A 72,089-nucleotide genomic window follows, 5' to 3' on the forward strand; every position below is an offset into this window, starting at 1 on the left:
AAGCTGAATCACAGATGAAGTCCTACAATAAGGCCACAGAAACTTCCATAAAGGACCATGTCATAAAATAGAAAGTGATATTTGCCATAAAAGAGATACAAATTAAATGTGCTGGGAATTCAGAGAGAAATCACTTGCAACTAAAGGATCAGTGTGGTGGAGTTTCAAGCTGGGGGTTAAAGGATACTTACGCTTGGGTATGCAGAAAAGGACGGAGGATACTGTAGGCAGAGGAGCAATAGGAAGGAAGGCAAAGAAAGTACACACAGGCACAGAGAATGGAAGGAAGAAAGGACAAAGAGGAGTCAAGGAAGACAAGCTTGGAGTCAAATATTGGAGGGCCTTAAAAATCAGGCTAAAGAACTGGGGCTTTCCTTTATTGTTGAACAGTGAAGAACCACCGAAGGGTTTTAGGTTAGGGAAGTAAAATGACCAGAGCTCTTCCTTGAGGATGTTTTTCTAGCAGGCTGATGTAGACTGGATCGGTTACAAAGAGCCAGGTAGGGGCTGTTATAAAAGTTCAAGAAAGAGGGAACAGGAGCTTCAACTCAGAAAGTAAGTCATGGAAATAGAAGAAAGAGGATGGCTTGAAGAGAAGCTGTGGGAGGTAAAATCAGTGAGATTTGGAGACCGGTTTGTTTGAAGAGGAAGGAGGCGTTAACCCTTGTCAGTGTCAAAATATAAATTTCAAAGAATTAAAAAGATGACTCTCATACAAGTATATAGTAAGCATGCTTCAAAGATTTACTTTATTAGTAAAGTCATCAGGAGAAAGTAAAACTGGTTCAGAGGAGGATATGAGAGACCGTGGTATGTGTGTATATGCATATCTGTATATATATGGATGTATGTACAGTGTTTAAAAATATACAGTGAAAGGGAAAAAATGCTGGAATACGGTTACTAGGTTAGACTCAAAACTGACTAACCTTCTACAAGGCCAATAAAATTGTTGCCTTTGTGATGAACTCTAGCAGAGAGAAATCATTTTCATCTCTCTCAGCAAACATCATTTGTAGCTTATCAATCTTCTGTAATTAACACCTAACTTCACAGACTCTGGGTCCAACTCAATAATAAATAGTAAGTCACATAAAATTATCTTTTAACCAACAATGACCCGTAAGAGGGTTTGGTAGATGATGTGCTGCTGGTCCAGGGATTGGCAAACTTTTTCTATAAAGGGCCAGATAGTAAGTCTTTCGGATTATGAAGGACATATAAGTCTGTCACAACCACTCAACTCAATCCTGCTGTTATAAAGTGAAAGCAGCCATGAATGATACAGAACTAAATGCCATAATGCCGTCATGTTCCAGAAAACTTCATGAAAACAGGCATCGGGCTGGATTTGGCTCATAGTTCGCCAGCCGTGTTCCTGTTCAATATTTCTCGAACTTGAGTGATCATCATACTCACTGGAGGGCTTGTTAAACCACAGACTTCTGGGCCCCATCTCCACAGTTTTTTCCTTCGTAGATCTTGAGTAGAACCCAAGAATTTACATTTCTAACAAGTTCCCAGGTGATGCCTGATGCTGCTGGTCTAAGACCATACTTTGAGAACACTACTCTCGTATGACATGGAAAGGGCACTCAATAATCCGTTTGCCTTATTTCCAGGTTTTGGATCATTTGTCTTAACAAAAGGAAGATGAAGAACTCTGATTAGGACAGAGGTCTCAGTGCCAGAGGGCACCAAGTAGAGTTCCTGATAAATCGTTTTAAATATGGATCTAGAGCATTGGAAGAGATAAGGCATTTGGGGGATACACATAGAACTGACAGAACCATACAAATGTTAAGGGGAAGCTCCTATAGAAAGAAAAGGATTTAGGCTAGAACTTTGGAGGCAGTGGGAGAGAGAAGGTAAGGAGGAGGCAGAGAAATAAAGGGGTGTTTACAGACAGCAGGAGAACACAGGAAGTGGTGCTATGAAAGGCAAAGAAAAAGTCTTACGTTTTCCTTGCCAACATTTCCAGACACTGCAGAGTGGACAAGGATGCCAGATATGCAAAGAAAAGTTTGGATCAGAGATCTTCTTGGGATGATAGCTTATCAAGTTCCTCTCCCAACAAAACTAGATTAGAGAGGATAAGCGATCAACATGGTCAATCTCCACATTTCATTTATTACCAGCAGAGGGCTGCAAGGGCAAAGGAATGTTAATTACGCTCTTTGGTCTAGGGTTTCTGCCCTCCACAGGGAGTTAATTCCACAGTGGTATTTGGTCTGGGGGGTGAGACAGACACCATGGATCACTTAGCCTCTTTGCTCTCGTTATCAGTTGGGTATTTTTTTTTTTTTTAAAGATTTTATTTCTTTGAGAGAGAGAGATCATGAGCAGGGGGAAGGGGTAGAGGGAAAAGCAGGCTCCCCACTGAGCAGGGATCTCAATGTGGGACTCCATCCCAGTACCCTGGGATTATGACCTGAGCCAAAGGCAGACACTTACCCGACTGAGCCACCCACGTGCCCCATCAGTTGGGTATTTTAGTACAGGACAGTTTGATTAGTTGGGTGACAGATGTGATGAAGAAGTGTAGAAGATTTTGACTGGGGAAGAGAGAAGGTGGGATCCAGTTTGGGATTTGGATTACAGGGAGTCCCTGTCATCACAAGGCAACCCTTAACACAAGACTTTCCCTCATGGCCCATAGTGTCATTAAAGATAATAGAAAACCATCTTAGAGGGGTGCCTGGGTGGCTCAGTTGGTTGGGCGACTGCCTTCAGCTCGGGTCATGATCCTGGAGTCCCACGATCAAGTCCCTCATCGGGCTTCCTGCTCAGCAGGGAGTCTGCTTCTCCCTCTGACCCTCCCCCCTCTCATATGCTCGCTCTCTCTCTCTCAAATAAATAAATAAATCTTTAAAAAAAAAAAAAAGAAAACCATCTTAGAGGTTTTTTTGTTTTGTTTTGTTTCTTAAAGATTTATTTATTTTAGAGAGAGAGAGCATTCGAACAGGGGATGGGCAGAGGGAAAGGGACAAGCCGACTCTCGGATGAGCATGGAGCCCAATGTGGAGCTCAGTCCCAGGACCCTGAGATCACGATCTGAGCCAAAGTCAAGAGTCAGATGTTCAACGAACTGCACCACCCAGACGCCCCCGTCTTAGAGTTTTTCATTGTTGTTGATTAAATATGATTACTATTATTTTTTAAACAGAAAGCCAGACTTTTTTTTTTTTTTTAAGATTTTATTTATTTGACAGACAGACACAGCGAGAGAGGGAACACAAGCAGGGGGAGTGGGAGAGGGAGAAGCAGGCTTCCTGCCAAGCAGGGAGCCCAATGCGGGGCTTGATCCCAGGACCCTGGGATCATGACCTGAGCTGAAGGCAGACGCTTAACGACTGAGCCATCCAGGCGCCCCTAACTATTATTTTTTGAAAATGTGAAAAATTAACAAAGATCTCAAAGGAAAAACATACAAAAGGGTATATTTAGAGAAGTGCTGCTCAGCCTTTATATCTTCCATCTCATTCCACCCAACCACCCTCCGCAGGTAACAAATTGTGATTGTTTCTGGTGACCTTTCCTGTGTCTCTTCAGTGGAAAAAGACAGATACCATCCTGGAAGTATCATTTCATGGAAATCAGCCTTATTTTTTTTTTTTTTCTGAATAATCGCATAGTACACCATTGTGTGGCTGTCCTGCAGTTTATTCATCCAATTTCCCGTGTACAGGCATTTAGGTTGTTTCCAATACCTTGCAATTACAAATAATGCCACACTGAATAACTGTGTGAATACTATTTTTGTATTGTCAGTATGGAAGTTTAGGGTAAGTTCCATGATTGCTGAGTTTGTGTGTGTAGTTTCATTAAATACGGCAAATGTCCCTCACTAGAGGTTAAGCTGTTTTGCACTCCCAGGAGCAGTGAATGAATACATCTATTTTTTTTTTTTAAGATTTTATTTATTTATTTGACAGAGAGAGACACAGCAAGAGAGGGAACACAAGCAGGGGGAGTGGGAGAGGGAGAAGCAGGCTTCCCACTGAGCAGGGAGCCCGATGCGGGGCTCCATCCCAGGACCCTGGCATCAGGGCCGGAGCGGAAGGCAGACGCCCAGTGACTGAGCCACCCAAGCTCCCCAATACGTCTATTTCTGCATCACCTCTCCAACAAAGTGTTGTCAAGCTTTTGAATTTTTCTCATTCTAATAGGAAGAAATAATATTTCAGTGTAGTTTTGATTTGCATTTCTTCCTAGGGAAAGTTAAACATATTTATATATGTTCAAGGGCTATTCTCATATTATTTTTTACTTGTCTGTTCATGTCTTTTACCTATTTATTTATATTCTATAGGGATTTTGGTTCCCCACGCCTATTTTAAGAGTTCTTCGTGTATTAGGAGTATTAGCTCTTTATCTGTGATATATTACAAATATTCTCTCTACATTTTTATTTGCCTTTTGGCTTTGTTTATGGTGCTTTTTGTCATCGTGTATTCTTCAATCATTTTTATGTACTTTAATTTAAAATTTTTTTATTACATGTGGATTGAATTAAAGTTAGAAAGCCTTTTTCCACTCAGATGTAAAAGAATTTTCTATTTTCTTTTAGTACTTGTATGGTTTCATATTTTATATTTAGGTCTGATACATTTGGAGTTTATTCTTGTGACTGATGTCAGGTATGGATCTAATTTCATCTTTACAAATAGCTAGCAGTTGATCTAGTATTATTACATATACATATCTTTTTTTTTAGAAACAAGCACACAAGGCAGCAGGCTTTTCAGAAGTGGTCTAATTACACTGATACATTTAGGGTAATATCTAAAAATGCTCGCTTGAATCATTTATGCATGGGACTAGTATATATGAAGTTTATGCAAATTAAAACGCCTTCCTGGGGCGCCTGGGTGGCTCAGTCGTTAAGCGTCTGCCTTCGGCTCAGGTCATGATCCCAGGGTCCTGGGATCAAGCCCCGCATCGGGCTCCCTGCTCTGCGGGAAGCCTGCTTCTCCCTCTCCCACTCCCCCTGCTTGTGTTACTGCTCTCGCTGTGTCTCTCTCTGTCAGATAAATAAAATCTTTAAAAAAATAAAATAAAATAAAATAAAACGCCTTCCTCCGTGGTGATAAAAATTTAAATTTGTGTAACACGTCACAGTTTATATGGCACCTCTACACCCTCCATCTTGTTTATCCTCACTTGTAACTCTACACCTGAGCAGGTTGTCCTCGCCATCATCCAGATGATGAAGGTTTCAGGACAACAAACGCCTCTTCCACGGTCATGTGATTAGTGAATGGGGTAGCCCAGCTCTTCTGGCTCTTTCCACAGTGTCTCGGCACTGCAAGTCTTGTACATCAAGGTTGTCGTGGAGGTGGTGGCTAAGATGCTCAGACATCTTGTAGAGCAGGGCTGAAGTAAGTCTATACAATAAAACTTGAAGGTTAAATGTGCTCCAAATATCAAGCCGTGGTAGAGCAGCAAAAGATGTGGTCATCACCTACCATCTAAATAGTACTTTCTGTGTGAGCAAAACTTGGAGAGGGCAGAGTGCATGCACTCAAAACACAGACCAATACAAGACTAACTCAGCTAACTATGGCAAAGTTGTAGCGTTACAGACAGAAAACATTTCAATAGAAAATGCCTGGAAGAGTCACATTCTACAGTATATCAACCACAACTTCTGAATCAAAGCCTTGTTTTAAATTCTAAGCCAACATGGGGCAAAATCAAAGGAGTAATTTGACTTTGGATTATAACAGCAGTTCTCAGGGTGATCAGAGGACCCCTAGAGGTCTTGAGACCTTTGCCAGGGTTCTGTGAGGTCAAAACTATTCTCATAAGACTACCAAGAGGTCATTTGCCTTTTTCATTGTGTGGACAGCTGTTTGCACTGCTGGTGGAATAAAACTACTGGCATTCCAGCCCAAAGCAAGGCAGTAGCGGCAAACTGAATTTGTAGTCATTGTACTCTTCACCACTACATGTGAAAAAAACAAACAAACCCAATTTCACTTGAGAATTCCCTTGATAAGTGAAAATTATTGGTTTTATTAAGTTGTAACCATTTGGTACCAGTCTTATTTCAAATTCTGTATAAGGAAATGGGAGGTGTACATACATTACTTCTGCTCTGTACTGAAGTGAATGATGTTTCAAGGAAAAGCATTTGTGCTATTGAATAGTTATAAGCTAAACTAGCCACTTTATTTCACCATATTTACTTGAAAGAACGACTTATAGGCCAACTGGTTTTTCAGACTTCAGTATTTGGCAGGCATTTTCTCAAATATGAATGAAGTGAGCCTGTCAGTACAAGGAATACAACTGATGGTATTCACTCATTGATAAAATTTGAACTTTCCAGAGAAAATGAGAATTTTGGAAAACTTGTATCTGTCACTGAGCCTGATAGTTTCATTTAAACTTTTCTTTTTTTAAAAAAAATATTTTATTTATTTGAGGGGAGAGAGAGACAGAGCACAAGCATGAGCGGGGGGAGAGGCAGAGGGAAAAGCAGACTCCCCACTGAGCAGGAAGCCCAACATGGGGCTTGATCTCAGGACCCTAAGGTCATGATCTGAGCCGAAAGCAGACACTTAACTGATTGAGCCACTCAGGCGCCCCATGTCTTAAACTTTTCTAAAGAGATCAGTAATAATACTAAACATGTGATTTGTTTGTTATTTTATAAGACATGTCGATACTTGGAAGAACTCTAACTCAGTGAACTGGTATTTTCTAAAGATCAATGAATAATGTTATAAAATCACATGGGGAAAAATCCATTCAAAGTGCAAGACAGATCGACGCATTCCACACTGCAACTGACCTTTATAAAACAACTTGTTGAGTTTTAGAAACAAAAAGAAAATCTACAATTATCTGGAAGAGCTATTAAAATACCCCCATCTTTTCCACCTATATATTTGTGAGGCTGCATTTTCTTCATAGAATTCAACCAAACAACATATGACATCAGATGTAATACAGCAGATTAGAATCCAGCTGTCTTCTATTAAGCTAGACATTAAAAAAATTTATAAAAACATAAAACAATGACACTCTTCTCAATACATTTGTTTTGTAAAAGTTATTTTCTGTAAAAAATGTTATTTAATATGTAATAGACTTACCATTGTTATTTATAAATATTTTTAAAATTTCAGCTTTTATTTATCATATGGCAAATATAGATAAATATGACCCATATTACTATTATTTTTTAAATATGACCCACGTAATTAATTCTTTGGAGTTTCCTTATTAAGCGCAAGTATAAAGGAGTCCCATGACAAAAAATTGGAGAATCGTGGTATTTGAATTTTAGAAAAAATCTTAACCCAAGAGAAGACAGTCAAGAATTGTCATCAGCTAATTCTAAGATTTTGGTGATACAATGGGTTCAAGGTACTACTCTGCCCCCAATGTGTGTGTGAGCGTGTACATATGTGTGCGTATATGCCTCTATGCCTCCATACTTCTAGAAAATGGATAATAACAGGGCGCCTGGGTGGCTCAGTTGGTTGAGCAACTGCCTTCAGCTCAGGTCATGATCCTGGAGTCCCGGGATCGAGTCCTGCATCAGGCTCCCTGCTCAGCAGGGAGTCTGCTTCTCCCTCTGACCCTCCCCCCTCTCATGTGCTCTCTCTCTCTCCTCTCATCCTCTCTCTCAAATAAATAAAATCTTTAAAAAAAATGGATAGTAACAACTATTATTTCTCTAAGTATGATCATATCCATCTATTCTCTAGTTACAGGATTGAGCTGTATATTTAAAAATATTCTTGAATCCATGTACTTCTTCACATTACTTTGTATTTTTTATTGTATGTATGGATTATAATTTTTCCCAAAATTCCCTAAAATAACTATGATCATATGAGAAGACTTACACATTCAGCAAGAATTCCCTGATGTCGACTGTCATCCTATTTCAGCAGAGGGAACAACTGTTTGGTACAGACATTAATGAGGTGCTACATGAAGGAGGAATTCCCATATTCTGGCATTTTGCAAACTGAAAAAGTAATTTCTCTGAAAAGTGAAGCCCAAATAAGAAAACTGTAATGGATATTACCATTTGGGTTGTTAATTTCCACAAAGGGCCTTATAAATTGATGTTGGATAGTTTTAAAGAAACAAATTGACAAGATTTACACCAATCTTTCACAAACTCTTCACAAAGAACACAAAAAGAGAATACTTCCCAACTTGATTTATGAGGTCAACATAATCTTGATATCAAACACTGACAAAAACATGATGAGAAATAAAAATTACAGGCCAATCTTTCTCGGGTGCATAATGCAAAATACTAACAAAATGTTAGCAAACCAAATCCAGCAATATAATAAAACTAATACATCAAGAACAAGTTAGATTTATTTCAGGAATACAAAGTTCGCTTAATATTCTTAAAAGGTAATGTAAATGATACCATTAACAGAAAAAAAAATGATTATCTCAACAAAGAAAAAACAGTTTATAAAAGTCAACACTCATTCATGATAAAACTCATGATATGAAGTAACTAGGAAAGAAGAGAACTTTCTTTCTTTGATAGAGTATCTACAAAAAAACATGCAGCAAATACACTTAATAGTGGAATATTAAAAGCTTTCACTCTGAGATGGGGAACAAGATAAAGATGCTTCCTCTCATCGGTTCTATAGTATTCTATATTGGTGTACAAGTGTCATAAACCAAGACAACATTAAAAAGGAGGAAATAAAACGAATTATTTGCAGATGACATAATTTTATGTAGAAAAATCCATAATAAATTATACATGAAATATTACATTAATAAAGGGATTTGAATAAGGTTTCTGGATAATATGAAAAAGATGTGTTTCTATACACCAGCAACAAATAAAATGAAATTTTAAAAGGATGTCATTTATGATAGCATCAAAAAATTCACTGGAAAAAATAATCTACCAACAGGAGGTGCAAGATGATACGTTGAAAAATATAAATATTGCCAGGAGAAACTAAAGAAAATCTATGTAAGTGGACGGATATTCCTGTGCATAGTTTGGAAGATGTTTTAAAGATGACAAATGAACCCCAAATTGATATATAAATTCAATGCAATCTCAATCAAAATGCAGGGTGTGTGTGTGTGTGTGTCAATGGACCAGTTAATTCTCAAGTTTATATGGAAATGCAAAGAGTCAAGAATAGCAAAAACAATCTTAAGGAAAAACAACACTGGAGGACTTGATTACCAGATAAAGGACAGAAATTGAGACTGTAGTATTGGTACATTATAGGCAAACTGGCAAATGGAAGCAAATAGAAAGTCCAGAAACAGAAGTACACATAAATGGACAAATTATGACCAAAGCGGCACTGCAGTGAGGTGAAAAAGGATGATTTTCCCAACAATGCTACTGAACTAATTGAATACCCATGGTAAAGGAAAAAAAAAAAAGAATCTTGTTCCCTACTTCACACCATGCATAGAAATCAATCCCAGGATTGTAGAAACGTAAAACAATAAATCTTTTAGAAAAAAAAAGTCATAGAATATCATCACCTTGAAGGCAAAGATTTCTTTAAAATAGGTCATAAAAGCAAAAACCATAAAGAAAAGCTGACAGGTGGAACATTAAAATCAATAACTCCTATTCATCAAAAGATACCAATAAGAGGGTGAAAAGGCAAACCACAAAATGAGAGATGATATTTACAATACATACTGACAAGGACTAGCATCATGAATATGTAAAGAGTAAGTCAGTAAGAAAAAGTCAGATAGTTTCCCCCTCACCTTCCTCCCACCACTCTCCTCCCCCCAAAAAGAAAAAGAAAATAAAAGGGACAAGACTCCTAAGACTCCTGAACAGGTACTCTACAAAAGAGGGGATCTATATGGCCAATAAACATGAAACATGCTTAATTTTATTAGTTATCAAGGAAATACAATTAAAACCACTAGAAAATCCTACTGTATACCTGCCAGCATGTCTAAAATGAAAGACAGACTACTAATCTACTTTGTCTCAATGCATTTGCCCATTCTGGAAATTTTGCATAAATGGAATCCTGTATCGTGACTTTATTGACTAGCTTCTTTCACTTAACATGTTTTCAAGGTTTATCCATGTTGTAACATGTATCAATACCTCATTCCTTTTTATAGCTGAAAAATATTCCATTGTAGGATATGCCACATTTTGTTTATCCATTTGTCTGTTGGTAGATGTTTGGGTTCTTTGCATCTTGTCGCTATTATGAATAATGCTGCTTATAACCATTTGTATACGAGTTTCTGTGAGGACATATGTCCTCATTCTGTGGGGTATTTATCTAGGAGTGGCATTGCTGGGTCATATGGTAACTATGTGTATACCCTTATGAGGAACCACCACATTGTTCCCCAAAGTGGTTGCCATTTTACATTTTATATTCCCACCAGCAATGTATGGGGTTCTAATTTCTCCACATCTTTGCCAACACTCATTTTTAATTTTGGTTGTGAAGTGGTATTTCATTGTGGTTTGGTTTGCATTCCCCCAACTACAAATGAGAATAAGCATCTTTCCTTGCACTTGTCATTTGTGTTTTGGTTTTTTTTTTGAGAAATGTCTGTTCAAATCCTTTGGCCATTTTAACTTTAGGTTACTTGTCTTGAGTTGTAATAATTCCTTATATAAGCTGGATACTAGACTTATTAGATATATCATTTGCAAATATCTTCTCCCAGGAATGGAAATTCTTACAGCCTTTTTGGAAAAACCATTTGGCATCTACTAAAGCTGAATATACACTTAGCCTATGGACCCAGCAATCCACATCTACATATATACTCAATAGAAATTAGAATGTACTTCCCACCAGACACATTTGAGAGTGTTCGTAACAGCACAATTCATAATAGCAATTGAAAAGCTTAAAGTTGCTAACATCTTGTAGGGAGGCTTAATGATGATCCTAATAAAGTGTCCATATCCTAATCCCTGAGGACCTGGGAAGGTTACCTTGTTTGGCAAAGGGACTTTGTAGATGTGCTTAGATTTTGAGAGGGAGAAATGAGACTTCCAGTTTCCAAGCCATCAAGTAAGGAGTTTGGAAGTCATCTCTCTACCCCAACAAGTAAAAGGCTGAACTGAAAAATCAACTCCATTTGTCAGAGAAGTGAGGTCCCAGGACCAACTCCTGTTCCCAGAATTGGAGACTGGCAAGTGGACACAGAATAACAACTTGCTTAACTAGAAACTCCCAAGCAGAAACCTCTGAGGGAGACAGTTCTGGGGTAAGAAAGTCTGAACTGTAATTGACAAGTTGCTGGAGACTCAGAGTAGGCAAGTCTGTGAGTTAAAAACCCCTAGTCTCAGGCGATTCCCCCACACTTTTGTGAGTTTTACCTCCAGAAGCTCTACCAGGATCTCAAAGGGAAAAAATCAGAGAAAAATCCCCTGGTGTTCCCCATCTAGCCATCCTGTCCCACCTAAGGTGTAAGGGCTTGGGGGTGGAGATGGCATCTGGGAAAGACTTGTGAAGTTCACAGCCCACGGGTGCAGGCTCACTGAGACCTAATTACAGTACTAGGGAATGCTTTCCCTCCCTGCAACACCTTACCACTTTACTAACGGTCTATTCACTGGAGTTCTTTATACCCAGTGCATCATGTCCAGCTATCAACAGAAAATTACAAAGCACAGTAAAAGGCAAAAAGCATTTTGAAGAGAGAGACGAAGCATCAGAATCAGATTCAGATATGGCAAAGATGATGAATTATCAGGCCATGAATTTAAAACATCTATGATTAATATGCTAAGGGCTCTAACAGAAAAAGTAGGCAACACGCAAGAACAGATGGGCAATAATAAGCAGAGAGATGGAAATTCTAAGAATAAAAAAGAAATGCTAGAGTTAAAAAAAAAAAACTGTAACAGAAATGAACAGTGCTTTCCATGGGCTAGTTGACAGGATATGGCTGTGTCAAGAATCTCTGGGTGACAATATGTGTGACAATAGAAACTTCCAGAACTAAAAAGCAAAGAGAAAAAGACCGCAGGGGGAGGGGGCAAGGAACAGAATATCCTAAAACTGTAGGGCTACAAAGATGTAACATATATATAATGGAAATATCAGAAGAAAGGAACAGAAGAAGTATTTGAAGCAATAATGACTAAGAATTTCCCCCAAATTAATGTCAAGACACTAAACCACAGATCCAGAAAGTTCACAGAACACGAAGGATAAATTCCAAAAAACTACACCTAGGCATAACATATCAAACTGCATAAAATCAAAGATAAAAAACCTTGAAAGAAGCCAAAGCGGGGGGAACCTACGGAGGAGCGAAGAATGATGCCCAATTTCTCCAGAAACCATGCTAGCAAGGAGAGTGAGGTGTTGAGGGAGCTTACATTGGATTGCTCAGGTGGGTCCAAGTTAATCACATGGATGCTGACACGAGGGAGGCAGCTGGTTCAGAGTGAGAAGCCATGTGATGAAAGCACCCAGCTGAAGATGCTGTACGGTTGACCTCAAAGATGGAGAAGGGGCCAGGAACCCAAGGAATGCAAGCAGCCTCTAGAAGCTGGAAAGGAAGGAAACAGATGCTCCCTGGAGCCTCCAAAAGAAATTAGCACTGCTGACACCTTAATTTCAGCCCAGGAAGACTGATTTTGGAATTCTGACCCCCAGAATGGTAAGATCATAAATTTGTATTGTTTTAAGCCACTAAATTGTGGTAACTTGTTACAGCAGCAATACGAAACTAATATACATCCATCAATAGCATAATGGATAAATTACAGCATATTTGCAAGGTGGTATATTATGGTGCAATGAAAAGATATAATTATTGCTACATGGATTTGTTGATGTGTTACAGAACGAATATTGAAAAGAAGCCTTGCACAAAAAGAATATAAACTCTCAGATCCCATTTATATAAAACTTAAAAATAAATAAAACTTATATATGGCTGTGGAAGTTGGGACAGTGGTCACTTGGTGGGTAGGAGTGCTGATGAGTGGGGCACATAGGAAGCATATGGGATGCCAGTAATGTCTTTCTTGACCTTGGTGGTGATTAGTGGTCTTTCAAACATTATAACCCGTAATTTGTATACTTTTCTTTAATGTATACTTGAATAAAAAGTGCTTAAAAACAAAAAGTTTTAGGTAGTTTTAAAAACAAATTTCCTTACAAAAAATAGGGACAAAAATTGGTTTAAGGTTTAAACATTGTAAACACAAGGTTTTAGATTAGTTAAAACTGAATACCCTATAAAGTGAACAATTACAGTTATTTCCGCTAATGACTCAATTAATTTCAAGGATTTTCTAGTACGTCTCCAATGTCACACAGAAAAGAACGAGTTGGCCTAGACATGCAAACACAGCAGACATATCAAAGTATACCATGATGCCCAGTCAGTGATTTTCTTTCATAAGTCTCCCTTATTTCATCAGGTACTACTTTAGAAAAACTGGTCTTTACAACACCATGACTGCAGAACCCATTCCAGACTAAAGATTCTACCAGTGGCATTTTTCATCTCGTATTTCCTCAAGCAAAATGTTTTTACAAATTCATTTTTCTGTTCCCATGAACAACCTGTTTTTCCCACCTTGAAACTAATTATTACCCTCTCATGTATTTTTAGCATTTATATTCAACTATTAGGAGACAAATACTGTTTAAAAGTAAAGATTTTAAAGTTTTAATGAAAGGATTATGTTAGATAGTAGAAGTACTGTCCTCAAACATTTTGCTGAAGAAAAAAACTCTTTGGAATATATATTTTAAAGTAATAACAAAGGCCAACGTAAAGGGCAGTAGCCATTTTTTCCCCAGTTATCTGTAATGATTCAATAAGTTAAATGTGCATGTGTTCTCTAGTTGAACTTCAGCAAGAAGTCAAATTGTTCTTATGAAGGTTCTAAAACAAGCATTTAAAAACAGTACTGAAAATTCAGGTGGAACTACTAACAGGTGTTCTCACCTGTAAGAGAGGACCTGTGTCAGTGCATTTGCCAAGCTTTTAAAATAGCTTCTGCCCGATAAATAATGGTAAAAGGCTACATTTTATCTACTAGAAATGCTGACATAAGATTCTGTAGTTCAAGACATGCTTGTGGGGAAGTTGTGTTGATCAAGGTAAACTCCCAACTTAAGGAAACTTACAGGTTAGTGAATCTCATGTATTCACTTGTCTCTTACAAAGAAGATCAGAATGCTTAATAATCCTATTAAGTCAAACACCTCAAAATACTAATGAATCATTCATTGTCCAATAAATACAAATTATGTATAAGAGAATGCAACTATTTGAACCTGAATGCAGAGAATAAATACTTTATTAACTGATTACAGTTGAAAGTCACAAACAAAAAAGGGGTATATTAAGGCAGAGCCATATCTATATCTGTATCTATATATTGATACAGATATAGATAGACAAATCCAAAGACTGTTACCTCTTTACGTTTTAATAACCTCTGCATTTTTCTTTTATGCATCTAGGCAGTGTGCTTTTTTCTTCTCAGTTAAAGAAATGAATCTTGGCCAATATTTCGAAATCATATTTTGATGAGAGCTTACAGGATCGTGGGTTGAGACAATGACTAGTGTATAAAATGCTATCTGATAGTTTTCTCAGTATATTCCATGTGTGGTGTTATATTTACGTTGGTGTGGAAAATCTGACAATTGACCATTTTCTCTTTTCCAGCAAAACTAACACATAATTTTTCAAATGATTTTAATAGTCTTAACTAAAATAAGCTTGGACTTCCAAGTCAGTCAAATGCCCAAAGCATATTATTTTCTGCCCTTTCCTAAACCCTCTTATGTTTTAAAGAGCCTTTAGAGTATGATCACATGGCTGTATTTCAGATCTATAAATTTTGAGTTTTTCAAAATCCAAAATTATTTCCTTATGCAAAGTGGCAATGCAAACAGCAATCCTACATAGTGTAGAATAATTTTTCTTCTGTATAGCTTCCTTTTATAAAAATGGGCAACCACAAAAAAAAAAAAGAAAGAAATTTAGTCCATCTGAAAAAGCACTCCAGTTCCCTAATTCCACTTTTCAAGGAGAAGGCAGAGACCAGTTTACATTATCCCAAAAAACTGAATAAATGGCTTTATTTGGTATCTTCAAGAAGCTTCTCCTTCCGTAGGAGATGTAGGTGTTGTAGGAGAAACCGTAACTGGTTTGCGTGCAATTCTGTCTAGTTCTGCGTGAACATCTGATAGGACAGGCTTCTGGCCTACATTGAAGGAAAAGAAACAAGATTTAGATAGAAGTCAAAGTATCTTTTACACCAATGTCTCTTCATTTAAAAGCTGCCAACAGTTTCATTAACTTTATCTAGCATACTAAGTTATATAAACATCCTTAATTTAAAAATAAATCCCCTAAAAAAAAAATAAATCCCCTCATTTTACATTATGGGGTCTGTTACCAAATGGAAGTAAAACTAGCACCTATCACTTAATCTCATAAAGATATTTTTTAAAAAGGCGTAGGACAGTAAGAACAGTAAAACAAAACAGCAACAAAATTTTGGAATGTAGAAAGAATATGAATTAGTAGTAACTATATTAGCAGTCTCGGGAAAGCTTAATCTACACTGGCAGTGGGAAAAGCCAAGAAGTAATTCAGTTTATACCCAGAAACCTGTAAAAGGTTACAAAAATGGTAGCTGCACAATGATTTTTGTGAAAAGGGTGGCAAAAAGATGGGATTAAAAAGGAAAATGGGTTAAAAAGTCTGTTTAAAGGGCAGTTACAACACAAGCAACAAAAGAAAAATAGACTGGACTTCATAAAAATTAAACACTTTTGTGCTTCAGAGGACACCATCAAGAAGTGAAAGGACAGGGCGCCTGGGTGGCTCAGTTGGTTAAGCGACTGCCTTCGGCTCAGGTCATGATCCTGGAGTCCCGGGATCGAGTCCCGCATCGGGCTCCCTGCTCGGCAGGGAGTCTGCTTCTCCCTCTGACCCTCCTCCCTCTCATGCTCTCTGTCTCGCATTCTCTCTGTCTCAAATAAATAAATAAAAAAAAAAATCTAAAAAAAAAAGAAGTGAAAGGACAACCAACACAAGGGGAGAAAACATCTGCAAATCCTACATCTGACAAGGGTCTAGGACACAGAATATATAAAGAACACTTAAAAGTCAACAACAAAAAGACACCCCAACTTAAAAACAGGCAAAGGACTTGAATAGACATTTCCCAAAGATCTACAAATGGTCAATAAACAGATGAAAAGATTCTCAACATCATTAGCCATCAAGGATATGCAAATCAAAACCACAATGAGATATGACTTCACAGTCACTAGGATGGCTCTAATCAAAAAGATGGACAAAAACAAATGTTGGAGAGGATGTGGAGAAATTGGGACCCTCATTCCCTGCTGCTGGAAATATAAAATGGTGCAGCGTTTTGCAAAACAGTTTGCCAGTTCTTCAAAAACTTTAAACATAGAGTTACCACATGACCCAACAATTCCACTCCTGGGTATATACCCAAGAGAAATGAAAACACACGTCATTTGTCAAACATCTGTCAAAAACACATGTTCACGGTGGATCTATTGATAATGGCCAAAAAGGGAAACAATCTAAATGTCCATCAACTGATGAGTAGACAAAATGTGGCATATGTACAATGGAATTTTATTCAGTAATAATAATGATACATGCTACAATGTGGATGGACCTTGAAAACATTATTGATTAAAATGTTTCAAAATTAGATTATGGTGGTTTGTGTAACTGTAAAAATACTATAATACTGAATTTATACTTTAAATGAGTGAACTTCATGGTATGTAAATTTTATCTCAATAAAGCTATTAAAAAAAAAAGCTCTACGAACATTACCTGATTTCTTGGCGGATGGCGGTAAACCACTGCTTCCAGCTCCAGCCCCACCTCCAGGGCTACCACTGCCAACACCAGGGCCTCCTGGAGAGCCAGTCTTTTTACTCAGCAAACTATTGAAGAAATTTGCCAGGACACCTTCACTTGTAGCTCCCGCTATTAAAAAAACAAAAACCAAAAAACTTTCACTCAAAACATTAGATTCTTCTATACATTATTATTACAGTAATCACAGAGAGCAATTAATATTTAAAATTTAAGAGCTGTGTATTCAAAATTCAAGTCTAGTTTGATCTTTTGAGCCTGGGTAACTTATCTCTAATCTATTCATGTGTAAAACAAAATATGAGTAAACTTTAAGAGTGTAAGATAATTATTAAAAAATTAGAATGTTATTTTTAAAAAACCAAAAGCATTTAAAACAGGGATTAGATGCTACTATACCTCCCTTCTGAAAAAGTTTCTTCAAAAATGAACTGTTGAGAAATGTTTGCCTCAAGTATTACAAAAAGCTACCTAATCCTGTGTGAAAACCAGTTCCAAGAGATAAATGGGTAAAGGATAACAAGAAACAATTCACAGAAGAGAAGCAAATAGGAAATACCAGGGACAAAGCTCTTACTAGTATTTAAAGAATGCTGATTAGGTTGTGGCAAAATTGCAACACTCTATGTTGATGACTTGTAAATTGAATAAGCCATTTGAAACATATTATCAAAAGGCATAAAAATGTACAAACTCTCACCTACTAATCCCATTTATGGCAATTATTCCTACTGAAATAGCTATTACGCATATAGCTTTTCTCTTTATGTTAACTGCAGATAACCTATTAACATATGAATTTCTTCAATGACCTACCTTAGGAGAAGTTTAAATATAACACAAAACTTTCATAGAGCTCACACCATAGATATCATATACTAAGGCTATACTATAAAACGGTGTGAAGTCTGATTAACTATGAGATTATAGGTTAGAGACAGAGACAAAGGTTAGAAGCTATTGCACAAAAATGTAAACAGCTATGGAAAAAAGGTGGGAAGCTAGGTAGATTTCTTTTTAGTGTGAAATGTATTGTGTTGTTTTCTCTAGGAAAAGAGAGAAATGTACCTTTCATGTTTGGATCAATTTTTTTTGACCCTGCAGGGATGGGTGACACGCTGGCAACATTGGATGACACAGATCGGTTTGGTGTTCGAGGGGAGCCTCCTGGGACTCTTGGTGAGGCATCCTATGTAAAAACAGGAAAGCCATAACTATCAAAACAGGAAACTTCCAACTTCACCAAAGTTATTATAAAAAGAAATTACTTTTTAACTGTCCCATCTGTTCTACTGGTACATTTACACTGCAAGCCATTGCATGTTTAGCAATTGTGTACTCATTATCAGAAAATACCACGAGACCCATCACATTTTAGAATACAAATTCCCCTTCAATGGGAAAAGAACATATTGAATAATGGGGTGTGATTACGAGTATAAGCATGGGAGTCAGATCTGAGTTCCAAGTAGGACTTGCATCCTACTATCTATAAAATCTCAGGCAAACTATAAGGTCCTCCAAAGCCTCCGTTTCCCCACCTGCAGAATGGGGCTGGTAGTACCTGCCTCCCCACAGGGCTGTTGTTTAAGGATTTATATAAATGGTAAGGAACCATATAAAAATGGTTCCACACAGTAACTCATGCATGACAAACAAGGCAAAATGGATCTTTAGGATTTAAATATTCTAAAAAGGAGTGAAGTTTAAAATGTCACAAATTCCAGAAGAATTTTTAATTCAAGTTTATATCAAAACACACCCACAGGAGACATGTATACGATTAAGAAAAAAGGGAACTAAACCAATAATGTACGGCACTTTAATAATTTTGTCAAAATCTGCAATACTGACCACAGGCCTTCCAGCTGCAGTTGGTGGTTGCTTTGCTAAAAGGGACTGAAAAACACAAAAGAGTTCTAGGTCAGACACTCATAGCATGTACTGCTGTATTTTAAAAAATATGTAAGAACAGTTTACCCATTAACCATACTAAATCTGCTTCTGATATAATTTCATACCTGTAGCTTCATAAGAAACACTTGGTCATCTTCTGCCACAATTTCCTTCTCATGTACAAACTGAAATGAGCAATGCATAAATGAGCAAGTCTAATATATTATGCTAAAAAACCATTAATAACATACTCTCTAGATTAGACTAATTAAAAAAAATTCAATACAAACATTACCTATACTTACACAAGTGAACTGCCCGACCCAAGCCCCTACAGCAGAGCTGTCCAATAACCATCTGCAATAGTATGAATCTTTGATAGCTGTCCTGTCCAATACTGTAGCCACCAGCCACCTGTAGCTATTGAGCATCTGAAATGTGGCTACTATGGTGCGCCTGGGTAACTCATTCGTTTAAGCATCTGAGTCCTGACTTCCGCTCAGGTTGTGATCGTGGGGTTGGGAGACTGAGCCCTGCATCCAGCTCTGCACTGATCATGGAGCCTGCCTGAGATTCTCTCTCTCCCTTTCTCTCTGCCCTCCGCCTCGCACCCTCTCTCTCAAAACAAGAAAAAGAAATGTGGCTACTGTGACTCAGGTGCTGAAAATTTAATTTTATTTAGTTTTACTTAATATGTTTAAAAGCCATATGTGACTAGTAGCCATGATATTGGACAGCACAATCTTAGAGTCAATAGGTATATTAATCATGCTTCTGTTACCCAACAGTTAGGTGTTTTAAAAGGGCCAATAATACCCCAGGTGAGTGAAAAGCAACTTGCCCCTGGTTTCTCTGAAATAAAAATATAATGGCTCTTCTACCTGCTGAGTAATTAGGCAAAAAGAAGCAGCAACCATCTCCTGCTTCTACTATTACTGTACAATGCACGCTATGGGACTATTTTCCACCAGCAGCCAGAGTGATCCTTTCAAAAGGTCAGGCAGATTACATCACTCCTCTGCTCAAACTCCCCCTCCAGGCGCTTTCCATTCCACTCAATGAAATTCAAAGTCCTGACTCCAACTGCATGAGAAGGCCCCACAAGATCTTAACTCCGCCTTCCATCTCCTATCAATCTGGCCCTCCTCTTCACTTTTTTCGAGGCTCTTTGCCCTCCTTCTACATTCCTGCCTTAGCAGGTGCACTTTCTGCTCCCTCAGCATGCAACACTCTCCCTTCTTATCAGAGTCATTCCCTAACCACTCCTAAAACAGTAACCCTCCCCGTGCCCCTGCTCTCCCCCACCCTCCCTCACTGGGCTTTACAGCCACAGCACTTATCAGCACTTGAGCACTGGCATGCGCACCGATTTACTACTGCATCATCGTCCTATTTAGCACCTAGTGCCTAAACAGTGGCCCAGGAGGTATTAGTGGAATGAATAAAAGATAACTTACAGCACAATTTTGTTGGTAAAAGAGAATGGGAAAAACTGTTGCTTTTTTTTTCCCCCTGATGTCTGCACTTCTTTTAATAGACATCCAAACCAAATACCATGCCAACTGATTTTTCATTTGTCATTAACTTTCTTTTTTCTAATTACCCACAAACATAAGACAGATGCTCAATATCAATGTTTGGAATTTTTTTTTGTTTGGATTTTTAAGTAAGAATCTTATTTTATGTTAAATCAAAATTATTTTTCCTAAAGCATGTCCACTTAAAAGTCACTGAGAAGTACTATATGTAAATGCTTTTTATACAACTTTCTAGAAACATCTGTAACATCTAACTATAGAACATGATATATTACTTAACATGAAATCAAAATATGTGAAAGAAGAGTACTTTCTGGAAGCAGATTAAATAGGCATAGGAATGCCATATAACAGTTTAAACTGGAAGCTCCTGGATAGCTGTGGGCTAGCATGGGTAACTAGTGACTGTGGAGAAGGCTCCAGATCTACCTCAACAGAGAGAAGCTAACACATTTATTCTACCTATATTTTCTTGGCTTTTGGCTGAGTTCTAGGATGGAAAGTTCACAGCTTCAACCTACTCTCTTCAATATCCATACATTCACTCCTACCAGTTCATTATTTCCATTAGACTATGGAATCCACACTAATATTTTCTAATATAAATATGCCAAAGGCTAAGTAAGAATTCAGTAACTGAACAGCTGGTTTATATTTTGATAACACAGATTTTTATTTTGAATTGACATTAGCAACACCCAAATTATACTTAGAAAACCCCTTGATAGGAAAGGACCCCCTTACCTTTCTAACTATAATCTTAAAGTTATGGACTCCCCCCCTCAGTTTAAAAGGCTAAATATTGAGACTATATATACTAAAACTGTTACCTTTCGGACAGGTGGTTTAGTTATAATGTCTTCAAAATTATCTTCTGCTTTTAATGTTTGAAAATTTTCATGTAATATTCCTATTTTCTTATCATTATCCCACCCTGCTGGACTGGAAAGAAATGCATATGATAAATCTCAAGTATTTATACAGTCATTCCTTCATTAAATCCATGATCATATTAAAGGGAACAAATCTGACCAATTATGAACAACTAATAAGCTTTTATTTATTAGATTGGGTGGATCAATTGGTTAAGCATCTGCCTTCGGCAGGTCATGATCATGGGAGTCCTGGGATGGAGCTCCGTCCCAGATCAGCGAGGAGTCTGCCTCTTCTCGCCCTCTGCCCCTCCCCCTGCCCCTCCCCCCATCCTGTTCGTGCTCACTGGCACTATCTCAAATAAATAAAAAAATCTTAAAAAAAAAAAAAAACAAAACTAATCAGATTTTTTATTATAATGCTCAAGTTATAGTTTACTAATTACTACTTAAAAAGGTTCTTAATCTTCCTGATTTTAAAAATGCACAGTTTGGGGGGTTCTTTCGGGGGGGGGGTGTCTGGTTAATTATTATTACCTCTTAGTGTATTCACGTAACTTTTTGAAAGCATGTCTAGATTATATACTGGGTCCTTTATGTATCAAACCCAATCAATAGATGAGTATCAATCAAAAAGTAAGTAAAAAGTAAGTAAATACACTGATATATGCACTCAACGGTTTAGCTATATATAATAGCAAGGCTTTCCAAAAGGGGCTCAGGCCAGCAATAAATCCAACAGGCAAAGATAAATGGATCACAGGTTATAAATAAAACAATCTAGAAGAGATTCTCACCTACTCATCGTGGAAAGGTCTACTGGTCTCACCTCAAAACCAAAAACGAGGATTCACCATCAAATTGCAGCAATAACACACAATAAAATAATACACTGAAGAGGATACTTACATAAATACTGCATCTTTTTCCACAACAACAGCAGGAATCTTATAGGGAAATCCATACAGTTTCTGAACGATATATTTATATACTAAATCTATATTTTTGTTTTCTTTTACTGAAGTGTAAATAAGTGCTGCACCATCTGAATAATACTGTTAAAGAAACTTTTGGACAAATTCCATGAACATCAGGTACCATAAAATTCTGTGTTCTCAGCTTAACAGTTATATGCACAGCACTTTCAAAAATAATTCCAAAAGGTACATTATAGGGTAGTCAAGAATTTCAAAAGTATAAAATATATAGGCTAAAATGCAAATAAAACTATCTTTACATTATCAACTTCATTTAGGAGGGCAAAAGTCTCATTAAACCAAGAAAGTAAAGGTAAATTTAATAATACTGATACTGCTACTACCTCTCCATTTAAAGCACAAGAAGAGGTAATTGGCTTTGTTTTTGACCTTCCTAAACTTCACGAAGGAGGGATATTATTTATCAACAACTATTTTGCTTGCGTTTAAAAAAAAAAAAAAGGTGTATACTAGTATTTCTTGTGGTTTTCACTAGCCCCAGGAATTAGAACTTCAGGAGCAAAGCTCAGGGGACCTACTGAAGAGAAATGAACGAATAGGTATCATCAGGAAACTTTGAGGCATAATTCAAGGAAAAAGTTGATTTCATGACCAAAACTTGAGGTAACACAACCTCACCAGAGGATGTGTTAATTAAGGCAGACCCTACCAAATGATATGGTAGATCCAAAGATCAAGAGAGGCCTGTGGAAAAGGGGCAATGTGACTACTAACAGATGATGTGGTCAGAGTGACTATCAGAAATTCTATGGCCATTGCTAAGGACCACACTCTAGCACTGCCCACTGTGTCCTGAGATGACAACTTAAACCAAGGGAAAAGGCTGGGAATGGTCAAACTTCTACTTCTGGATTGGGATACTCATATTTATTAGTGCATGAACTGAAGCTTATGAACCTAAAAGTGGTATTGCTAAATAGGACTTCTCATAAAACTTAACTTGATAGAAACAAACATTATCATTTTAAGTAAAAATTGTGTGAACTTTTCATTAATGAGTGATCTTTTCTCATGAGAACCAACTTATGATATAGCTGAAAAATTTGTATTAAAACTAACATTTAAAAAACTTGGAAGATGATTTTAAGCGGCTGCCTTTGGCTCAGGTCATGATCCCAGGGTCCTGGGATCGAGCCCCACATCGGGCTCCGTGCTCCGCGCTCCGTGGGAAGCCTGCTTCTCCCTCTGCCTGCTCTGCCTGTCGCTTCCCTGCTTGTGCTCTCTCTTTCTCTTTCTGACAAATAAATAAATAAAATCTTAAAATAAATAAATAACACTATATCAAAAACTAATGATGTAATGTATGATTAACAAAATAAAAAAATAATGATTTTGAACTGTTGCCTTCACATACACACACACACACACACACACACACACACACGTGTGTGCCTCACTATCTTGAAGTGACTTCTCAGTTTGTATTCTTTTAAAATCAGTGGGCTCTACTAAAGGTCTGTAATTATTTCAGTGGACAGTCTCCTTGATTACATTTCTGTATGTACATTTTCAAGAACAGTATTAATTAAATGTTTAAAGAGACTGCTTGTTCCCAAATTTGCTATCTTCAAAGATAACAAAAAGTCTATAGACATCTACTTCAATTACTCCCACTTTTTTTTTTTAAAGATTTTTATTTATTTGATAAGAGAGAGACAGCGAGAGAGGGTACACAAGCAGGGGGAGTGGGAGAGGGAGAGCAGGCTTCCCGCAGAGCAGGGAGCCTGATGCAGGGCTTGAACCCAGGACCCTGGGATCATGACCTGAGCCGAAGGCAGACACTTGATGCTTAACGACTGAGCCACCCAGGCGCCCCCAATTACTCCCACTTTTTGTCTTCTTTTTAAAGTCTCTTATGTAGACAAATGCCCTTCAATTCAACCAAGTCAACCATTATGTGACAGGAGAAAAGAAAGGGCCACAGAGAGGACAAAGTACTGAGGAGAAAAGGGGAAAGGGAAGCTGCTAGTATCAAGTGATATTATTCATTATTCATCTAGGCTTCTTGTAAGTGGTCCTTAAATTAAATGTCCATTAATGAAAATGAAAAACTACAGACACTATAAACATGTATATATTACTTATGATTCCTACCTACTGCTAATGTCATCATTTCTTCACTTTTCAGACACAAAAGCTTTGTTTAGGGAATGTAACCATAGACTCTCTAATCCAAGAGGGGTGGGTGAGAACAGCTCTCCTCAGTGCACTCAAGCTGTGACAAAGTTTTCAATAGCAAATTCTCTTTAAAAGCATTCATGTGCAACCCTCATTTTATCCTTCTTTTAGCTCTGAATGTTATTCAGAGGTTCCTCCAATCCTTGCAACCTAGACAAGATTCCTTATAATAGGTTTTCTAACCTTGTGATTATCAAAATCACCCAGAAAGCTTTTTAAAAGTAGAGATTCTTCAGCCTCACCTTGAAATGTTCCAATTCAGCAAGCCTTAGCTGGGCACACCCAGATTTTGAAACCATTGCATTAGACTATATGTAGAGATGGTAACATAGTGAACATGTTAAAAATGGGAATACACAAACCTAAATATTGATCTTGCCCCAACACCACTCCCAATAAATGAATACTGCTTTATAATCAGAATGTTTACAATGTCAACTCATTAGAATTTTCCAAAAAGACTGATACTTGATAAATGATTTTTCTCAGGCATAATCCTTTAAAACACAGCAAATCAAAATTACATATTTCAATACTTGCTTTTATAGCTCAAAATACCCAGATATAAATGATTTGGGAGCTAAAATGAAATTTCTAACCAGAAGCAGGAGGAAAAACGTTTATGGAATTTCTGAAGTCCATCAATTTAATTCCATTAATTAAAAAAAGCAGGGGTGCCAGCGTGGCTCAGTCATTAAGTGTCTGCTTTCGGCTCAGGTCATGATCCCGGGGTCCTGGGATCGAGCCCCACATTGGGCTCCCTGCTCAGCGGGAAGCCTGCTTCTCCCTCTCCCACTCCCCCTGCTTGTGTTCCCTCTCTCTCTGTCAAATAAATAAATAAAAATCTTAAAAAAAAAAATTAAAAATATAAAAAAATAAAAAAGCAAACAAACAGGTAAGGTACATTGCACTGATGAATGCAGGAAAAGGATACACTGTAAACAAAACTTCCGGATATGTGACTGAATAAAATCAAAATGTTCATCTCTGTAGTCATGTTCTTTCTCCAATACACTAATGGCATCACACTGTTGAGTTAAAATAATTAAGAAAAACAATAATATTAACTTTAATCAAAGTTAAATATAATGATTTGAACAGTTTTAGAATGAAATGGGGGAATTTCACAAACCTACCACTCTGATATGGTGACTGAACATCAGACTATTAGAGTATCCATTACTCTTACATGTCTAAGTTGTTTTAGTTAGAATCAAGACTAAGGAATAATTTCCTTAAAAAGTATTAATGTCCATGTTCTATTGAATGATGAAAACACCAAAGAGAAAGTTTCGGTACATAAAGGAATGAAGAGTAACAGGACAAGCAGATGGTTGCTCACACTTGCTGACTCAACAACTCCTTTTGACTTAAACGAAGTTTTTAAGTTCTAAACTCTATTCTAGTTCTATAAAACACCGTATATCTGGGAGTCTGCACCCTTCCCTATTTCCTCTTTGCTCCTCTGTTTATCTGATAACTCTTAAATGACCTTCATTTCTTTTCTGGTTCTTCTGTTGACTCTTACTACAATCTTACCAACAGCAAAAAAAAAAAGGCGAATTACAGGCTATTTTTGAAGTGTCACCTGTACGGTCACTGAGACGATTCTGAATTCTGCTTGCTACAGAAAAATGTTACAAAAAAATAAACATGATATCCAAATTACTTCACCAAAACCTCCTGAAACTGAAGGTATGAAACTAAAAATAACCCTGTAATAATAATGTTCATTATACCTAATATTAGTTTGAGGTCAAATCTGACATGCAATTTTTTGTTATGCATATATACGTCATACAACATAGTCTCTGTATAATCATGATACAGCATGTTTGTCCATTTTATAGAACACAGAGTAATTACTTCAAATTACTAAAGATATTTATAATTATTGTATTGTTGACTTACAATACTTTTGGTGGAACATATTTAAATGCAATAAGAGGATCTGGACCTAAGGCAAGACACTTAGTCTCTCTGAATCTCATTTTCCAGAGTCTTTAAGAAGAGTTAAACCGCCATTATTTCTCTGTCCTGAGACACCTCTCCCACCACCCCCCCTACACATTTTAAAAGCTCCTAAGCTAATACAAAACTGAAGATTGTCTTAGAGTCTGTGAAATACAGTAGATAATCTCTTTTGGCTTAAAAATCTTATGACTCTGACTCATTTGATACTAATTCAGGTCCCTTTAAGCTTAACAGTTTTCCTTTGAAAATAAGAGGTTTTTATAAGAGGCAAGTTGTGCTATAAAACAGGGAAGTATCTGCCAACAAACAGCTCTCTGTCAAACAAAATAAAGCAAAAACAAACCACACACAGAAGGATTCTAGTGTGAGAGTTTAAAAACAGTTTTAGAGAAAAGGTGTAAGTAACAACTACACAACAATCACTACTTGAAAAGCAGATACCAGATTTTGATTTAATTATTTTAAATGCTACCCCCACCCTTTGTTACTGATAATTTTTGTAGAGTTTAAAATAAAACTTAAAAATACTTTTTATCATTTTTATTCCACAGATGAGTAAGTGCCATACCTCCCTTCAATTACATGTGCAAGTTTTTACATGTTATGGAAAACATTAATAATTTTAGATCTCAAAAAGGTTTGTATGTTCTGTCATTTCCTTAATATTCCATGATCTATAAACAATAAAGACATACTACTCAAGACCAAATGGGAAGAAGATGAACTTGAACTAGAAATTATTTTTAAGGGAAATTTGATTTTATTATAAAGTGTGCACAGTGATGGAACTAAATTAACAGAATTTGGTAATAGCAATCCTATCAGAACCTCTTTAGTAAATAAATAAAAAGCCCTTGATAACTGCGTATCAACTTTACATAATGAGTGCTGGTAGGTGTTTAAGTCTATTTTAAGGGCATAATCTTCTGATATTAGGATATTAGTGTATCACAATTTATTGTGGAAAGTATTTTATAAAAATTAATACCAAAGTTACCATCTTACCTGTAGTATTTCTAGTCAACTGACTGGACAATGAAGTCTAATTGAAATTAGGAATATGAATTCAATCAAGAACAGAATATTTGAAGTAACGTTTTCTTTCAAAGAAACTAGGACTAAGATCACAAAACCAACATGTGATTATCATTCAATATTTTAAACTATTATTTCTATTTGTTAAGAAAAAATATCTAGGAAAGCTAGGAAATCTCCTCCAAAAGGAGGCTGGAAAACAAAACAGCTGTTTATCCTTGGTTAATAGCAGTAGTAGAATCTCTAGGAAGGAAGCTAACCTTTGTGCAAACTACTAGTACTGGGATGCCCAAGTTATGTGTAAGTGTGTCCGCACCCAGAGGTAAAACCACACTGTCGTCTTTGTCTTCCTGTGACCCAGTATTTCTTCTCTGAGGAGAGGCTGGGAAATCTTCTCCCGGCTCTACATATTCTTGGAAGTCTCTAATCACTGAAAATTAAAGTAAATAATTTAATACATAGTTTAGAAATTGCTTTATTTCAGCAGGTAGCTTTTTCTGCCATAATCTAAATATGTATTTTATGAGACTTTATACTTAGTCTTGCATAAGAGAAGAAACAAAAAGTTTGAGAAATCTGTTTCAAAGACAGGACAGAAACACTAGACCCACATTAATTATGAGGAGGCAGAATACAACACTGAGTGGCTTCAAAGAGTGGGGTTCAATGTAAGCCCAGTTCCGTCTGTGCAAATTACTTCGGGTAAGTCACAATCTAGTTTTGCTTCGCTACATTCTCTAATTCACAAAGGGCACTGAGAGGATAAAAAATAGGTGTGTGTGTGGGGGGAGGGGAGGGGAGGGGAATGTTCCACAATTTAAAAGTCAGACCTACGGGTGCCTGGGTGGCTCAGTCGGTTAAGCATCTGCCTTCGGCTCAGGTCATGATCCCAGGGTCCTGGGATCAAGCTCCACATCGGGCTCACTGCTTGGGGGAGCCTGCTTCTCCCTCTCCCTCTGCCCCTCCCTCTGCTTGTGCTCTCTCACACTCTCTCTCTCAAATAAATAAATAAAATCATAAATGAGTGAATGAATGAATGAACGTCAGACCTAGATGACTTTCTAACATTACTTTCCTTTCTCTAAACCCTTTACTCAGGTCTTTTCCTTTTTACCTAGGTGCAATCTAGGTGCAATTCACTCTGTAATTCTGGTAAGAATTAATGAGATATTACCAATGCTGATAAATTTTTAGAACTCATTTGCAAGTCTGTCAAAACCTCCATTTAACAAAAAGTTAATGTGAATGTATTAAGAGCCTTAACAATGTATACTTTGACTCAATGATTACTCTTTGAGTAATTCTCAAGGAAATAATCAGTGATGCAGGATGTCTACATAAAGCTGCTTTCCATGTTTAAAAGCAAAATAACACATCTGGAAACAAATCCACAGCATAGGATTAAAACAGTATATGAGGGAATTCTATACAAAGCCATAAAGGAGGAAAACTGTCTTAAACTTAGATGGGGTCAAGGAAGAGGGAACCTTGAATAGTTGAGTGCAGTTCCTCTAGGAACATAGGGTAATGCATACAACCCTAGCAGATCTGGTAGCTATTACCCTTCAAATCAGAAGCTGAAATCTAACAGTGGTTCTCAAGTTTTAGCATGCACCAGAGTAACTGATTGAGTTTGGGGTAGAGCCTAAGAATGTGTATTTCTGACAAGTTCCCAGCTGTACTGATACAGTACCGGGTCCTAGGACCCACAAATTGAGAACCAGTGCTACAGTATAAACTTTTGGGGGAAAAAAGACCCACAGACAATGGCCAAGAGGGAAACACAGGTATAAACTAAAAGCAGTTACACATTTTTTTCAGTGATTTAGGACATACATTCTCCTAAATCTCTACTATTTCCTAGCATATAAATTCCAGTAAGCTGTCAATTTTCTCCTAGAAGTTATAATCAGCTAACAATAACAAAGAAAAGCAGCATTCATCTGTATATTTTCTTTTTTTTTTTTTTTTTTTTTTTTAAAGATTTTATTTATTTGCGAGAGAGAGAATGAGAGACAGAGAGCATGAGAGGGAGGAGGGTTAGAGGGAGAAGCAGACTCCCTGCTGAGCAGGGAGCCCGATGTGGGACTCGATCCCGGGACTCCAGGATCATGACCTGAGCCGAAGGCAGTTGCTTAACCAACTGAGCCACCCAGGCGCCCTCATCTGTATATTTTCTTAAGCAAAGTACAACACTGGCAAATGAAGAGCTCTCAGTGAAATTAAGAACTGTGACAACTGGCTTACAATTTGTAAAAAATGACCTGTATCGTTTTCATAATTTACTTGAAAATTTCCAATTTACATGGGTATATACAAAATACATACTTTGTAAATCATAAAACCAGCTTACCATCTTTATGTTGTTAACGTTTTTGGGGCACATTTCATTTTGACAAGGTTGATAAGATTGCTCTACTTATTAAGAAATGAAAGTGCTGAAAATGAACAGCTGAAGAAAGATTCAATTTTTTTTTTTTTTTTTTTTTTTTAATCCTGAAACCTACTTCTCAAAATGAACATTTATGGCCTTTCAGCAAAGGAGAAAAGACACCTCTATTAAAGAGTCTGCCATTATGTATAGGTTTCCAATTTAAAACTACATTAAAACCTAGCACATCAAATTGAATTTCAAAAGCAGTAGTCACATTATGTATCCTTCATTAAACCTTATTAAAAGTAAAAAATTCCTACAATTACAATAGCTAGGACATAGGTGTTTGAAATCTATATTAGTATTTCTAGACTACTCACACTTTTGTTCCATTTCTTTCATTTCTTCAGGAGGAATTTTCAATTTGTCAATATGTTCTCTAACAACACTTGCCCATTTCTGTAGAGAATCCAAAGCAGTCCAAGGCTTTGACATATCCACAACCAGCATAACTAGAGTGTCCTTCAGAGAAATGGCATCCAGTGAAAATTTAAGGAGGCCCTTGTGATACAGGTCTCCATCTAAGATCCATACATTACATCTTGTTTGATCTATAATAGACAAAAGAAAGTTACCAAGGCAATAGGATTAAGTTATTTCATTATCCAACTAACAACACTACTTGGTATCTTAGGGCACCTCCACAGGAGAGGTCTCCTTTGACAAGGTTCAACTATTTAGGTAGGCCACATCTATCAATTTAGTAAAGGCCTAACAAACATTCAGGAAAATGATTTAACTGCCAACACAGAACACCAGCAGCCTCTACTTTCTTTTTCTAAATCTCAAATCACCAACATGAATTACATGTTTCTATTCTTACCATCAGGATCTCTCTCTCTCTTCTTACCAGCAGAGATAGCCATGCATATTCAAGATATTATACACAAAAATGAGAAGACAAGTGATGTATACAAGAAAAAAATGGCTGATCATATTGAAAAAAGCAGGGGAGTAGATGACATTTTTGTGTCAAAAATGAGAAGGTGAAAAGGGAGTCAACAAAAGAAGCCTAGGATACTATTATTCCACTCTCTGAGGGAGAAGTGAACTGAAGCACTGAGATTCTTCAAGGCCAGCAAGAAACCTAGTCTGCACACCAGAATACCTTAAGATGTTAAAAAATATCACTCTATGAATCCCAATCCCAAACCAATAAAAGTATGCCCACACAGAACTACTCACTGACTAGCGTGACAGACTAGGACTCCTAGTGAAAAATGACACACTAAGAAAAGTCAAAGACTAATATGAGCAGCAGTGCAACTTGGAAAGGCCTCAGGAAACTTGTTTTACATATAAATGACACTCACCTTCCCTGTCTTCATCATGAACATTTAAGTACAAATATTCTAACCCTCTTCCTTTCTTGTACTCTTCTATTCCCTGAATTTTTCTTATTAAGCTTGTTTTTCCAGCTCCATCTTCACCTGTAAAAGAGGACAACTCTTTTTAATTATAATATAGATTATTTAAGGATGCTTTCTAGTGTCAACTGAAAAACCCAACTGGAACTAACTGCAACCAAAAGGGTAATTTGATGGAAGAGATCTAGGTAATTATACAGCTAAAGATGCAGACTTCACCTCCAAGATTCTTTGTCCTGGTGTCTCAGCCCTTCCTGTTAAGTCTGGTTCTACCCTATTACAAATGGCTTCGTCTGTGGGTACTTTTCAGGAAGTTCAACTCTTATGTCATCCCAGTTTAATATACAAGGAACAAAAGACTCTCCCTACTGGCTTTCAGTCTGAAGCACCTCAGGTAAAGACTCTTAACTGGCCCAGTTTGGGTCATGTACCCACCCACGGGCCACACTCATGGAGGATGGATGGTACATCAAAACTGACCAGGGCAGGGAATTCTGGCTGTAGCCTCACCAAAACCATGAAGTCATAAGAAATAATAGTAAAGGAGAGAGGTGGGGGTAATATATTGAACAAGAGTAGAAAGAATGTAGAACAAACAAAAATAAAATGTAGACTTAAAAAATATTAATAGCAAAAACACAAAAATCAAGTGTTAGCAAGGATGTGGAGAAAAAGGAGCCCTCCGGCACTGCTGGTGGGAATGCAAACCGGTGCAGTCACTGTGGAAAACAGTATGGAGGTTCCTCACAAAGTTAAAAATGGAACTACCTTACCGTCCAGTAATCACACTACTGGGTATTTACCCAAAAATACAAAAGCACTCATTCAAAGGAATACAGACATCCCTGTGTTTATCGCAGCATTATTTATAATAGCCAAACTATGGAAGCAGCCCAAGTGCCCATCGATAGATGAATGGATAAAGAAGATGTGGTATATATATACAATGGAGTATTATTCAGCCATAAAAGAATGAAATCTTGCCATTTGCAACAACATGGATGGAGCTAGAGAGTATAATGCTAAGCAAAGTAAGTCAGTCAGAGAAAGACAAATACCATACGATTTCATTCCTATGTGGAATTTAAGAAACTAAACAAGCAAAGGGAAAAAACGAGAGAGACAAACCAAGAAACAGATTCTTAACTATAGAGAACAAACAGGTGATCACCAGAGGGGATGTGGGGAGGATGGGTGAAATAGATGAAGGGGATTAAGCGTACACATTTATCATGATGAGCACTGAATAATGTGTAGAATTGTTGAGTCACTTCATTGTACATCTGACACTAATATAACACTGTATGTTGACTATACTGGAATTAAAATAAAAAACTTGGGGCTCCTGGGTGGTTCAGTTGGTTAAGCATCTGACTCTTGATCTCGGCTCAGGTCTTGATCTCAGGGTCATGAGTTCAAGCCAGGAGTTGGGCTCCACGCCCAGTGTGGAGCCTACTTAAAAAATTTTTTTAATTAAATTAAATAAAAAACTTAAAAGAAAAAAATGGGGAGCTGGGTGTGGGGATGAGCTAAATAGGTGATGGGTATGAAGGAGGGCATGTGTTGTGATAAGCACTGGGTGCTGTATGTACATGAGGAATCGCTAAATTCTACTCCTGAAATGGAACTACAGTATATGTTAACTAAACTGAATTTGAATAAAATCCTGGAAAAAGAAAAGAAAAAGAAAAAGAAAAAAACCCTGCATCTTTATAAATACCTCAGATAGAAATGGTAGGTAACACATGAGAGTTTGTCTGCAGAACATGTCTTCATTGGCCTTCTCAGATGTTTTATGAAACAGGTTTATTTTCAGATGTCTGCATTTGCCATCAAGACAAATCACGTCAGAGTTCATTTAGATGTAGAAAAAGTGACAGCTGCAGAAATTGGTCATTTTAATGGAGGCTTAAGACTTATGAAAAGAAGAAATGGGCTTAAAATGTGTGTAAAATATGAATGTTCAATTTTCAACCAACTGTAGCTTCCAAATGTTGTTAAAGCTGAAGAAGAGAGGAGTAGTGGATAGAAGTTTTGCTCCCAGAAAAATTCTGTTTCAGTTAGCAAAGTGCTTCTTCAGACATCGTGAGAATCTTCTCTGTGCCAAGCACTATGTTAGAATATTCTTGGGAATAGATATTGCTTTTGCCTTCATTCCATTTTCTCCTGAGAGTAAACAAGAGTCACACTCTTGAGAAGGCTGACTTGGATTCTCTTGCAAGGCTTGAATTATTACCATGCTCCCACAATCTTTGTGACTAGCCTGGTCCCAATTTTCTCATCTCTAAGTAGAGAGGAGTTCATTAGATGTCCGTACAGCCTGCATGTGTCTATGAACTGTTCTGTATTCTCAATGTGAACACTTCCAATTTGTTGCCAGAAGTGAGAAATTCTGAAATTGCAGGGTAGGGAAAAAAAATCTCAAACTACCGTATTTACCATATTACATTTATTTGATAGTATACTCTTTTTCAAAATTAATGTTGTAAGATTTATCTTAAAATGGATCTCCAAGGTGCTGAATATTAAGAGGCACAACTATCATCGTTTAAAATTTCAGGAGCGAAGAAGTTACTAGTATAATAAAACAAACTTTATTCCCAGTCCTTAGAGGTAGAATCAAGAGAATAGGAATATATCCACCTGTCACTCAGAGGCAGCCCACAAAGAATGCATTAAATCATTTTCTTCTTCTTCTGAAAATAGAAATGACCCCTGGGAGCAGAAATACCTTTTTCTCTTATGAGTCATAATGTAAAAATAATAAACAGTATTATTTTAATGGCCTCTAAAATAGCAGCACTGTTGCATATTGGAAAGAGTGTGCTTCGAACTTAAATTTTTATGAATTTAGATCTTGCTCCTGTCATTTCCCATGAAACTTTGAATAAGATACTTATCTTTGGCAGTTCTGAGCTCCAGTACTGTCATCTGCCAAATGGGAGATAATCACTGTTCCCCATTCAGGGTTATGTTAGAATTACTGTTGCTTAAATGAATGTAGAGGGCACTCTGGAAAGGATTGCAGCTCCTGCTATGGAGCTAGAAACAGAAGCCACTGATGGCTCCATCTGACTAGGATATGGACCAAGGGAGCAGTTAACAATCCTTTGTTTTTTGTTATATAGAAACACATTGACAGACTTGAAATTTTATCCTTTTTCTGTCCTAACTTCTTAGGCTTTTGTATTTCAAACTCATTAATACACAATAAGTTTTAAAATAATCCCGAAGTAGATTAAGGGAACAAAATTTATACCTTCATTCAGGGATTTGTGAAATTCATTAATATTTTGGGGCAATTTTTGTTGTCTGAGACCAGATGTATCAGTGGCTGCCCTGTAAGAGGCTTAGGAATGTACATTTCACTATGGAAAGTGCAGAGTTAACAGGCACTGTAGTCACAGGTACTTTCTGGGTACTGGGGATACAGCAGTAAACAAAAAACAAAAATGCCTGTTCCGCTGGACCTTTTGAGGGTAGGGGGTGACTAAGTAAAATTTGTCCATGTTAGTTAAGTTCAATGGAGAAAAATAAGATGAGAAAGAATAGGAATGTAAGGGAGGTTGAGATTTTAAATGAGGTGGTTAGGAACGGCCTACCCAAGGAAGTGATATTTGAGAGAAGGCAGAAGTTTAGGCAACATAGAGGTTTCTAGAGAGAATATGTTCTAGGTAGAGGGAACAAGCATTTAGAAAGTCTTTGAAGTTGGAATCTTACATTAATAATTATATAAGCGAGTGTCTGCGGGTAAGATAGCAAGAGAATGATACTGTTTTTGTGCATATTGAAACGTGAGGTATTTATGGGACATCCAAGTAGTGATGACCAGTAAGCAGTTCAGGAGAGGCTGAGGCTGGAAGGAAATCTGTGGGTCACTGGTATAGGTGGTGTTGAAGTTGTGTGTGGAGCTGCTCCCGGAATTACATTCAGAGTGAGAAGAGCAGAAGTCTGAGACAGAAACCCTGGGCAACACAAACGTTGCGTGGGGATGGAAAAGCAGCCTGCAAGGAAGACTAGGGACCAGCCACCTCAGAGGTCAGTGGTACAGTAGGAGAGAGGGATGTTACTGAAGCAATGGCAAGGGAGAGCCTTCTCTGACTTCTGAGTCTTCCTCCTCCTCTCTCTGCCAGCTCCCAACCAAGTCTGCCTTGAGTACAGCTGTCCCCCCTACTAGCTAATACCTTAGTTCAGGCCTACCTCATTTCTTGCTAGGACTCCATTAATATCGAGTTACCTAGTTTTCTTACTCCTAAATTTATCCTTGTCAGTCAGTCTTCCACACTTCTGCCATAGCAGTCTTTCTACAATACCTAAACACTGCCAGTGGCTCCCCATTATCTTCAGGATAAAGTCTGACCTTCTTGGCCTGGCAAAAGATGCCCTTCCTGATCTGGCATGCCGTACTTGTTCTCACTTTCCAACTCCTTTTCCCCCTCACATCCTAAAGCTCATGCATTCAAATTATTTGTCCTTTGTAGAAAGACACTTCTTTGCCTCCAGGCCTCTGTATATGCTTTCCTTACTGCCTGGAATGACTAACTGTCCATGGCTCATTAAACACCACAAGATTTGGCTAAAGTATTACCTACCGTCTCTACAAAGCCCTTTCTGACTTCCAGGCAAAACCCTAGTATTTCCTTAGGGCTGGCTTCCTGGTTTGTTGCTTATCTCCAGCGTAGTCCTAATGACAGTATCTTGAAATTATCTCGTTTGTTTTCCCTCTCCAGTTTATGAGCCTCCTAGAGGACAGTGGCTTTGATATAAGGATCTTTGTATTCCTAGTGCTCAGTGTAGTAAATGTCTAATGCGATGGTTCTCAAAGTGTGGTACCTACACTAGCAGCATCAGCAACATTGGTTACTTGTTAGAGATGCAGATTCTTAGAGCCCGCCCCAGAAATCCAGGAGGGAGGCCCAGCAATGTGTTTATTAAGCAGCCCCAGGTGAGTGTGGCACATTTGAGAATCATTAGTCCAATGAAATGAATGATGGACATTTACTCAGAGGAATAAACTCTGGTCTCGTAAGTAGGGGAGAACTCTTCAACTTCAGTTCTCAGAAAAAGGAAACAGCCATGCTCTAGTGATGGCTATAAGAATTTAAAATAGAGCATATGTAGTTAAGATTGACTGTATTGTTGATGTCGTGAATTTGGATTCAAAACCTATTTGGAGCCTATGGATTTAAACCTTTACAATTAGAATTAGATAAACTAAAAGGAAGATACAAACTTGTTATTTAAAGAACCACTCCATAATATTTTTTCTTTAAAATTCAATTAGCCAACATATATTACATCATTAGTTTCAGATGTAGAATTTAATAATTCATCAGTTGCATACAACACCCTGTGCTCATATCACATGCCCTCCTTAATGCCCATCACCCAGTTACCCCATCCCCCCACCCACCTCCCCTCCAGCAACCCTCAGTTGGTTTCCCAGAGTTAAGAGTCTCTCATGGTTTGTCTCCCTCTCTGATTACTTCCCATTCAATTTTCCCTCCCTTCTCCTATGATCCTCTGCACTGAAGAACCACTCCATAGTATCACCACTAGAGATAACCAAATCAGTGACTATTTCTAGGTGATATTATTATGGTTTTGGGTCTTTTGCTTATGCTTATCTACAAGTGTACATTTTTAAATTCAGAAACCTTTATATTTAAGTCATTTGAAATACTAAAAAGTTGAAATAAACCGATCTGATTCTGACCCTTTTTTAAGGTATCTTTTTATTTTCTAACATCTAAACTAGGAATTAAAGAGAAAAGATAAATCCTGGGTTTAAAAAAATGAAGTTTTATCTGATTACCACCTATTTTTATGGATGCATATATACTTTAGAAAATTAGGCATTTTATTGTTGATTTAAGCTTCTATTTACAAGTCTGGGCACTAAGTTTTTGCCTATAATATGTAACATTGTTTCTGTGGGATAATCAGTTTTCAGTTGATGTCAATTTAACTTAGAAGACTCCTTTCAGGAAAGTAGCCTGTCATAAGAGAAATGTCGATTCTTTTCTAGTTCTAGAATAGACTCAGATTTTTTAAATTAATAAACTTTGAGATTTTTACATTTATTTTTTAGAGAGAGAGAGAGAGAGCACACATGTGCAAGTGGTGGGGGAGGAAGCAGAGGGAAAGGGAGAGAGAGAATCACAAGCAGATTCCATGCTCAGCGCAGAGCCCAAGACAGGGCTTGATCTCACGACCCTGAGATCATGACCTGAGCCAAAATCAAGAGTCAGACATTCAAATAACTGAGTCTCCTAGATGCCCCAATAAACTTTGTTTTTTAGAGGAGTTTTAGGTTCACAGCAAAACTGAGTGAGAAATTCAGAGAATTTCTGAATATCCCATCCCCACATCTATACAACCTCCCAGACTCTGGACACAGAAGTACATTTATTACAATCAGTGAACTGACATTGACATATCATTATCACCCAAAGAGTCCACTGTTTAGGTGAGCGTTCATTCTTGGTGTTCTACATTATATGGGTATAATGACATGTAGCTGCCATTACAGTATCATACAGAATAGTTTCACTGCCCTAAAAATCCTCTGCTTTGCCTATTCAGACTCTTTAAAAGAAAGTTTTCACAGATCTCCTCACATGATGATTTAAATTATTCTTATGTCCAGTGCTCCTGAATACTGAGGTGACTAGATATAAATGCTTTAAATTCTTTTTGTTTACAGTTTTGTTTTTTTTTTTAAGATTTTATTTATTTATTTCACAGAGAGAGAGACAGCGTGAGAGGGAATACAAGCAGGGGGAGTGGGAGAGGGAGAAGCAGGCTTCCCGCCGGGCAGGGAGCCCGATGTGGGGCTGGATCCCAGGACCCTGGGATCATGACCTGAGCCGAAGGTAGGTGCTTAACTTAACGACTGAGCCACCCAGGCGTCCCTTGTTTACAGTTCTTGAATAACTACTTGAAGACATTATATATTAAATGCCATAAAAATTACAGAATTGATAAAATTCAAATTAGCAATCAATATAACAAATGATGTTTTGCTGAAATTAAATGCCAGTATTGGGTTTAATAAACTTTGTATTTATTTATGTATTTTTTAATGTATTTTTTATGTATTTTTTACTAGTTAATTTCATTATTTCCATTTTAAGCACGACGGATCATCATGGAAATACTCATTGTCAATTATCATAGATATTACTATTTTCAACCCAATCTATTATTTTATTGGTCTATTTTAATAGTACACTGCAAAAATAGCCCTGAAAAAGAAGTACTTATTTAATGACAAGTTCTTTATTGCCTATTCAAGGTGATACTTATTGCTATGAAATGTTGGAAAACAGTTCATAAAAAGAACCAGTCTGGCTAATACAACCGAATATAATACAAACTGCTCTGGGATACTTCCTTTGAGCCTGAGATTTGTGTGTCCTCTCTCTGTTCTGTCTGCATTACGTGGCCTCAGCTTGTCACCACCAGGACTATAAACACCGATGCAGGAGTACTGCAATCTTGTGGCAGCATTTAGATCCAAAGATGGTCATTCAGAAGATCCAAGACATATATAATTTTTTTTAAGTTTAACATGAAAATGAAAACAATTTTAAAATTTTCAGAGAACTCATCAATGTTCTCTAGGAATAAGTCCCTAGATCTAAGAAACTCAACTCACCTTTATTATAAGTATTAACATGATATTGCTAGTAACTAAGTTCATGAGACAATAATATGTAGTATTTACATAGATTTACAATATTAAAAAAATCCTTACCAAAACACTGAATAGCTAGCCTAGTTTTAAAGTTTTTAAACTTGTGCCAAGTTTATTTATTTTTTAAAAAGATTTTATTTATTTGAGAGAGAGAAAGAGAGAGCTTGAGAGCACAACAGCAGGGGGAGGGGCAGAGGGAGAAGCAGAGGAGGGAGCCAAATGCAGGGCTCCATCCCAGGACCCCGATCCCAGGACCCCAGGGATCATGACCTGAACTGAAGGCAGACACTTAACTGACTGAGCCACCCAGGTGCCTTATAACTTGTGCCAAGTTTAAATTGCATTAATTTCTTGTTATTAATATTTTTTATTAAGTTCTTTATTTTAATTTCAGTATAGTTAACACACAGTGTTATATTAAGTTTCAGGTGTACAACAGAGTGATTCAACAATTCTATACATTATTCAGTGCTCATCATGATAAATGTGTATGCTTAATCCCCTTCATCTATTTCACTCATCTGCCCCACTTTCCCCTCTGGTAATCACCTGTTTCTCCTCTATAGTTAAGAACCTGTTTCTTGGTTTGTCTCTCTCATTTTTTCCCTTTGCTTGTTTAGTTTCTTAAATTCCACATAGGAATGAAATCGTATGGTATTTGTCTTTCTCTGACTGACTTACTTTGCTTAGCCTTATACTCTCTAGCTCCATCCATGTTGTTGCAAATGGCAAGATTTCATTCTTTTTTTTTTTTTAAAGATTTTATTTATTTATTTCAGAGAGAGAGAATGAGAGAGAGCACATGAGAGGGGGGAGGGGCAGAGGGAGAAGCAGACTCCCTGCCGAGCAGGGAGCCCGATGCGGGACTCGATTCCAGGACTCCAGGATCATGACCTGAGCCGAAGGCAGTCACTTAACCAACTGAGCCACCCAGGCGCCCAAGATTTCATTCTTTTATGGCTGAATAATACTCCATTGTATATATATACCACATCTTCTTTATCCATTCATCTATCGATGGGCACTTGGGCTGCTTCCATAGTTTGGCTATTATAAATAATGCTGCGATAAACACAGGGATGTCTGTATTCCTTTGAATGAGTGCTTTTGTATTTTTGGGTAAATACCCAGTAGTGTGATTACTGGACAGTAAGGTAGTTCCATTTTTAACTTTGTGAGGAACCTCCATACTGTTTTCCACAGTGACTGCACCAGTTTACATTCCGGAGGGCTCCTTTTTCTCCACATCCTTGCCAACACTTGTTGTTTCTTGTGTTGTTGATTTTAGCCATCCTAACAGGTGAGACGTGATATCTCACTGTAGTTTTGATTTGCATTTCCCTGATGATCAGTCGTGTGTCTGGCCATTTGTAAGTCTTCTTTGGAGAAATGTCTGTTTATGTCCTCTGGCCTTTTTTTTTTTTTTGGTCTTCTGCCCACTTTTCAATTGGAGTATTATTATTATTTTTATTTTTGGGGGGGTGTTGAGTTGTATCAGGTCTTTATATATTTTGGATACCAACCCTTTACCAGATATGTCATTTGCAAATATCTTCTCCCATTCAGTAGGTTACCTTTTAGTTTTGTGGATTATTTCCTTCACTGTGCAGAAGCTTTTTATTTTGAGGTGGTCCCAAAGTTTATTTTTGCTTTTACTTCCCTTGCATTAGGAAATAAATCTAGAAAAATGTTGCTACGGCTGATGTCAGAGACATTATTGCCTGTGTTCTCTTCTAGGATATTTATGGTTTCAGGTCTCACATTTAGATCTTTAATCCATTTTGAGTTTATTTTGGTGTGTGGTGTAAGAAAGTGGTCCAGTTTCATTCTTTTGCATGTTGCTTTCCAGTTTTCCCAACACCATTTGTTGAAGAGACGGTCATATTCCTTCCTGCTTTGTTAAGATTAAATGACTATATAGTTGTAGGTTTATTTCTGGGTATCCCATTCTATTCCATTGATCTTTGTGTCTATTTTTGTGCCAGTACCATACTGTCTTGATTACTACAGCTTTGTAATATAACTTAAGTCCGGAATTGTGATAACTCCAGTGTTATTTTTCTTTTTCAAGATTGCTTTGGCTATTCAGGGTCTTTTGTGGTTCCATACAAATTTTAGGATGGTTTATTCTAGTTCTGTGAAAAATGCTGTTGGTATTACAAAGATGCAGTTTTGTTCTACTGTTATATACATCTTCTAATCACATTATTTGTTAGACTATTTTCTTCTCTTTTTATGTCTTCAGGCACTTAACCCATGGCCTCTGCCTGGTTCTCTTCTCACTATACAAACATGCTCCTCAAAAGTGAACACCCACTAAATTCGTATCACACACCAATCCATTCCCCATCCTGCAGCTGAGTGATCTTCCTGCAACAATCTCCTCGTGCCACTTCTCCTTCTTAAGACCCTTCGGGATATTCTAGTTAATGACATACAAAAGCTGAAGTATTTAGAGTGAAGTAAAGTAGTATCAGCAACTTACTTCTAATGCATAAAAAAAGGGGTGGGACAGTGAACTGCTTATGTGATAAAGCATATACAGTTAAGTTTAATAGTAGAATCTAGGTTTGGGTATATGAATATTCACTGTAAAATTCCTTTAACATGTTTGGAAGTTTCATAAGATGTCAGGAAAAACCCTCAGGGTCTTCCTGCTGCTCTTGCCATAAAGTGCAAACTATAAAGCCCACTGTTCCTTACAAAAGCCACCTAATTTTTCTGCCCCTCTCCCACCATGTCCCACAACCCACATGCGAGGCTCCAGCCATTCACGTCTTGCAGAGCATTAGAGAGGGTGGTCTCTCCCAACTCTGAATCTTCACACATGCTGCCATTTCTTTCTGGAGTATTTCTTCCCTTCCCCTCACATGTGGGAGAACCGCAGCTTATCCTGGTCTCAGTTTAGTTTGCTCTAGAAAGCTTTCTTTGCCCCTTAAGTCTGGTTAAGTGCACTCCCTCATACTCCCAACAACACACTGTACACTTAAGACACTTCGGTGCAGTGTGTCAGCTCATTTATGGGTTTCCTTCAGCAGAATGTAAGTCTGTCAAGTCTGTCCTCCTTCATTCAACAAATATTCTTTGGGCAAGTTCTCTTAACAGTAAGCAGGATATAAAGTCCTTGCTTTTAAGGTACTTAGAGATAAGAAATTACCCTATTCTTAACAGACACTGTCCCTGCTTGCTCAACAAAAACAGAAACCATGTTGTCTTAGTCTTTTGGGGCTGTTATAACAAAACACCATAGGCTAGATGGCTTTTAAACACCAGAATTTATTTCTCACAGTTCTGGAGGCTGGGAAGTTCAAGATGAAGGCACTGGCAGATGTGACATCTAATGAGGGCTTGTTTCAGGATCAGAAACAGCTGTCTGCTCACTGTGTCCTCACATGGCAGAAGGGGTGAGAGAGCTCTCTGGTGTCTCTTTTATAAGGGCTAATCCCATTCATGAGGCCTCTGTCCTCATGATCTAATCATCTACAAAAGACCACACGCCCTAATGCCATCACTGTGGGGTAGGATTTAAACATACTCACTTGGAAGGTACACATTCACCCTAGAGCGCGCATGCTATAGTCAGAAGATCCTTTACCAATGTTCATTACCTCTTAATCACAACTACAGTCTCTATTTTCGTAACTATACCTCATCTGTAATCACTTGTCCTGGGCCTTTCCCCACAATCTATTAAAATAGATTAAAATCCATTCATATCTGTAAAACTCAAATGGCTACCTCTCATCAATAACAGATCAATTAATTGTGTAAGCTCATAATACATACCTCTTTCACTAAACTTAGAAAAGCTTGGACTGAGTTGTCAGTACTCAGCTCCCTGCCACAGCCAAGATTAATATGCTTGACAATACTAAAAAGTCCATCATGAACCCCTTCTCTTTATTCAATTATGCAATTAGAAGGATTAAAAAATATTAAAATGCAGGATACCTATATTTGGCATTGACAGACATTTAAAAACCATCTTTACTGGCCAAACCACTCAAGAAACAGAAGTCACTAAATTCCAAATTATTTCTGGAAAAAAAAAAAAAACAGAACAAAAGAAAAATAGCTATATACATACTTAATTCTAAGCAATTAATATATCTTTAAAGTGGCAAGCAGGGCAATGGGGCTTATGTGGTTTCAAACCCAAAGTAATCTACAGATTCAATGCAATCCCTATCAAAATTCTAGTGGTATTTTTCACAGAAATAAAACAAAAAATCCTAAAATGTGTATGGAACCACAGAAGACTCTGGATACGTAAAAGCAAACTTGAGAAAGAAGAACAAAGCATGGAGGCATCATGCTCCCTGATTTCAAATTCTATTACAAGTTACAGTCATTAAAACAGTATGGTACTGGCATAAAAATAGACACATATATCAATGGAACAGAATAGAGAGCCCAAAAATAAACCCAAGCATATATGGTCAATTAATTTATGACAAAGGAGCCAAAAATATACAATAGGTAAAGGACAGTCTCCTCAATAAATGATGTTGGGAAAATTAGACAGCCATATGCAAAATGAATCTAGACCACTATCTTACACCACACACAGAAATTAATTCAAAATGGACTGAAGACTTGAACATAAGATCTGAAACCATAAAGCTCCTAGAAGTAAACATAGGTGGTATGGCAATGATTTTTTAAAATCTGACTCCAAAAGCAAAAGCAACAAAAGCAAAAATAAACAAGTGGGACTACATCACACTAAAAAGCTTCTGTACAACATGGGAAACCATCAACAAAATAAAAAGGCAAACTACTGAATGGAAGAAAATATTTGCAAATCATCATATCTGATAAGGAGTTAAAACGCAAAATACATAAAGAATTCATACAATTCAACTAGCAAAAAACCAAACAATACAATTCAAAAATGGGTAGAAGATATGAACAGACATTTCTCCAAAGACACACAGATGCCCAACAGGCACATGAAAAGATGCTCAACATCACTAATCATTAGGGAAATGCAAATCAAAACCACTATGAAATATCACCTCACATCTGTTAGAATGGCTAATATCAAAAAGACAAGAAAAAACAAACGTTGGAGAGGATATGGAGAAAAGGAACCTCTGTGCCCTGTCGGTAAGAGTCCAAACTGGTGCAGCCATTGATGAAAACAGTATAAGGTTTCCCAAAAAACTAAAAATTTTGATCATATTTTGACCATATGATCCAGCAACTCCATTTTTTGGGTAACTTATTCAAAGAAAATGAAAACACTAACTTGAAAAGATACATGTACCCTCATGTTCATTGCAGCATTATTTATAAAAGCCCAGATAAGAAAACAACCTAAGTGTCCACTGATGAATGGATAAAGATGATGTTAGATAACACACTGTTCAGCCATAAGAAAGAATGAAATCTTGCCGTTTGTGACAACATAGATGGACTTTGAGGACACTATGCTAAGTGAAATTAGTCAAAGACAAATGCAGTATGCTCTCTCTTATGTGTGGAATCTAAAAAAAAAACAAAAACAAAAAAACCCCCAAGCTGATAGATCTAATAGAGAACAGATTAGTGGTTGCAGGGATGGGAGGATGGGTGAAGGCTGTCAAAAAGTAAAATTAAAAAAAAAGAAAGTATTCAATGCCAAATACATAAATAAAAGGACCAAAGACAACCCCCCCCCCCAGAAATATAGGAATATTTGGGTGACTTTTATGACACTAAGTGGCATTACAATACATCAATCAATGATACAAACTATTAAAATCACATAAACACTTCTTAGAATCACTTAGAGTGAGATCTTAAAATTCTCCTATATTATCAAAACCACAAAGAACCACGGAGAGCATGGAGAAAAATAAACAAAATAAAAACCATCTCTAATGACCAGACCACTCAGGAAACAAAAATCACCAAATTCCAAGTTATTTTTGAAGAAAACACAGAGCCTAATGGTTTGAGCAGTAATATAAAAGAAAAATAACTATAGATATACTTCATTCTATACAATTAATATAGCTTTAAAGTGGCAAATAAGGCAATGTGGCCTGTGTGGCTTCAAAAAATGTTGGAAGAATTCATCTACCTGTCATGTATAAACTGTAAGAAAGCTTTACCTTCGGTTCCTCGGCCTTCAGCTGGCAGTGAAACAGACATACTAGCTTTAAGTATGCCAGCCAAATAGTTAATGATCTGTAAACACAGATTTACACAAGTACTGAGAGCTCCTGTTGAAACAGACTAAGATGAAAGTCCTTCTATAAAGAACCCTTTAATGATGATGCTAAAGTTATTCTCTAAATATTTTATCTAAATTTTCATTTTATATTAGATTTTCTTAAAGAGGGCATATTTTACAGATATTTTTAAAACAAACTGAAATATTTCATTAGATCAAATTATATTCTAATAGGGCTGTTTTCATGTCCTCATCCAGGTGCCAGGAAACTTTTTATGTAAAAGGACTAAATAGTAAATATTTTAGGTTTTGCAGTTCACATAAGGTCTCTGTCACATATTCATCTTTGATTTTTTATAACCCCCAAATCTTTAAAAATATAAACAAACCAACCCCATTCTTGGCTTGCTGGCCATACAAAAATAGTCTACAGGCCAAACCCTCTTAGTGGATGGACCAGAGGAAAGACTTGTTGATCAGATTATAGTGAAATTCCTCACAGCAAATAAGCCTGTATTCCAAATTATTTGTCTGAGTGCTGTTCAAATAAGTCACTCTCTGTAAGCCAAGTATAAGATCCATGCACTTAAAAGAACTTCAGTTTTATTTTAATTTTTTTAAAGATTTTATTTTTAAGTGATCTCTACATCTAATGTGGGACTCGAACCTACAACCCCGAGATCAACAGTCGCATGCTCTACCGAATGAGCCAGCCAGGTGCCCCAAAAGAACTTCAGTTTTAGCATAAAGCAATAATAACCATCAATTCTTACTTCTTTTCAGTTCAATTTTGAAAATAAAATTGACTACAAAACAAAGTTTCTGTAAATTCCACCAAAACAATAGAGGGGTAAAGGTATGCTCATGATACTGTTTTATCACCCCAACAGATCTCTAATTCAACACCACAGGTAATGTCCATAAACTTTACATGATAATTTAATTAACAGATCCAGAAATAGGAAGATTCAGAAGATGTGATTTCTAACTGTAACAATATCACAATTAGTTGTGTAAACCTGGAAAGTCAAGTGTTTCCATTTGCTCCCCATGTTCTAAGTAGAGGGGGGTAAAAGCAGACAAAATTTATGGTGATGGACTTAAAGTTCTATGACTATTATCAATTCATTACTTCTTGGTCAGTGATACACCAGAACTAAAATTCTTTTATAAGATATCAACAGTGTTTTAAAAATGTAACATAAAAACAAGAATCACAGGCGCCTGGGTGGCTCAGTCAGTTAAGCGTCTACCTTTGGGTCTCGTCATGATTCCAGGGTCCTGGGATCGAGCCCCGCATCAGGCTCCCTGATCAGCTGAGAGCCTGCTTCTCCCTCTCCTCCCTGCTTGTGCTCTCTCTCCCTATCTCTGCTCTCTCTCTCTCCCAAATAAATAAAATCTTAAAAAAAAAACAACCCAAAAATCACATGAAAACGAGCAGTCAAAGCAAAACACTTAAGTACTCATAATATATTAATAATAGCTATCTTGAACACTTCCAGTGTATGCCACTGTCATAAGTGTTTTACAAACATTATCTCCTATAATCCACATGATAATCCTAAAAGGTAAATAGTATAATCTGAAAGATTAAGCAATTTGCTAAAGAAGGGTCAGGATTAGAATCCAGCAATGCTCCTAAACACTACAGACATTGCCATTGTACTTGGAGCAGCTTCTAGTCTTCACTTGAGATAAACAGGGATGACAAAAGGTAAAATTAAGCTGTACTCTGCCTCCCTTTTCTCCCAGGTTCCTCTCCTGTTGTGGTGGAAGGCTGAGACACTGTGCTCTTCTTGCTTTGCACAGATTTGTGTGCCTGATACCTGCTTTCTGTGTAGAGCTTTGATTCACATCTCCACAGCTATATCGGATACATTATGGCCTACTGCATCATGATAATCAGAATAGAAAGAATTCTAGCCTTCCATATTCCTTCTTTATCCAAGTGAGATACCAACATTGTGAAGTTGACATTTTTTATTTGGCCTGACATTTACTGCATATTAGGTGTTGCCACTATTAAAAATATATCATGTGTAGTGTTTTGAGACTCCAATGACATATTGGTATTTTATATTGGTCAGTCAGTGACCTATTATGTAAAGGGCCAGATAGTAAATAATTTAGGCTTTGTGAGCTATATGGTCTCTGTTGTAAATACTCAACTCTCCCCTTGTAGTCCTTTCAGATAAAATAACTTACCTATTTTATCTGAAAGCTCTGGTGACAAGAGCCATGAGGGGTCTTCACTGGAACTACTTTTGGGCTCATACCTGCTATGTGGCCTTCCATAGGTTATCTGGATGACCCAGGCAGGGTGGGGGCTTTTGGTTTGCTCCCCATCTCGCAAAGAGCATCTCCTCCCTTGCCTCAGCTGGCAAGAACAGGGAGAGGCTGTTAATCAGCTGCAGCATCTGCACCCCGTGGTTCTAAGTAAACATGTACGCAGGATGTTAAGACTAGATCCCTCTAATATGTCAAGGAGTACCTGTACAGTGGAAAGTTAGACAAACTCAATTTTGAATCCCAGTTCAGCTGTGTAACCTGGGGCTCAAAACCCTCTTCTGTAAAAGAGTGAACATGCTATATAATAAAGCAGAACCTCCAAGCAACACGCATAACACACGATGTTCCCATCCCATCTGTTGGCCAAAGCTCTACCTTTGAATATCATCATTCAGTAATCCACATTAAAAAACAGAATTTATCCTTTATCATTTCCTTCACTCTCTCAGACTGACTAGACATGAACTGAAAATCACTGAGTTTAATTAAATAAAGATTTATCATAGCCAATAAATGCTAATCCCAATGGTTATTAACAGTTCCTATGCTCCAGTAGGTCAAAGTTACACTAAAGTAACAGTTTTTAATCAATAAATACAGTATATATTCTACAGTTCAACTGCCTTTAAATTAGGATGCCAATTTTTAACCTATCTACCAGACAGGTAAAGATTAAAGTGAATAATCCTTAGTGTTAGTAATGGTGCTAGGTAAACAAGTACTCTCACATACTGATGGTAGGAATGTAAAATGGCACAACTTTCCTAAAAGACTGTTTGGTAATATATAGAAAGACCCTAAAGATACATACTTTTGATCCAGCCATTCAACTTACAGGAATTTATCCCGAAGATAATATTGGGCAAGTGGAAAATTAAATACAACAATAATCTGTCTACCCATTGATTACAATTATGGCATAACTATACATATTATTCAGTCACTAAAAGGGAGGAAACCATATCTATTATCATGGGGAAAAAAAAACCCAACCCTGATGAATTAAAAAAAAAAAAATCTGATTTCAAAATAGTATATAAGGTATGAGCCTATTTGTTTAAAAAACAAATACAGGGACACCTGTGTGGCTTAGTCAGTTAAGCGTCTGCCTTCGGCTCACGTCATGATCCCAGGGTCCTGGGATCGAGTCCCACATCAGGCTCCTTGCTGAGAGCTTCTCCCTCTGCCTGCCTCTCCCCCTGCTTTTGCTCACTCTCTCTCTCTCTCTGACAAATAAATAAATTTAAAATCTTAAAAAAAAAAAGCCCAGACCTTTAAAAAAAAAAACCAAATAAACAGAGACACATAGAAAAAATGAACACTGGTCTCTCTAGGTGGTGGGATCATGTGTTTTCATTCTTATCTTCATAATATTTTCTCTCACTCTGACAAGAAACATGTATTACTTTACAATTTAAAATAGTGACTTCCAATTTTGAGAGGAAAGTGCTTTAAGACATAATTTCTTTTAGTTCTTTTAATCCCAGTAAGTATGAAAGAATCTCAGCTAACAGATCAGGAGGTTGTAATTCACCCACAATCCCACAGCTTCAAACAGTAGGAAGGGCTGACTCCCAGACTTGGTGCCTGTAGGTAAGGATCCCACCACACCTGAGCTGCCCTGGCCTTTCCACTAGTTTTTTAGCTACTGCAACATGCTCCCTTAGGCGGCAGCCACAGTGTTCTCCTCCCCATCTTACTTAGCAAAATTTTACTCAGATACCACCTTTTCTGCAAAATCTTATGTGACCTATTTAGCAATTATTTCATACTGACACATTTGATTTTACTACTTTGAGTCTTTTCCCACAGGAGTTTATAAGCTCCTAGAGGGCAGGGACGGAGTCCTATTTACTTCTGGTTTCCACAGATGATTCAGCAAAGCATTTTATGCACAGCATGTTCTAATAAATTTTTGATGAACAAATGAATAAAGAGATAATCTGTGAGGTCCTTCTAACAGCTACTCCCTGATTTTATAAGTAAAAGAAGGCCCAAAAAGATTGGTTCATGGTCACTCACTTACTGAGTCCTTTCTTTTTCCTAACTCAAGCTGTGCCCTTGTTCACTCATGCTCAAGCTCTCTCTCAGCACTGGAAGAAATATATGAACTCCTCTTAACACCACTTAAATCTATACTCAAACTATAACTCTAGCTGGAATAACAATGATACTTTAAGTAAAAGCTCGTCATCATTCATTCAGCATTTATTTACTGAGCCCCTATTATGCACCAAGCATCATACTCCATTAGCCAGAAAACTCTATTAACTGGCATCTGTGCTTATTGGTAAAATTGATGTCCATAATACCCTAAAGGGTCCACAAGCCAGCACACAAATCTGGTCTGCTGCCTGTTTTTGTAAATAAAGTTTTGTTAAACAATGCCATACCCATTAATCTATGTACTGTCTATGGCTGTTTGGGGGCTACAAGGGGAGAGTTGAGTATTTACAACAGAGACCATATAGCTCACAAAGCCTAAATTATTTACTATCTGGCCCTTTACATAATAGGTCACTGACTGACCAATATAAAATACCAATATGTCATTGGAGTCTCAAAACCCTACACATGATATATTTTTAATAGTGGCAACACCTAACATGCAGTAAATAATTTTGTTATTCTTTGAAAATTACCAATCCAATATCAACCACCAATAGCTGTTTGACCTTGGAAAACTCACATCCATATCCAATATGTGGTAACATTCCACTCCTTGTAGCATATTCCCATAACCAATCATTTCAGAAAACAGCATTAACATACTTCAACTGATAAAAACTAGTGTTTTCCAGAAGTCATGAAACCTTGATAATCTTTAATCCCAGCTAGCTCTTCACAAGGTAACAGTTTCAGAGTGAACAGTCTCATTATTTTCAAAGTCCATCCTCACATAGAAGTTAATTCTGTGAACAGATCTCTAGTTCCACTATATATCTAGTTTTGCTATGTATCTTGAGGTTTCCTACCAATAATTCAAGCATAAATAGAAGCTAGTTTTATTCCTGAATAAGAAAGACTGTTTCAAACATATTTCCTGAAGATGCTCAGCATTTTGTGGGGCTTTGCTGGCTGTACATAATCCTGGACTAGTGCCTTCAAGGAAAAATATAGACTCTAGATTTCTTCCCTGGGTAGAATCAAAGGGCCCACATCTACAAGGAAATACTTTCTTTATTTCAGTCCAACTGCAATATGTCCTCAAAATACCTCTTTAAAAATATTTTATAACCCACAAGCTTTAGAATTTAAACAAATTAAAGAATGTGGGATCAGACAAGACTTCAGAGATCACTAAATCCAAATATCTTAACTTACAGATGAGAAAGATGAGGCTTACATGATTTACCAAAGGGCCAACTAGTTTTCATTAATTTATGTTGGCCTCAAATCAGAAAGTTATACTGACGTTCTATTTATAAGCCAGGCAGTGTGCTGGGGGCCAAGATTATAAATGAGTCTTAGTAAATAATGAATTCATTTAATCTAAATCAGTGAGATTTTTTGCAATGAAACAGACACATCAGGAGAATCAGATAAAATTCCTTAATATAAACTGTTAAACACCTTACTTTTCCTACAAAGAGAACTCTTTTCCTTTAGGGAGGCAGTTCAGTGTATACGTTAAGTATACTGGCTCTGGAGGTAGGCTACGCATTTTAGACTCCTGATGTTGACTCTTCCTGGCTGTATAACCCTACAGCAATTTACTTAAAAGCTCCGTGTTTGTTTCCTAATCTTTAAGGGGATAATCAAATTCTGTAAACAATCCTTTCATGGCTGGTACATGTACATGCGCTATAAATGTTAGGCACTATTATTTTCCTTAGGGAGTTTTCTTAACAAAACAGAAGAAAGTAACCAAGATATGGAGAAAGTGCCCTTTAAAAAGCAGCTATTAAAATATAATTACAATCACTGAAGTAAAAGTTGATTAAATATAAAGGGTAGAGAGGAAAAAATAGTTCTTCCAAGGGCAATTTATAAGTTAAATCCTACTTAAAATACGTGCACGAGTTTTACCTTTAATATTAAAAACAAACTTTACTGAAGTCCATTCTCAAAATCTTTCAAGAAAGAAAATGGTTAAGCACTAATGTCAGTGTTTCTGGATTTCACTATGGGTCAGTCCTAGGTAGATTAAATGACTGCTTAAACACGACTGCCATGGCCACAGTGGTGTGCCTCAATAAGCTGCATCCTAGAATCCAACAAATATTTGGATTTTACTTTAAAATAATTACTAGTATTTTTACTCAAAGATAGCCTTTTTAAAAAGTCACGCAGTAGGAAGAATACGTGGCACTCTCTCCCTTGCAAGGGACTATATCAAGTTGGAAAGCCAAGCCAGAGTGACAGAACAGAGGATCTTAATAGCTGTGTGACCTTGGAAAACTCACTTAACAGGTCTCTAAAATTCATTATCTCATCTATAAATTGGTGCTAACATCTACCTCTCAGATTTGGAGGTGGTGAAAGAAGGAGGGCAGCAGAGGAGATAAACTAGGATTTATATGAAAATGCTTTGAGAATGGCTCATACACATGTATACATTACTGGTCCTCATCCTCTTCTCCCATAGGCAGTGGCAGGGGAGGCCATGTAGCAAGCTAAGGTTAAACTGCAATCTGTGTTGGGGTACATAAGCAAGCCTTGGTCATTGTTCCTATTTTAGGTTGTTTCTGGAAATGTAAAACCTTATTACAGTCCCAGATTTTGTTTTTTAAATACAGGACTCCAGAGATCACCATAATTCATGAAGACACATTAAGGCCAAGCATCCTCCTGCTTAGCACCCTCAAACTCATAACAAAGTTTTCTTTGAGTTATACCTATTTATATATTTCTTCCCTCCACCAGCACAGACTGAATGCTGCCATAACGTGTGACGGTAAGATGTCTTTAAGAAATCTTTAGAGATATTTTAAAAAATTAATCCTATTTATGTAATCAGTATAAAAATCTGTTCTTCCAAAGCTGAAAAGAACTTTGATGAAAATCCCAGTAGTACTCAAAGAAAAATTTTAAATTTCAAGCTTGTATCACTTGATACTAGATGGAGCCTTACAAACTATTAAGCTCATAAAGGAGGAAACTTAATCTATTCTAAGTATGGAAGGATAGAAGTGTCTGGGGCCTCTAAGTACACTCAGTCACATGTATTGATCCAGTGTCAAAAGCAGGGTCAAAAAAGGGTTAAAAAAAAAAAAAGCATGGTGCAACCTCAGCACATCAGGGACATCAAAAATGAACAAAACTGTCACTTTTGTTTCACTACAAACAGAACCATCTAAGTAATACCTAATGCATAGAAATAACTGGGAGGAACTTACAAAATGAAAACAAAGTTCAGGAATCTTAACCTTATAATGGCAGTATTTGAAGTCTTTTTTAGAGTCATTAAAAAATAATCCGCTTCAATGAGGTCACATTAAGTCCATTTTAGTTTAGCAATTAAGAGTAATTTGTTTAAATTAGTAAACTTAAAACATTTTCTGGGATTTTTTTTTTTTGCATTTGGATCCTAATCCATCTCTGCCCTATAAATATCACTTATGTGGACACTAATTCAATTTTCAAAAAGAGAATTCTAATAAAACATTTTCTAATTCAGTTAAGAGAAATCCATCACAAAAAGTCACCGTGCTGTTATCACTTTACAAGTATTATCTCATCAGTCCTCCCCATAACTCTAGGAGGGAGGCATTATTATTTCTATAATATCCACTGTGAAGATGAAGAAACTAAGGTTTATAGATATCGAGGAACCTGTTTAAGATCATAGGGCCGTGACTGAACCCAGGTTAATATGCAGTAGGGACTTTCAGTCACATTAAAAATGAGGTAAAAACCAATTTTTCAATGAGCTCCATGTAATAAAGAACATCAAGAATCCTATATATACTAGATTGGCAGCAATTTATAAAAATAGGTAATTCTTCTCTATCTAAACATTTTTATTAAAAGCAGACCCTGTCATGTAGCATTGGACTTCTTTGTTTCCTTTTCCTGTTTTTACATGTACATAAAAATAGTCTTGAGACACCAATACCAAAGTTTTAAAATTTAACCTTCATTTTATAAGCAAACGTCAATATCTCGCATTTAAAGAATATGAAAGAAATGTCTTCTGTAAATGACTCAGGAGCTAAGCCTGCAAAAATGTGAATCTGTGATTTATTCTCCCTCCATGTCCAATACGCCCACCCTCAGAATCAGTAAAGAAACATACCTAACTTCCAGAGAGCAGAGGAGCTACAGAACAGAATTGAGACATTAGACCATTTCTCCTTATTACAATCATTTGGCTGAAGGGACTGGACTAGTAAGGTGTTCTACTGTCCTTTACAAATTTCAGAATTATAAGTGACAGTTAAAAAGGCATTTGCAACACGAGTCCATTGTACCCGAAAAAGCTGAATCAAATAAGAACATTTGTCACGATTACCCGGTCTCAATTTCTAGCTTCTCTGTCAATTACACAAAGAATCAGCTATTAAATATTAATGGCATGCCATTTGCACTGGAGCTCTTGCAAAGAGCCTCCTGCTAGCAATTTTTGTTATGAAAGAAAAACCGTCCTTTTTTTCTAGGTAAACCTCAAGCCCCTAGAATCCCTCAGATGGGCTACCGCATTCTGTCCTACCCATGGGAGGCTGTCAGGGCCACCTCCACATCCTGGGGAGAAAGGGCTCTAGGGAAGGCGGGTCCCCACAGGTATCGGGGCCGGGGTCCCCGTTCCCCTTCTCCCCCAGCTGTCAGCGACAGGTCCGGCGGCGGGGCGGGGCCGGGGCCCGGCTGTCCGCACAAAGCGAGCGGGCAGGCGGGCCGGCGGACCCTGACCGGGACCGGGGTGGGGGCCGAGCGGGGCGGAGCGAGGCAGGGGATACTTACCCAGCAGCAGTACGTTCTTCCCCGCGGGGAGCTTGGAGCGCGAGCGGGTGGAGACCTCGCTGAGGATGCAGGACCTAGCGGGGAGCAAAGGCGCACGCTGAGGCGGGGGACCGGGGCCCCACCGCGGGAGGGACCGACCCGGCCTCGGCGCGCTTGGGCGGGGGCTGCCGAGAACGTAGTGGCCTCGGCAAGGGATCCCGAGGTGTCCGCAGGGCCGGGAGTGTCAGCGGGGAACCAGGGAAGGGTGGGGTCGTTACCAAAGGTTCTGCCCGTCCTCGTCGTCTCCCGCCGCGGCGCCGCCGTTGCCCGATGTTAGCTCGTTAGCCAAAGGGCCCCCTGTGTAAGTCGAGGCTAATCCCGGCGGAGAGGAACCGAAGGAGCCAACTCGCCCCACAGCCGCCATCTTGGTCGGGAATCACACCACTCCCGGCAAAGCTGAATGAGCGAGGCGGCGACGGCGGCGACGGCGGCGGCGGCGGCGGCGGCGGCGGCGGCGGCGGCGGGAACCCGGATATGGAGCATTCGGCACACGGGAGCGGGGCGTGGTCTGCGGGGGCGGAGTCGCGGGCTCTGAGGGGACTGACGGAATGAGGGAGGACGCACCGCGCGTGCGCTGCTGTCCGTCGACCGCGCGTAACGAATGCGCGTGCGCGGGCAGTCTCGCAGGCGGTTGTGCTGTGTTCTCCGTTCTACAGGACTCAATTTGAAAAGTCTCTTGCCCCCTCCACCCGCAGCCTTGGGGTGCAGCAGAGCGGGTTGGGGTGTGTCAGGTGAGCAGTGCTCCCTCCCACTCTTCATTCGGGTCTACAAACACCGCAATCGGCGTGGAATTCCTGCACTCTCATTGCCGTCCCACCCCGCACCCCCATTCAGGCTGAGCGGCGGCGGTCCCCCGCCTACACCGGCACTTCACCCGCGCCAAGATGGAAATGGGCCGCCCCGCTGCAAAAGAGGCTTTGTGCAGCTCGAGTCCGGAGTGTTACTGGGGTCCCGGGATTTCTGGGCTCTCTACTTTGCATTCTCACGTGGCGCCGTGGTCCTCAGTCTTGGCCCCACATCTGAAGCAGGTTCCCCCGGACCCTAAGTAGCTGCGTGACAGAAAAAGTATTGACGGGGCTTTCTTTAATAATAGCCTCTGTGTTTTCGTATGAGATGCCCCGCGTGAGATTTGACAAGACCCACTAGGTGAGTCATCCATACATCCGTTTATTCAGCACTTAACTATGGCAGGCACAGTTGGCACTGGGCATACACAAATGGGAAAGAACCTAAAGTAGCCCTAAAATAACTCTTTTTCTATCAAAACTTGACTGGTTAAATTGATTTGAATGTCTGAGCCCCACCTCCAGAAAGAGTTGATGGTTTTTGTTTTTGTTTTTGTTTTTAGATTTTATTTATTTGACAGAGAGAGCACAAGCAGGAGAAACAGCAGAGGGAGAGGGAGAAGCAGGCTCCCCATTGAGCAGGGAGCCCGATGCGGGGCTGGATCCCAGGACCCTAGGATCATGACCTGAGCTGAAGGCAGACGCTTGACCGGCTGAGCCACCCAGGCAACCCAAGAGTTGATGGTTTTAAGGCTTGTCCTAGTGCATCTTGTCAGAGCCTTTGCTTAAAATAGGGTGTCCCTTTGTACATTATTGCTGTCGTATTTGAAGATCACTAATCTAATATGTGATCTGATCATTGCTGTTAGGCTAGTGAGAAAATCCATAGCTAAAGACTGTTTTTTTACAGGTTAACAGTGCAGGTAGAAGCCTAGAAGGCTTTGGAGGCTGGCAAATCTGAGTTGAGATTCAGCTCTATCAGCAACCATAGACCATTTCCTTAACCTCTCCGGAGTCTCAGTTTCCTTATCTGTAAGATGGGGATAAAAGGACCCAGAATTTTTATGGAGATTACATGGGATGATTCTTGTAAAATGGCTTAGAACAGTGACTGACAAATCTTGAGTGCTTGATACACGTTTATTTTTAATGACTAATGTTTTCTTTTACCATTCAAACCATTCATATCTGACCAACCCCTAGAATTGATAGGCCTAATGAACTCCTGCAGCTAAAACTCTTCATTTTTTGTTAGTTTGTTTATATGGTTAGGAAAGGAACCAGAACCCAGTCTTGGGATCCCAGGCTTTCTTTGGTGACACGCGGGATAGGGACTTCTGGGGGAACCTGGGTATTTAAGTCACTGCTATAAAGGAGAGCTGTTTACTGCTCTGGGCCCCCCTCTGAGAGTTGATTCACTCTGTACTTTACTCCCTCAGTCATCTTTTCTTGTCAGAGCATTGTTTTCCCCAATTTTGTTTGTATGCAGAGTTGTTAGTTCCATTATTATATTTACTTAACCTGGGAAGTATTAACTTTATAATGGTGTCAGGCTTCTAATGCCCCATGACTTTTAGATGTCCAGCTACCCACTTATACCGAGGTCAAAGTTGCATTACTTGTGGTTTTATAATATTCCCTATCCAGCATTGTTCTATTAAGATGGCTGACAAAAGTGGTTATTTATGATACCTACTAAGTGTCAGGCACACTATATGTTATGGTTTGTAATCCCCATACTTTGTAAAGAATCATCGAAATTAAGTAATTTACCCCACAGGTTGAAAGTAGATAATTGAGATTTTGACTTTCTAACCTGTCAAAGGGCCTAGGTCAAATTATATTAGAATAAATGTCCTGGCAACTTTTGATACTGTTATGGTAAATATCTTCTATAGAAATCTCTACGTAACAAAAATAGAGAACATTTGTAGTATAAGGAAATCTATAAAAGGAAAGATTCCAGCAATCCCTTGGAATTTTTGTTATATAAATGCTACTTACAATTGAGCTATTTCCTATACTATGATTACTTTTCTTTCTTCCCCAACTTTTTGTTACATCCAAAATTAACAACTGTCTTGGTTTTTCATTTGCTTAGATTTCTATGCCCTTAATTCTAATTCAGTCTCAAATTCTTGTCCCAGTTGTTTAAAACCTCTCATTAGGTATTTGAACAATTTCATCTTAAACACATCTTTAAGAACTTTCTTTCTGCTTCAGTTTGAATTGGTTCTTCTGTGTGCCTAATACAGAACTGTCATCATGGGATCTTCTCTCACCATTGTTCTGGGGGATTTCCTTTGCCTCATTCCTGTGCCTTGTCTTATTTTAGTGGAGAACTTCCTCAAATAGTTTTGTGAAAAAGGGTGTATGGTTACATTTTTGGAGCTATCCAGCCAGGGTCTAGCTAGGGAAAAAATGGCATTCTTGAGGCAGTGTGAGATGAAAGCTCAACAACTATTTACAAAGGTGTGAACAGTATTGAGATGGGGCTAGGAAGACCAGGAAGATTTAGACCTGAAGGGGTAAGAGGAAGGAGTGTTTACTAGAATCCAGAAAGAGTTGCAGTTGTAGGAAAGAATTACTCAATAAGGTCTGTGACTTCAGTAAAGGAACACAGCACTGACTTCTCTCTTTCTGCCCCCGGTATCTTGCCAGTGTCTCATGTTGGCCAAACCCAACCAGAAGCTGGAGGACAAGAGAATTCAAGTGAAGCCGTCCATGCAGGTCTACCTCCCAGAGCACAAAGAAGGATAGAGAAGAGTGGAAAGTAGATCTGGAGGGGCAAACAGAAGATATCCAGCACACATTACATGTTTGAAAATACATTTAGTCTATACTCAGTGATAGTTTGGCTGAGTATAGAGTTCTTATGTTGCAGATTATCTTCCCTTAGGTTTTTTGTTTGTTTGTTTGTTTTTAATTTTTATTTATGAGAGAGAGAGAGAGCACAAGCAGGAGGAGTGGGAGAGGAAGAAGCAGACTCTCCGCTGAGCAGGGAGCCCGATGTGGGGCTCGATCCCAGGACCCTGAGATCATGACCCGAGCCAAAGGCAGACACTTAACTGTCTGAGCCACCCAGGCGCCTCTTCCCTTAGGTTTTTACCTTGACCCCTTGTCTGCTGGATTCTAATATTGCCACTGAGAAATTCAAAGACATTATGATTCCTAATCTTTTGTTATATGTTCTTCTTTTCCCCCTCTTTGGAGGCCTCTAGAACTTCCACAGATTTTCACCAACACATTTACCCCTCCCCCCGTCTGTAGTTTCATACCAATTTTCCTCCCAATTATCACAGAAGAATAATCTATACTCTTAAACTAAAGCAATCTTTCCACTTACACATTAGATTCCATCTCTTCTCCTCAACTCTAGGACATTGCTCCAACAATTCTCCCCCCTTTCTTTATATAATCATTTATTGATCTCCACTAGATCATTTCCCTTGCATACCAACATGCTATTCTCCCATTAAAAAAAAAAAAAAAGAAATCTCTCTTAATCCTACTTCTTCACCAGCTACTGCTACATTTCTTTCCTCTCTTTGACAGCAAAACTTTTTTTTTTTTTAAAAGATTTTATTTATTTATTTTGACAGAGAGAGACACAGTAAGAGAGGGAACACAAGCAGGGGGAGTGGGAGAGGGAGAAGCAGGCTCCCCGCTGAGCAGGGAACCCGATGCGGGGCTTGATCCCAGGACCCCGGGATCATGTACTGGGCCGAAGGCAGACGCTTAACGACTGAGTCACCCAGGTGCCCCATACAGCAAAACTCTTTAAAATAGTTGTCTTTATTTGGTGTCTTCAATTCCTCCTTCCCCTTCCCCTTATAACCCACTTCAATCACTTTTACCCCTCTGACTCCACAGAGACTGCTTTTATACCTGTGATCAATAACCTCCTTTTTGCTAAATCCAGTGGTAAATTCTCCATCCTTGTCTTTCTTAACCCATCAGCAGCACATGGTACTCCTTGTGGATATCTGTCTTCACATGGCTTCCAGGTCAGCATGTTCTCCTGGTTCTTTCCCTGCCTCACTAGCTGCTCCTTCTCAGTCTTCACCATTTCCTCATTTTCCTGACCACTTAATGCTAAAGGACTGCAGGGCTAGGTCTTTGTTCCTCTTCTCCATCTATACTCCCTTGGTGATCTCATCCAGTCTCATTACTTTAAATCTCAAATGTATGATAAAAACTCCCAGATTTATCTCTCTAGCCCAGAGCTCCATGTGGAACTCCATATTAATATATCCAACTGCTTATTCCACATCTCCACTTGGATATCTAATAGCACGTTTCACACTCAACGTGTTCCAAGCTGATATTCTGACCTTCCCAAGAAAAGGCTCCTCAACCCCAAGACCTTCCCACTGGGTAGCAACTCCTTTTTGCCTGAGTCATTCTTGACTTCTCTATTTTTCTCACACCCCACATTGAATCCATTAGGAATCCTGTAGTCTCTACCTTCCAAATATACCCACAATCCAACTTCTTATCACTCATCCACTGATGCCACCTTGGGCTAAGCTATCGTCTTTGCCTAAATTGCTTTAAAAAGCTCTTCATCACGGCATCTAGAGGGATCCTTTAAAAATATAAGCCAGATTGGGGCGCCTGTGGCTCAATCATTAAGCATCTGCCTTCGGCTCAGGTCATGATCCCAGGATCCTGGGATCTAGCCCCACATCGGGCTCCTTGCTCAGAGGGAAGCCTGCTTCTCCCTCTCCCACTCCCCCTGCTTGTGTTCCCTCTCTCGCTGTCTCTCTGTCAAAAAATAAATAAAATCTTTAAAATATATATATATATATAAGCCAGATCAATACTTAGGGGCACCTGGGTGGCTCAGTCGATTAAGCATCTGCCTGGGATCGAGCCCCGTATTGCGCTCCCTGCTCAGCAGGGAATCTGCTTCTCTCTCTCCCTCTGCCCTTCCCCACCCCCCGCTCGTGCTCTCTCTCTCTCAAATAAATAAATAAAATCTTAAAAAATATATATATATATATATATACATGTATGCACATATATATAAGCCAGATCATGCCACTCCTCTACTCAAAATCCTACAGTGGCTCCTTACTTTAATCAGAGTAAAAGCCAGTGTCCTTACAGTAACCCAATAGGATGTACAGGATCTGGCCCCTACTGCCTCTTTGAACTTTTCTGCTCCATTCTGTCCATCGATTTCTCACATCTAGCCACATTGGCCCCACTGCTGTTCCTTAAACTTACTGTGTATCCCTTTGCTTTAGCTGTTTCCTCTGCCTTGAAGGATGTAAGGAGCCGCCCAAGCCAGTATCTTCCCGCAGACAGCCACTTAGCCAACTCCCACTCCTCCTGCAAGTCTTTGTTCAGATCTCAGCTTCTCAGTGAGGTCTACCCTGACTTCCCCATGTGACACTACAATTTGAACCTTCACCCTGCAATTTCAGATTTTTCTTACCTTGCTTGCCTTTGTTTACCATAACACTACCTTCTAAGATATTATAACATTTGCTTATTATTATCTCCTAACATAGTATAGAATTTACTTATTTATCAGAACATATCAGAACTTTAAGGGCTTCATTAATGAACCATAAGCGCTTTGTGCCTAGAATATATTAGACATTCAGCAAAGAGTTGTTGAAGGTATGAATAAATGAACAGACGTACTCCTTGTCACCAGGGTTCTAAAATTTCGGGATGATGATGATGTATATGTACGATACGTGTGTGTGAAGAGGGCACAAAAACATTCTTCACTCCAACACTTGAAAGCAGGACCTCTCTTTTACAATATTTTAATTATTTTTTTATATAAATCCTAAAATGTCTTACACATTCTCTTGCTTTAACAGGTTATGTGAATACAAATTTACCTTTTCTTGGAGGCTGTGGACTTCATTAAATTCATCAATAACAGTACCCTGTGTTTGTATGAGGAAGTGCTTAGATCCTACTGAGATGCCCCTGAGGTATACCACAGATGTCTTCTTTAGTCTGATTTCTAATTCACCTGAGCCCTGGGGCCTGGAAGTGGGAAATGGAACACAAGCCAGTAGAGAGACAGCTCCTTCTCTCTCCAGCTTTCTGTCTCCTGGGAGCTACATGCCTCTTTTCTCTCTGTTGACCATCATCTCCTGCTCAGTTATCAACTTCTTAAAGGCCATAGTTGGATATCCTTCATCTCGAGGAAAGGGATCGTTTGGCAGGCCCAAGAGCTCTGAAGAAAACCAGTCCGGGAGGGAACCTTCTGTGGGGCTGAGGTGAGGCGATATAGGCCACTTCCTCTTTTTGTTGGGGACACCTTCCTCTGTGTTTGAGAACTGGGACAAGGCAGCTACCCCTTGAGCTGCTTCCTGTTGTACCAGCTCCCACAGGCTGCCTCCAACAGATTTTCAAATAAGACCTGCTTCACCCACTGTGCCAAATCCTGGCAATCACAGTTGATATAAATGCCATCTGAAAAGCCAAAATAAAAAAAAGAAAAGAAAAATAAGCAAGATGAGTGGACCCTAGAAGTTTGACTCTGTGAGCAACTCAAATAATAAAATAGTGTTGGAAAGAACTTCAGTGATTAAATTGTCCCCATCCACTACTCAATATATGTGTTTGTGTGTGTGTGTGTGTGTAACAAAATGATAATGTTAGAATTGGCAGATTCCTTGCTTACGAACTCTCCCAGCAGTAGATCCAGGGATCCAGTTAGAGGAAAAACAGATGCCCAGTGTTGCTTGTTTTTCCTTTCCTTTGAGTCATGTTTATCTCATTCTAAGTACCTATGTAGAATGAATGAAATGATGGGTATCTAATTCATTTTTCAGTCACCAGTCCCTTGAATTACAGACCTGTCCTCTCTCTTACTACTCACCTAGGATTTTTATCAGGTTAGCCCTCACAGAACTTCATATCTTAAACAAAGAGTTGGGGAAATAAATACCCAACAGGAGAAATAGACTTTCTTGGTATTTTTGTTTTTCCTTCATAGAAAACACTAGGAAGAGAATCTCCTCTATTTCTAGGTCTAAAAAAAATTTTTTTTCATTTGCCTAGAAATGTATCATTGAAAAAGAATACCTCCTGAATATTTTTAAAATTCCAGGATAGGGTAATAGTTAGAATTACCTTTTCATTTCAGAATCAGCTCCTAACCTGTATCCATTCCTGGAAAATGGGTGATGAATGAAAGGGGAATAGCTTATAAATCAATTCATGTTCACAGATAGTGCAATGCACAGAGAAAACAAAGAGACTTATCTTTTAGGCTAGAAGAATGTTTCTTTTTCATCTAAGTGTTGTAATTATCTACTTAAACATTTTTAAATACAGAATAGATAAGATTTTAAAATGCTTAGTTGTCATTGTTTTAATCTATTCTTTACCACTGATAAGAAGAAAGAAAGGTTCACTGATTATAATTAGTTGGATATTTATTTCGTAGATTTTTGGAAAATCTCATTTCCTTGTAATTAAATACTCTGAAATTCAAGTCCATTTCCTTTTTTTTTTTTTTAAGATTTTATTTATTTGAGAGAGAACACGAGGAGGGGTGCGGCAGAGGGCAAGGGAGAAGCAGACTCCCCACTGAGCAGGGAGCCCTATGCGGGGCTCTATCCCAGGACCCTGGGATCATTAACTGGCTGAGCCACCCAAGTGCCCCCAAAGTCCATACCTTTTTTAAAAAAATAGTGATTTTAATGTCACTTACTTCTTAGATTTCCGGTGTTACTCTGCCACTCTCCTTCCTAAAAGAGAAGATAACTATTAACTGATTTTATAGATTGAGATCTGCAAACATTAGGTCACACAGGGCATTAAGTTTTTCTGCTTTGGGTGCTGTACATGAGGCAAAATAGAAAAAAAATATGAAATTCCCTGGTATTTTTAGAAATGTGCTATCTTTTGTAACTGCAGGTGATATCATATTCGTAACAATTTAGTATGCTTTAGTCTAGAGCTAATTATGGTCTCATTGCTTTTACTAAAAGTATGCCTAGAATTATAACCTATTATATTGTGCACCAACAAAAGCGTTATATATGTTTCTTTTTTTCCCCACATGGCAGAGGATGAAAGAGTTGCTCAGTGGGAGATTTCTTTTAAGCAAAATGAATCAGTTATTTGACACTATATAAGATCAGAGTTGTTTATTTGAAGGTGTTTAAGGAGAGTCTAATGACCCTAAACTTTTTACTAGTAGGAAACATAGAGTTGCCTAGTAATGTAAAAGTGCAATCAAGAAGCAGAACAGAACGTCCTTCTGATCCTTTCTCAATAAGTCTCATTCAACTTCATCTTATATTTCAGTTCATCCATCGGTAAATGAGGAATAGCCAGATAACCCATTAGAATTTGCACCTTGATATGTGTGTGTGTGTGTGTGTATACACACACACATATACATTTTTTTTCATATACCAGTTCTAGTCTAAGAAGTGTATTAACCATATGATCTCATGGTTTAAATTTTTAAATAGCAATATCATATTGAGTCTGACATTTTAGACTCTATCCATACCATCAAACCTAAGTAGTAGATTAAACAATGTTAGTTATAAATCGAGTGATAATAGACACCTAATTTGCATCATTTAGATGAAATAGAACATTTGGACTCAGTGTTTGGAGTGAGGCACATGGGCTAATGGGTCACAGTCCAGGCTCCAGAATCAGACCAATCTGAGTTCACATCTCGACTCTGCCACTTACTAACAGTGTGACCTTGAAGTTGTTTAAACTTTGAAGCCTCAGTTTGCTCAACTCTAATAGAATTGTCATGAAGAGTAAACAAGCAAAATCTGACATATAGTGAGGACTCCATAAATGTTAGCAGGAATATTTACTCTTATTTGAGATATAAAGTGTTTTATAGAAAAGAGTTTCTCTGTTCAAATGGTTTAAATGTTCTGCAATTCCCCAGAAACCTTGTTAAAATGTAGATTCTAGTTTAGTAAGCCTGGGGTGGGGCCTGTGAGCCTGCATCTCCAACAAACTTCCAGGTTGGTATCCTTATTGCTGGATCACAAACCAAGGGCATGTAGGAGAAAAAACACAGGCTTTGGATTTATCCATCCGTGGACTGGAATTCTGGCTCCACGCATGGTAGCAATATGACCTTGGCAATGTCAAGCTTCCTCATTTCTGAGATGGAAAGAATAATATGCATTTCTAATTAAATCAGTTTTCATTTAAATAAAAAATAATGTATTCACACAATACCTGGCATATTATAGGTGCTCAAAAATCTAAATTCAGTTCATATGAAATGCTTTAGTGGTCCCTCTAGTATGGGAGACTGATAGTTTCCCTTCCTGAAAGAGCTGAAAATTCCAATTTTCTTTGAAAACTTAATTAAAATTCTATTATTATGAAATCAACATCAACATTGTTTTAAAAGTTTATTACATGGCAAGCAAATCAATTCATACCAGATGTTGTGGGAACAGATTGGGAAATTGCCCCAGGCAAATAGTGGGTTTAAAGTTACAGTGGATAGAATTTCTGCAAGTATAGGTAACTGAGAAAAGCTAGCTCATGAAGCATTGTATCTTACTAGTATGACTTTTACTTTTTTTAGTATGAAAAATTAAAAGCATATATCACAATAAAGAGGTTTAATGAACCCCACATACCCATTACTAAGCTTCAGTAGTTACTAGCACATAGCCAGTCTTTTAGTTTGACTCTCGCCATCTTCCTCCATCTCTGAGTTATTTTAAAGCAAATCCAAAATATGGCATTATTACATCCATAAATATTTCAATATATATCTTAAAGATTGATTGATTGATTGATTGATTGATTTGAGGGGTGGAGGGGCAGAGAAAGAGGAAGAGAATTTCAAACAGAACCCAACTCGGGGCTGGAGCTCATGATCCTGGAGTCCCGGGATCGAGTCCCGCATTGGGCTCCCTGCTCGGCGAGGAGCCTGCTTCTCCCTCTAACCCTCCCCCCTCTCATGTACTCTCTCTCTCTCTCATTCTCGCTCTCTCAAATAAATAAATAAATCTTTAAAAAAAAATTAAAATAAAAAAAATAAAAATAAGGATTCTTTTTCTTAAACACACACCCACACAAAACCACTATAATACCATTATAATAATCATTTCAAACAAAAATGCAACTATTGAATTTATATTTAAACTGCCATACAATTTTTACTACAGACAATAAGATATACATGTTAAAGTAGAATTCAAAATAGCCCAACACTTAAGAACAGAGTAAATACACTTGTTCCCTAACCACTGCTATTGTCAAAGGAGGCAGAACAATCATTGTCTCATCTACAGAACTGACCTTCTCAGCATCCCTCCTCTCAGGGCTCCCTCTGGGTCCTAATTGGTCTGCCAAGTCTAGGTGTCGATTTCTGCTCCACACTGTCCTCTGTATTCTGAGGCTTCCCTGCTTAGTTCTTTCTAGCTGGGGAGGGAGCAACTGCTTTTCACTTTAGCTAGGAGCAGGGCACTCCTGACCAGCGGATCTGAGGTCTAGGCTCTCACAAAAAACCTTGGAGCTGGAAGGGATTTCATGGTTCAGCCACTAGATATGAAAACAGGCAGGAGTGTTAAGGGACTAAACTTTTCAAGAAACAGGCGATTATTGCACATCTAATCTGACCTTTCTGTTATAAAATTTCAGTCAAGGAGTTTGATCCTTATTTTACAGCATTTGGTTAGTCTCTAAATTCCTGCTAAGGCCCAAACTTTCTTGATTTGGACATTTAAAAATACACACTATTAGAGTAAAAATAAAGTTATTAAAGAAGATGAAAGGCTTTTCAATGTTATCTCACTGAAATCTTCCTTGAACTCATGAAATTTCCATTTTAATTTCTAATTATAAAATATTTCAAGTATATACATATCAAAAATATATTGCTATTAATATGCATCAATAATATACACATTATATAAAATTAATGTAATAGCACCACGGGAAATTTTCCCCTCTTAGAATTTTCTTTTACTGAATATATATGACGTATAACATAGATATAAAGTGTATAATCCTCTTAGAATTTTTTGAAGAAAGCCCACTCTACTCGCATACTTTTCCAGTCCTTTCTTCATTAGAGTTAGTCTTTGTCTTAAAAATAGGTGAACTTAATTCTCATGCAGATGTCTATTCATACAGTCAATTGTTTTATGTGTTTTCAATTTTTACAGTATTATATACTACATGTACATTTTGCAAATCACTTTTTTCATTCAGTGTTATATTTTCAAGATTGAGCCATGTAGATATACATAGGTGGGTTTTAAATTTCATTTTAATTGCCATATACAATTGTACTGTATGACTAAGCCACAGTTTTTTAATTAATTCACTGTCCCTCAGAGGAACAGTTAGGTTGTTCTATTAGACATCTGTTGTTAAAGTTATCACTAGGTGCCCTATAGTTTTTGCAAATAGGCTGAATGGCATCTTTGTAAATATATATTGATTCATTTATTATTTATTAGAATAATAATAAAGTAAGGTTATGTAATTGTTGGTTACATATGTGTGGGCATGCTATTGATCTTTATGTATCAATCCTATATCCACCAGTTTTGCTGAACTCTTATTCCAATAGCTTATCTATAAATAGATTTTCCTGTGGGGATTCAGGTTATCTTAGCTCACTGTTTTCCTTAATATATTTTATTGTAACAAGATGGAGATTTTTGGATTATTCAGAATTCTAGGGGAAAGAGCTGTTAAAAGCTAGAGAAACAGATGGGTTGGTGGGGCTGTTTCCCTTGAGAGAAGCAGCCAGAGCTGGGGGACTGCCCACCAAAAGCTTCCTCATGGAGGATGGAAGGGTTTTCGAAAGGCCTGTGACCAGCAGAACTTGTTGGGGCTTCATGAGATGACAGATGGCTGCATAATCTGTGATGTGATCCCTTTCTCTGTGTCCTAACAAGTTTTTAGTAAAAATGAAAACAATCACATGCTTGGTCTCATTGATATTTTTGCAGGAACATCTAAAGACATGATGGCAGGGACAGTAAGCCTGAAGCTGCCTTGTAACCACTGAAGCCAGGACTCAAGCATGAGGAGGTGGACTCTGAAATCCTGGAGAGGGACTGCCCAGCCTCCAGAAGGAGAATCTAAGCCAAGTTTCCTCATCCTTTTAGGGTAGGAAAGCTCCTAAGTGATATTTGGGTTTTCATTGACAGCACCTGAGCTGCATGTTCCTCAAACACTGTCAAAAGACAGGATTCATGTACATTCCCCCTCAGATTTCTTCTTTCAAGTTTTGAGTTTGCTGATTTTATGGCTTTTGTTGAAATTAAAGTATTTGTGATCTGAGGAGCATGAGAAAAAAACATCATCCTCAAATTATCTCTTTAATGGTTTGTCATAAGGACAAAATTCCATCATTAGATTCATTTCCTCGGGGCCCTCTACACATGTAACGAATTATGGCTTTATATTAGCTGGGGAAGTAATAAACCAATATTAGATAACAAATTAATGTTAATGCATATTAGTTTATCCATTTAACTCATTGCTATGGAAAAAGGAGAAGACAATGGGGCAAGAGCTTGGAGCCTAAGGGCAAACCACCTAAGTTGAACTTCCCTCTTCCACTTACTAACTCACTTATTTGGGGCCGTTACTTAACTGCTGTGTGCCTCAGTTTATTCATCTATGAAATAGAGATATTAATAGTACTTACCACATAGGGTGGCTGTGAAGATTGACTGAGTTCAATTTTGTCAAGCACTTAGAACAGTGCCTGCCACATAGAAAGTACTATTTATTCTTAGCCTTAATTATTACAATCATTAGACCGAAAGCAAAACCCTAAAGAATGGCCCAAAGGACAGGAATAACCAGACAGGGAAAATCTACCTACAGTGTATTACTGAAACTAAACAGGTGGGGGCAATGAAGGGAAGGGGCATCTAGAGTAACTCTGGGGGCTTTGAAGAAGAGGTACCAAATAGAAATGTTTTATCTTTTGAAGTTTTACATAGAACAATGTCTAGATACCTAGTTCTGGCATTTGGGGGATTGGAAAAGTTCTTCACCATATATACCTTCCGTAGTGGCAAGCAATAATGCAATAATGCAGCATAAAAAGGTACCCCCAAACTCAGTGGTATACAACACTAGGCACGTATTTATTGCTGTGAGTCTGCAGGTCAGTGGGAACTGGTTCTAGACTGTGCATCTGCTCTATGGGGTTTATTCCGTGGTCCAGACTGAGGGCTAGCGGCCACCTGGACCATGTTCTTCTCCTGGTGGAGGTCAGAAGCTTCCAGAGGCCACATTCCATTGGCCAAAACAAGCCACGTGGCCAAGTCCAACATCCAAGGGATAGGGAAGTACTATTTTCCTATGGAGGTGGGCAGGGAAAGTGGGGGAGTTATGCTGAACAATAGCCTTACCTCCCCTACCTTCCATCTAAGACTTCATAGTTTTGATCATGTCTCTTCTCAGCCTTTGTTTTTTCAGACTGAGGAATTCAAATCTCTTTCTTCTTCCCTGATAAAGAAGTCACTCTTCTTGCTTTGCTTTCCCCTCTAATTTCCCTACCTTGTTGGAAATGACCCAGTTTGTTGGTCTTCTTGATTACATGTACATATTGAACTGTTGGGCTTTAGGATAAAGTTGGAAATAGATTCCAATATACTTTTCTGTGATCAAGATGAATAAACTAAGTGAAAGGAAACTAACATTTTTGGAGTCAGCTACATGCCAGGCACCAGGCTGTATATTCTTTATACCATGTTAAATATTCTTCATACGTTGTCCCCTTCAATCCTCAAAATCAAATGCCTTTAGGGACTAGGCAGGCAAATGAGTGAAGCAGGTGGGATATAATTTTCTCACTTCATATGTATTTCACAGAAGTACCATTTATTTTATTTTATTCTCAATCAAAAAGAGCCCCTGTTGAAATTTAAGCCCCATTTTTTAGTTAATAAATTTTCAGCAGGCATTTTTCTCTACACCCAGCTTTTCCTATGGGCCACTTCAGAATAGCCCATTAAATTGCCTTCTTTCGACATGGACACACTTTGCACACTAAACACTTAGAAATATTCTTCTCTTCCACAAATAACACTGCTCTCTTTTAATTTTATTTAAATACATAGCCATATTTAATTTGGCTATCTTTAATTTTCCCATATATTTAATTTAATTAAATTATTATATTTAAATTTCCCATTTTTGTTAGGGATATGCATACAGAGATATTTCACTTTCCTCTTGATAAAAGAAAAGGAGTCCACAAGAGTGATATCAAGTGGCAATTGACATTCAGCTGTATCACTGGGGCTTATGAAAGGAAGTGTATTCTACAGGAAAAGGCAAGGACAGTGGTGAAATAAAGAGTAAAAGATGGGGAGGCATCGCTCCACTCTAGACAATTATTGCCATTTAGGAATTGAAGCCCAGCATTGCCAGATCTTCTCTTTCCTTAGACAAGTCAAGAATCCAGATTTTTTTCATGTAAAATTTCCCAATTTTTAAATGTCACCAACCACCCAAAATATCATTGGTTTAGTACATCATACAGGTGATGTATGCAGGTGAGCAGGATTCTCCTTCATCTGCTGTCACCTCAACCTATGGTTCCCAAGGTCACCACTGCAGAGGAAGAAAGAGAGAAAGATGCACACCAGCTCTTAAGTGCTTTGGCCAGGAAATGATACACATCATTTCGTTTCACAGTCCATTGATCAGATGGAGTTGCTTGATTCCAAAGAAGGCAGGGAAATGAAGGGGAGAAGTTGGATATTTGATGACTGCTCACTGCTCCTCTCATAACAATTAATTCAAAACAAGCGGACAAACCAGCAAAATCTCTGGGCAGATCAAACAAAATAAAAGTGCAGTCTAGATTCAATCTAGGGGCTAACATACTAGAGTCATTTTATAATTGGAAACAGCTACGGCTCACAGAGATAGAATGTCTTGCCCAAGCTATAGAGCTAATGAATGGCAGAACTAATTTTATATTCTTTTCCACACTTACTGCTGGGTATTTTTTAATTGATTAACTAGTATAGGTAGGTCTCCATACTTCCTATGTATCCCCTAAAACTAGTCTATATCTGATATTACATAAAATTTCACAGTTAACAAGAACTTGATGAACTCTAATATTTGATTTACAGACTTTGGTGTAGTCCAGTATCCCAAACTTGAGCAAGCATGAGAGTCATCTAGAGAGCATATTCAGACAGTTTACTGAGCCCCACCCCAGAGTTTCTGATTCAATGGGTGGGAGTGAGGGGTAGATAAGAATTTGCATTTCTTTTTTTCTTAATTTTTAAAATTTTTATCTAAAAAGTTTTTTAAAAAGATTTTATTTGAGAGAGAGAGGAAGAGCATGAGCAGGGGGAGAGGCAGAGGGAGAAGCAAGCTTCTCTGACTTAACAGATGCTTAACTGACTGAGCCACCCAGGTGCCCCAAGAATTTGCATTTCTAACTATTTTTCATGTGATCTTGTCCTGCTGGCCTGGACACTGGACTAGAATTTAGGCCCTAAGTTCTAGAATGAGCCCAGACAACAAATTAATCACCCTGGGAGGATCACTTGACCTCTGAGTTTCCATTGTGTCATTAGCACAGTAAGCATTTTTAATCAGTTCTACCAGTTTGTGAGTCCATGATTAGGAACTATCTTTAAAAAAAAAGCCAAACCAACAAAACACTAAATTACCTGGGGTTGATGGAAGGGGTGCATATTGACTGGGAAAGAACATGAGGGAGATGCTGGGAATGTTCTAGTTCTTGATCTGTATGGTAGTTATGTGTGTGTACCTAGGTGAAAATTCATCAAGCTGTACATTTAAGAATAATGTACTTTATACATACATATGCATATGAACCTTATTAAAAAGGTCAAGAATATGCTTCTTGCCAAAAATAAAATTTAAATGCGTTTATACTAATTCTGATTTTTTTGCTAATTCTGATTTTTATTTTTAGTGTGATACAGCTAATATTTATTTTAAATTTTATTTTATTATGTTATGTTAATCACCATACATTACATCATTAGTTTTTGGTGTAGTGTTCCATGATTCATTGTTTGCATATAACACCCAGTGCTCCATTCAATATGTGCCCTCTTTAATACCCATCACCATCCCCTACCCCCCTCCCCTCTAGAACCCTCAGTTTGTTTCTCAGAGTCCATAGTCTCTCATGGGTTCATCTCCCCCCTCTGATTCCCCCCCTTCATTTTTCCCTTCCTACTATCTTCTTTTTTTTTTTTTTTTAACATATAATGTATTATTTGTTTCAAAGGTACAGGTCTGTGATTCATCACTCTTACACAATTCACAGCGCTCACCATAACACATATCCTCCCCCATGTCTATCACCCAGCCACCCCATCTCTCCCATGCCCCACCACTCCAGCAACCACAGTTTGTTTCCTGAGATTAAGAATTCCTCATATCAGTGAGATCATATGATACAAGTCTTTCTCTGATTGACTTATTTCGCTTAGCATAATACCCTCTAGTTCCATCCACATCGTTGCAAATGGCAAGATTTCGTTCCTTTTGATGGCTGCATAATATTCCATAGTATATATATACCACATCTTCTTTATCCAGTCATCTGTTGATGGACATCTAGGCTCTTTCCATAGTTTGGATATTGTGGACATTGCTGCTATATTTATTTGAGAGAGAGAATGAGATAGAGAGAGCATGAGAGTGGGGAGGGTCAGGGGGAGAAGCAGACTCCCCGCCGAGCAGGGAGCCCGATGTGGGACTCGATCCCAGGACTCCAGGATCATGACCTGAGCCGAAGGCAGTCACTTAACCAACTGAGCCACCCAGGCGCCCGACATTGCTGCTATAAACATCGGGGTGTACATACCCCTTCGGATCCCTACATTTCTATCTTTGGGGTAAATACCTAGTAGTGCAATTGCTGGGTCATATGGTAGCTCTATTTTCAACTTTTTGAGGAACCTCCATACTGTTTTCCAGAGTGGTTGCACCAGCTTGCATTCCCACCAACAGTGTAGAAGGGTTCTCCTTTCTCTGCATCTCCGCCAACATCTGTCGTTTCCTGACTTGTTAATTTTAGCCATTCTGACTGGTGTGA

The 72,089-nt window shown here is 38.1% G+C and overlaps 1 protein-coding gene across 4 annotated transcripts; it reads right to left on the reverse strand.

Moving 5' to 3' along the window:
- Positions 1–14,268: 14,268 nt before the first annotated feature.
- On the reverse strand, positions 14,269–54,781 carry DYNC1LI1 (dynein cytoplasmic 1 light intermediate chain 1). 4 transcript variants are annotated; one of them, XM_044915837.1, is made up of 13 exons: positions 54,470–54,781; positions 54,213–54,286; positions 31,111–31,227; positions 30,118–30,348; positions 27,624–27,793; positions 25,289–25,382; positions 22,088–22,223; positions 21,137–21,248; positions 18,894–18,953; positions 18,730–18,771; positions 17,941–18,061; positions 16,828–16,983; positions 14,269–15,205 (listed from the first exon to the last, which is right to left on the reverse strand). In XM_044915837.1, exons 1-13 carry the CDS (start codon positions 54,613–54,615, stop codon positions 15,093–15,095), a joined length of 1,572 nt encoding a protein of 523 aa, XP_044771772.1. In that variant the 5' UTR covers positions 54,616–54,781; the 3' UTR covers positions 14,269–15,092. The 4 variants fall into 4 exon arrangements, with proteins under 4 accessions (XP_044771772.1, XP_021534517.1, XP_044771773.1 ...); XM_021678842.1 differs by having other exon boundaries at positions 18,727–18,771; XM_044915838.1 differs by lacking the exon at positions 30,118–30,348.
- Positions 54,782–72,089: the final 17,308 nt, after the last annotated feature.

Source organism: Neomonachus schauinslandi, chromosome 1 (genome assembly GCF_002201575.2).
Source record: "Neomonachus schauinslandi chromosome 1, ASM220157v2, whole genome shotgun sequence".
Lineage (NCBI taxonomy): Eukaryota > Metazoa > Chordata > Mammalia > Carnivora > Phocidae > Neomonachus > Neomonachus schauinslandi.

Coding starts and splice junctions, on each gene's coding strand:
- DYNC1LI1 (XM_021678842.1), bottom strand. CDS start 54,615: ATGGCGGCTGTGGGGCGAGTTGGCTCCTTCGGTTCCTCTCCGCCGGGA. Junction 54,287..54,469: donor GAGGACGGGCAGAACCTTTG/GTAACGACCCCA, acceptor GCTCCCCGCTAG/GTCCTGCATCCTCAGCGAGG. Junction 16,984..17,940: donor AATTGATCCAAACATGAAAG/GTACATTTCTCT, acceptor TTTTTTTAATAG/CGGGAGCTACAAGTGAAGGT.